The 65,366-nt window shown below is 42.9% G+C and overlaps 2 protein-coding genes across 6 annotated transcripts; both read left to right on the forward strand.

Annotated features, from left to right (window-relative positions):
• The first annotated feature begins 28,596 nt into the window (after window positions 1-28,596).
• On the forward strand, window positions 28,597-39,672 carry hdx (highly divergent homeobox). 5 transcript variants are annotated; one of them, XM_036133369.1, is made up of 12 exons: window positions 28,597-28,784; window positions 30,204-30,302; window positions 30,637-30,806; window positions 31,977-32,123; window positions 32,330-33,502; window positions 33,582-33,638; window positions 35,214-35,360; window positions 37,201-37,399; window positions 37,482-37,561; window positions 38,758-38,853; window positions 38,986-39,108; window positions 39,198-39,672. In XM_036133369.1, the coding sequence occupies exons 3-12, from the start codon at window positions 30,771-30,773 to the stop codon at window positions 39,426-39,428; spliced, it is 2,289 nt and encodes a 762-aa protein (XP_035989262.1). In that variant the 5' UTR covers window positions 28,597-28,784; window positions 30,204-30,302; window positions 30,637-30,770; the 3' UTR covers window positions 39,429-39,672. The 5 variants fall into 5 exon arrangements, with proteins under 5 accessions (XP_035989262.1, XP_035989263.1, XP_035989264.1 ...); XM_036133370.1 differs by lacking the exon at window positions 28,597-28,784 and adding an exon at window positions 28,806-29,943 and having other exon boundaries at window positions 30,103-30,302; XM_036133371.1 differs by lacking the exon at window positions 28,597-28,784 and adding an exon at window positions 28,806-29,943.
• Window positions 39,673-41,209: 1,537 nt separating this feature from the next.
• On the forward strand, window positions 41,210-60,701 carry LOC118556346 (ribosomal protein S6 kinase alpha-6). Its single transcript, XM_036133373.1, has 22 exons — window positions 41,210-41,935; window positions 45,277-45,336; window positions 45,413-45,529; window positions 45,615-45,696; window positions 45,780-45,860; window positions 50,010-50,089; window positions 50,780-50,886; window positions 52,489-52,526; window positions 52,827-52,969; window positions 53,362-53,432; window positions 53,562-53,650; window positions 53,800-53,864; window positions 54,314-54,416; window positions 54,574-54,698; window positions 55,133-55,255; window positions 55,579-55,668; window positions 55,753-55,911; window positions 55,996-56,157; window positions 56,263-56,339; window positions 57,925-58,042; window positions 58,339-58,479; window positions 59,436-60,701. The coding sequence occupies exons 1-22, from the start codon at window positions 41,909-41,911 to the stop codon at window positions 59,559-59,561; spliced, it is 2,184 nt and encodes a 727-aa protein (XP_035989266.1). The 5' UTR covers window positions 41,210-41,908; the 3' UTR covers window positions 59,562-60,701.
• Window positions 60,702-65,366: the final 4,665 nt, after the last annotated feature.

The following is a 65,366-nucleotide window of genomic DNA, read 5'->3' on the forward strand; positions in this document are numbered from 1 at the left end:
GTTTGCATGTTCTCCCTGTGCATGCGTGGGTCTCTGGGTACTCTGGCTTCCTCCCACAATTAGGTGTGTGTGTATACACCTAAATGTGGGACGAAGGAACTCGTGGTCATCCAGCACCGATAATCGGAGAGATGGATAAACAGCCTTAACAGCAAAAGTAAATATCCTGTTCAGGCCACTACTTTTGGGCCTTGACCATCAATTATAGAAGTCATTGGTTTTCATCAGGGGATGAATATTTTTGAAATATTACAAATGTTGTGTATTTCTGCAGAATGAGCTGTTCAGCGTGCAGCGCTGCGACCGTTGACTCCATCTGGCATGTACCCGAGGCGCGGCCAACAGGACAAACAGAGGGGGAGCTAGAGTGATATCTCCCAGACGTTCCATGACATGTAGCTGTAATGACATCACAGACATATTTGTCTAATAACAATGATAATCACAACCTTTCAGGGTTTTCAAAGCGACTGGAATCAACAGATCCGTTTTCATGTCGGAATGGTGAAACGTGTGAATTCGGTGTTGCGCTTTCAACATGAATAATTGTGGCGTTAACCTATATGAACTGTACTTTGAGCTTGTTCTTGTTCGGTGTGAACTTGCACAACATTAAGAGACCCTGCTTTTCAAATTCTTATCTTTGAATGAGTGTATGCGTGTGTCTGTGTGTGTGATAGACGGTCCGAGTGTGTCCATATTCTCAGGCCATACAGTTATTGGTACTCATTGCCATGCTGAAATATTTGAATGAGAAGAGGTGCTGATTAGCACTCACACACACACACACACACACACACACTGACAGACCCTCTTCCACACATTTGAACAGCTCCTACTAATCCAGCCATGTGTGCCTGAGAGATAAGGTGCATCCTGCATGCTCTTTCTACATATTCTCCCTCTCTCTTTCCCTCTCACCTCTCTTCCGCTCCCTCTTTTCACTCGTTCTGGGAGAGTAGCACCTAATTCCCCCTAATTCTCTAATCCTGAGCAGGGCCACTGAACATACAGTCAGCAGTGACCGAGGCAGAGCACGCAAGGCAAAGACTCAAGTCATAGAAGACTGTTTTCTATTTATTTTTGAATTTTTTTTCCCCCACCGCTGTTCTGTAAGCCAACATCAATGACCGATGCAGCAGAAAAATAACAACTATTAGCCTTCGGAAGTTTGTCTTTCCTTGATAATTGCTTCCCTTAAAAAGATTCTTTTTTGTATATTCTAGCTATGCGTTTTTGATAAAAGATGGCGCAAAATGCATGTAAAGAGCGCCGGCAGCATGTGCGCTCTGGATTCTGCGTAAAACAATGAATAATACATTTTGAGAGCAGAAAATACTGGCAGCTGTGCAAAAGACTGTTTTAATAAAACAGTTCAAAAGCACAAAAGCTGGACTACGGTATGTGGTCGAAGAATTAAAGCCAGCTCACCTGTAGAAACATGCAGGAAATGTAACTGAGTCATACTGAGAGGGCCGATGAATGAACAACTGGGCCAGCTAGCAGCTAACTCAATTCATGAATATTGTATTACAAAAACCTCTTGGTTCATCTGCACTTGTAGAAATATTCTTTCACGCAGAGTGAAGAGCTTTCCCGCTGTGCTACAGCGACCCTGCCAGCATTTCAGTGTGCTCATGGTTTCTAAATGCAGAAAAGTTTGGACTCACCTTCCAATTCAATGGTTTGTCTTTGCTTTTTTTTTTTTAACTACCTCTTGGAACTCCGTCAAGCCATTTCTGGTGTCTAACCTCGTGAGGCGCAGCGAGATCAGGCCAAGGGTGACCAAAGCAGTTATCAAGACACAGACATGCATATTATCTTTGTTTGACAGAGAATGACGGCCATTCTGTGGCAAGACCAAAGAATGGCCGTCCACTGACACTTCCTCTCCAGACTAGCTGAGCTTTAAGAGGATCGACACAGAAGAATGGTAGAGTATAGCCATAAAAATGTGTGCCAGGTTTGTAGAGGGATGCCCAAGAAAACCTTTGTGTGTGAGGCGGTGAGTGCTGCTAAAGGGGCTTCAACGAAATGCTCTGCCAGGGTGAAGGCTGCGCATTTTTGCATTGTCATTGTCAGTTACTGTCTGTAAATCTCTAACGTTGCAAAAAACGTGGGAAAAGTTTAACAATTCTGAGAAATATGAGTATTTAATTCTGCTTCAGTTTCTCTTGCATGTTTCCGAATTGCAAACTTTTTAGCTAAGTTAATTTTAACGGAATTCAATGTCTTTTCAACCAAGGACAAAAATATCAAGATTTCATGTATTGTTATGCATTAATCGTTCATGTTATAGTCAAAAAGTAATTGTTGTGGTCTGATCATGTTTAATGCAGAGTTAGACTGAGAAAATGTTTTTTAATTTTGACCCAAATATAACTTTCGCAGTAGTCCAGGTTATGGGTTATTATTTTTTTATGCCCTCTTTTGCAGATATGAACAATAAATGCACATTTTAATGGAAAAAAAATGGTTTTAAACCATTCAACTAATTTCTTGGACTGAAAACATGACCCAGCGTGTTGAGTCAAAACTATGGCCAGGCCTTGTTGAGCTAAGCTGATCCCCAATGGAAGTGAAAAACATAATTAATACGATCAATGAATAAAAGCCAATTACCATATAGGAACATAGTAAATCAATCGTAAATGTTTTAAAGCAGTTTTGGCTATACTAACCAAACAGGAATCATGGTAGAATTAGCAGATGTTAGACACAAACAGCTCTCAAAAGCTAATTTCAGTTCCACCTGTAAACCTCTCTTTAGTCAGCCAGCAGCGCTGTTCGAGTGTCTCGTTGAGGGATCGGCCTGCTCAGACAGTCAATGATGGGGCTAACATACCGACCTTTACAACCATGTATACTTATTTTCATCCTCAGGTCAAATAGCAAAGCAACAGAAATGCACTACACCAGAACTTCTGCTCAGGAACCTCTTCAAAGTGGCTTTCTTCCTCAAAATACTCCAGCCATTGATAAAAGATCTGCCTTGCACACCCATCAAATTACCAGGCAGCAGAAAACCAAGTTACCACCCCCCAAATTGTATTGGCTGAACTTGTCAGGTGAAAACGATTTAGCCCAGAGACTGACCAGGGCGCAAAGCAGGTCCACGGCTTCCAGGATGAGCTCCTGGTGTCCTATTCTGGTGACACCGAGCTCTTCCAGCTCCTGGTGGGTGATGTGCAACAGCTGCTCTCCTCCTATCTGCTCCCGCTCAAAGCTCTTCACGTACTGCTGGAGGCAGTCGTCCAGACCTGAGGATAGAACACACAGACGCACATTAGGAGGTTCGGATGTGTGCGGGTCTTCTTTGACTGCGCATTAGCAGAAAATGGCGAAAACCTTTTGGTCTGATGAGTGGTTCAGACTGAGGGCTGTCTGCTCGGGGACTAAAAGGGCACAATGAGATTAGGAAATGTAATTTGTGAGAAAGAAAAAGACCTTTAGATATGACTGTCGTATTGTAGACTGAATGGTCCAGCAGGAGGCAATCTGTATTGAAGTATGGGAGCAGTTATCCACACCAAACAACATTTCATTAATCGCATCCATAGATAAGCACCAGCCCTGAAGCAGATGTCTTTTCCACGCTTTGCTGGCATCCTATTACCGATCACCAAGAAAAAAAAATAACATCTGTCCGTTCTATATCTGATTACGAGCAAATGTGGTAATAAGTATGAGTAGTAAGAATTACTTTAGCACCACTGATCTTTTGCATTCAAACGGGGATAAAAACGCTGAAGGTGAGCTCTACTTGTTTTTAACACAAATAATTAAAGATAAAAACTTTTTGGATGAATGCCCCATAAAGGATGAGCTGTTTCAGATTTTCTCACCTTTATGTGAGAAATGTTGAAACACGCGACATCTTTTGGGTTATTTCCTTCCCACTGTTCAGTATCCCGGGACTTTGCTAAACACATCAAGGTTTGTCGTTACTGATGGAGAGTCCCCATGAGGATCAGTTCTCAAGTCTTGCCACTGGGTTTCCATTGAATTGAATTACGTACTTTGACTGGACCATCTAACACATGCATTAATGTTGATCTAAATCTACCTCTGAACTCTGACCAGCTTCCTTGTCCCTGTTAAACAAAAGCATCCCATCAGCATCAGCCCATGTTTCACAGTGGTGATGGTCTGGTAAGGGTGGTTTACAGGGCTAGTTTTCTGCCACGCAATGCGTGTTGCACACGTGTCAAAAGTTCTGTTTTTAGTCCTAGTTTAGCAGAGCGCCTTCTTCCACGTGTTTGCTGTGTCTCTAACATGATTTTTAGCAAAACGCAAACATGGTGTTTTACAGACTTTCTTCCTCCCATAGAGTCCAACTAATGGCTGTCCTGGCAATACATTTTCCCACCTGAGCATCGCATCTTTGCAGCTCCTCCAGAGTTACGTCTTGACAACTCCAGCTGCGACCTTAATGCCATTTTCCCTGGTCTTTGTGACATTTTTTTTTTTTACACTGGTATGGGTCCGCTATTTTTATCCTGGGATTAAATTAGACACAGGAGGCCTGTATTTACGGTGTTGGTGACCTGTGAAGGTAGATGGTTGGCCTGGATTTAATTTAAGGGTGTTAAACCCCGATAAAAATATATTGAAGCTTGTCGTCGTAGTGTGATAAAATGTTGAAAGGTTAAAGAAAGATGAACATGCAACCCCATCCCTTTCGCTCATCTCCAGTTTTGCAGAGATTATTTCAGGCCACACCTATGAAAAAAGCGTTGCAAACTGCAGTGTGGTCCCTTATCATTTTAAACGAATATAAAAGTTGGGAGGCTTTGTGTGTGTGTGATCCATATTTGGTTGTACTAATACGCAGTAGATCCTTCCTCTGCAGACAGCCAGTCGGGTAGGAGGGTGTGGGACATTATAGATCAGTAAGAGATTCTGGCTCTGAAGCCAACAAAGTCAGCAGAAAGCACATCTCCCCACAGACCTAATGAACAAGCCTCCTCCAAAATGAGCAAACACAGAGCGAAACACACGCGAAAAGACACAAATACACACACACACACACTCATGCATAGCCGCACACTCGGACACAAGTTGCTCATCCCTCCACAAACGCGCACATCGAACCCAAGCGCCCATCCCAAAACAATTACAACGGATGTTGTTACTGTCGTTAAAGCCCGGTGGAGCTGTGAGGAAAACACTGACGCCCAAGGGAAGCAAAGCTGACAGAGAGCAGAAAGTGAGCTACCACCTTAATACACCCATACACACTTGGTACAATTAAAACAAATATCAAGAGCACAAGGCGTCTCACCAGGGGACATGGGAGACCAAATATAAGCCTTCTGTTGATTCAAGATGCGTTCAGAAGGAATGTTGTTACAGAACATGCAGGACAGCAGAGCCATTTAAAATCTAACACATTTATAAAAGGCTCTGAACTGTAGCAACCGCAAGTGAAATGTATTTAATGAAATACGATCCCACTGGAGAAGGCCCTGTTGGCCTTATTATCATGTGTTTCAGGCAAAACAATACAAGGTGGCCTCATGGAGAGCTGCGGTGACGCCAGGTTTGCACATAAATCTGCACAAGTACTGCTGTGAAATCAAGTGGGTGAAGGTGATGGTAAGATTTCTAAAAAAAAATAAAAAAAATAAAAAAAATAAAAAATAAATAAAAATAAGCACATGTTCCAAACAGTCTGAAGTGAAATGCTTTCACTTGGAAGTCAAAATGTAACTATGCTGCAGAATCATCAGCTTGGAGTGGGAGAAAGGTTTTAGTACCTTCATGATCCCTGAGGCTATACAGTTTGAGGCTGAGGTTGCCACCACGGTCTCAAGGGAGGGATCACAGCGAGAATTGGGGAAACCGATCAGGTGGTTGTGGCATCTGATCAGGACCCTTTCTGTTTTGGATTAGTATAAAACAATAGATGGCTGACTGGATGGACGTATATAAATATATATAAAATGTATAAATGGTATAAATGTAAGTTCTGTTGCATTGCATTTCTGATTACTATTTAATCTTAAGTTTTGTCAGAGTTTTAGAAGAAAAAAAACATATTTCCTGGCCAAGCCACTATGAAAAGTTTCTTGCGACTGAAAACTCCCATTTTTATCTAAAAATAACAAAAAAAAATGTTTGCAAAAACAAACGTGCTTGTTTATTTTTAAAATTACCATGGCAATCAGGAAGTTGTTTTGAAATGCACATAAGGGCGACTCCAGAAACCAGGGTAGTATCCTGGGGCCTGTATCGCAGCCCTACATTTTCTCAGTTTTTACCAAAATCCAAGGATCTGGGTGGGAGGTAACACTTTTTCATTGGCAAGGAATCTCAGATAAAGTACTGTGGAGGCAAAGTACTGCGCATGTCAAACTAACTGAGTTATTTTTAACTTTTAAATCAATTACGTCAATTTAGTTTAATATTCTGCTGATTGTATTTTCGAATATTGCTTACTGTAATAGACATTAAAACTTTGGTCTTGAGTAGCAAAAAATCGAGTAGTAAAAGACAAATCAAATGTATTATTCATTGAAATATTTGAACCATTTGAAAAATGCAGAAATTAATAAACCATGGAAAACCCTGTGTGCTGATTTTGTTACTTTGGGATATGTATCTCAGGTACTATTTATGAAAAAAATGTGATTGTTTCAAGCTCCGTTGGATGTAGAAGTGGTCGTAATTCAGGTTTACAGTGTAAACGCTGTGAAATGCTCCCAGCTTTATGGCCAGACCACCGGGTTTTACTCTCACCTCGTAAATGATAAAATGCAGAAGTTTGATTCGGTTTCAACTTTCCTTAGGCTTTCCAGTGACTCTATAAAGGGTGTAAACTGTAGTTCCAGAGACAGAATCATTGATTATAGCATTTTTGCTGAAAATAAAAGCTTTTAAGTCCACAATGTGAGTAACCCACCCTCACTCAGCTGTGGGGCTAGAGCTCGCCAGATACTGCTGCGGATCCACTGGCCTTGTTTCACAATGGAATTGCTGAAAAAATAAACTGCCTGGGTAAAGGAACGTTTAGAGAAAGCACTTTCTAGGTCTTGCTGTCATCGACCACGTGGGACACAGATCAACACGGATCTTCCTCTGCAACGAACGCCAGCTCCTGATGGTTGAAATACATCATTGGCAGGACTCTAGAGTATTATTCTATCCAGAATTCCTAAAAATCAAAGTCTGGAGTTCACTTTAAATCTCCCAAACCCTTTATTTTGCCGTTCGTCCTGATGTGTCAGACCATTGTCTTGTCTGAAGGCTCCAAGGTGCCTACAGTCAAAAGTTTTGTCTTGAGTGCAACTTCATTATCTAAAGACGCATAAACATCTCAAATGATGAGGAAGACGCTCTTCCAGCCTCAGAGGCCTGAGAATTCTTCGCACAAGAGGAATGGTTTAAAATTACTCACAACCAACCAATAGCGTGGTCTTAATAATCTAAGTACTCTCTTCATACGACATATAACCCCCCTAAGTGGCATAGCGGGCTACGTCCGCCGCTTTGAAACGGGGGACCAGGGTTTAATCACGCACAGTTCATACTTTTTATTGCAAGATATTTCTAATTAAAATTGTCTGGAATGTTGTTAGTTTTTTTATTTATTGGCATGGGCCGGTAGCAAGCATCAACATACCCCAAGAATTTAAAAGACTACCTCTTCCCAACAAGTACAATTCCCCATGTGTCAGTGTGTCATCACTGATCTTTTACATTCAAACCAAAGCTGTAGTTAAAACTACAGCTTGCAAGCTACAGGCAGCATATCTATCAGCTTCAGGCTCTACCCAAGCAGAAAGCTACACTAATTAACCATATACTATCAACTTATTATACTCATGTTAATCTATGAAGAGTAGAACGACAAAATAGTACAATGGTCAGTATCCAATGTAGCCAATTGACATTTGATCAGATTAAAAATGTCCAGCTGTAAACAGCTCTTTGAAACTTTAGTAAATGTGAGTATCGTATTGTGATATTCTGCATCTTTATAGTTATGAACGGACAGAAAGCACGGCGCAGCGTTCCTGTAATTACATTTAGGAGCTGTTTAGCTGATGCTACACCTTTGTTAAAGTGGCGCCAGGTCGTGTGTGCTCTGGCAAGTCAATCAGTGGTGACAGAGCTGGTAACTTGCAGATTCCTTTAAATGACCAGCAGCTATGGTTGGGTGGATCAGGAAGACATAGGAGACACTAAGCCCAGCAGCTGATGACACGGAAGCCTGATCTGGGACTCCTGACCTTCAGTGTGAGAAGGAAAAGGTAATAAGATTGACACAGATAGCTGTGTATGCCTGGTTATAAAACATTGGGGCAAGAGAGCATGTGGGGGGCGGGGGGAGACCTCCTTTAATGTCAGTGTCTATATCCTACTGACTTAAGAGTTTATATTTGAAAATAAAAACCTAGCGGAAGCAATTATACAGCTGACATACGTTTTGTTCTGTAACTTAAAGAGACAGAAGAAGCTAAACCAACATTCGGTGAGTTGCTGCGGATGCCTGCAGCAACCTGTCAGTCTGTAAAAACTGCGTATAGTATACCACAGAATGTAATATGGTAATGTGGTAATGTGTCATAAGAATTACTTTAGCACCACTGATCTTTTACATTCAAACGGGGATAAAAACGCTGAAGGTGAGCTCTACGTTACAATTGTTTTTAACACAAATAATTACAGATAAAAAACTGTTTGGATGAGTCCCCCATAATTGATGGAGAGTCCCCATGAGGATCAGTTGTCAAGTCTTGACACTGGGTTTCCATTGAATTGAATTACGTACTTTGACTGGAAAATCTAACACATGCATTAATTTTGATCTAAATCTACCTCTGAACTCTGACCAGCTTCCTTGTCCCTGTTAAACAAAAGCATCCCATCAACATCAGCCCATGTTTCACAGTGGTGATCCAGTTTTCCGCCACGCAATGCGTGTTGCACACGTGTCAAAAGTTCTGTTTTTAGTCCTAGCTTAGCAGAGCGCCTTCTTAAACACCACAGAATGCCTTCGTATGACGCGACTGACGACAACAATTATTCGTGACGTCACTTTTGAAAGCATGTGCACACTGCTTTTAGCACCCTGAAACATCTGCAGAGTAACTTTATTTATTTATAGAGGCGATGAATTAAAAATAAATAAAAACTTTAAATGTCACTTTTCCTCTTGAACCTCTTGGAAAAGCTTCCCACCATAGCTGCGTCCCCTTTCTGCAGAGCACAGAAGGATCACAGGAGAATCTTTGTTTTCGCTGTTGTCTGTTGTCTCCTCCCAACTTAGGATGCTTTCCTGTGCCAGATGCCTACATGCCAAAACACACATCCTCGTCACTGTGCGTGAGTGTGTGTATGTGTGTGTGTGTGTGTGTTTATGTGAGACAAGCAGCTGTTAACCAATCAGATGAGCCAGAAAGTCTCATCGCCAGAGTTCCTGCAGGACACACAGCTGATCTGGATCCATCCGCAGTTCAGGCTCCAGATATAAACAGCCCAATGAGAGAACGAGCACACACACACAAACACACACACACACACAAATCCTACTTGGTGTTAAGATTCTCTAAACCAAAAAAAAAAGAAGAAGAAGAAAAAAAGAACTGTAATGACAAGATAATTATGCATTATATTATAGCCGAACCCTTTAAAACACAGGCTTAACCTTTGTGCCACCATAAAGGATAAGATGGGTGTTTTTTTTTTGTCTTTTTCCAGTTTGCTCAGCTGAATTTTGGACATTTTTACTCCATTTGTTGAAGGTATTTGTTGAAGGTATCTGCGTGTAAAACCCGTCGCAATGCATCGGTGTAATATTTTATGCATTCTTCAAGTCAAGCATTTGTTTTCTAGTTTGAAATGAAGAAAAAAGAAGAAGATAAAGACGGGGTGCAAAAGTAAGTTATTGTGGATTTATTATGGAATTCAAACAATTCTAATGTCTAACAATGACATTTTGAGACATATGCCACAATGAATATTTAGCTAAATGTCTTTTGCAGATTGGACCTTAATGACACACTTTCTACAGGCAACCAACAAAGTAGAAAGAGGCTCAGTGAGAAGAGTAGCCATCTTGAAGGTTTTGGGTTTGATTCCAGTTTCCTTCTGGCACATGTCACAGCTTGAAATTGCCTACCTCTCTGTGTATCGGCGTATATGAGTGTGACTGGATGAATGTGGCTCTGCTGTAAGGCACTATGAGTAGTTGGTATGACTAGAAAAGCACTATATAAATTCAGTAAGACTGCAAGCTCCTAGCATAATTCTGTTATAATATCTTCTAACAAAGCCCCCATTCTAACACCCTTCTTGGCAGAATTGGTAGAGCTCAATTAAACTGGTTGGTTTTCTGGTAAAGACCCAGCTTATGAGCTCAGTAGATTTTCACTATCGTTGAGGTCAGAGCCCTTCCAGGATTACCTGTTGTTGTTTCTTTCTTTTCTTGTAAAACAATTTTTTTTATGTGTGTTTGGAATCATAGCCTGATTGAAACGACCCAGAATGTCACAATTACAGAGAAGGAAAAAAATTAGGATGTTAATAAAGGAACTACTAAGACGCAAGCCTCCCACAAGCTGAAAACTTTGGGAACACCGATTGTGACTGACCGCTGTGCAGTCAGTTTGAATTTAGAGGATGTCAACCAAAATACAAGACCCTCGTCCAAAACTGACAACATTAAACTTGCCTGCAATGTGATGCTGCCCAACTGGGCAAACCAAATGTTTTCTGGAGAAAGGGTTTGGGCTAAAGAAGCTTGATGTTTGCCCGGTTTGTCCAGACTCAACTAGTTTTTATGCACATACGGGATTACTTCCTGGTGGAAACACCTCAATATGTCCAAGTTTATGACCGACACTTACATAAGAAGAAAGGAAATTGCTTACGAATGGAACAACCCTGCCTGAAGCTGGAAGATCCTAGAGAACCAGTGTCCATGTCCACAGTGAGATAAATTTTTTTTTTATCGTCAATGACTCGGTCATTGCACAGTGGGCTTCAAATCAAGATAGATTTATGTCAAAAGCTTGTCTATGGCTACAAAACTAATGTGTTTTCTCTCCAATTTGGTGAGGGAAATATACGTGTGAGTGTATCCACACATTTGAGCTTGGTTTCATGTTTGAATATTAGTCCCCAACCCCAAGAAGAAAGGTTTCAGTGCATTATAAAAAGCCCATAGAATACGTCTGTCATGGCCATGATTACTGAATGTAAACTTCTGGACCCGACCAGTTTTTGAAACTGGTTTCTAATATGTTTTTTGGGGTCAAAATAAAATATTATATTTCCTCAAATAATTAGCAGTGACTTAATTTGTTTTGTTTCATTTTAAGTGGGAAATCATTTGTCTGCAAGTTCCTTCCTGGGTTATAAGCTTTAAAAGGCACAGTTGTTCTGTTTTCAGTCCACAGTCTGATGAAAATCTAGCTAATTTCATCCAATTAGACAGAAACTGGGTTTCTTCGTTTACCCCGCAGATATCGAAGCTGTTTTTTATTAACTTGGTTTTTGACACTTTTACTCCATGAGAAACAGAGCTCTATAAGATCTCCATCCCTTGATCCTGACCATCTCTGAGGCCCAGTGCTCCAAGCCTTGAGCAAGCAACTCCTGTTGACAGCTTCATCAACATTTCATGCAACTCACTCTGATTCTCTCCCTCTCTCTTCTCTCTCTCTCTCTCTCTCTCTTCTTTCCTTCTCTCATTTTCTGGGTGAAACAAATCGGCTCCCCAATCAGAAACACAAGGGTTGCCAGGCAACCACAGCGTAAGAGCCCTCCGAGAAGCGGCAGAGAACCAGCATATGATGCCCCTCAAGACCCTGCACTGACGCAAGGCTAAAGATCAGGCATGAGGATGCACTCATACGCAGGCTGAATAAGCCTTCAGCACACTGAGTGGAAGCTTGTTGAGCACCACAGAGTAAAAAGGCATTGGTGCGGCCGACTAAAACCTAAAAGCACGGAGAGAAAACATTTGCTGTTTAATAACTGAAATCAAAAATCGGACCATGTTTCCTGTTTATTGTGCTTCGGTAAACCGGGTATAAAAAGCAGGAAAAGACTCCTCCTGACCTCATCAGAGTATCCACAATGCGTGAGAGCTTCTGCAAGTGGGAAAAAGAAGGCCACCAGCGCCTCTAAAAATATTCCTAATGTGAAATATTCATCAGATCATGGCGGAATATTTGTACGAATGTTTGCTTCCCAAGTATGCAAACTCTTGTCTTCCATGAAAGCCAGCACGGGGACGGCAGCTGGAAGGAAAACAGGGTCAAGCAGAAAAAAGAGCCAGGAGTTTAAAGGCAGAGCTCGACTCTTAACAATAGGAACGGCCTGAGAGAATCTCAAGTGGGTACTGTCAAGTATGCAAATACTGTGCTGCGATAAAAAGCTTGTGGACTCAAGCAGTTATTCTCCAGGCTTTCCTTAAAAGCACCGTGCCGTTACTGTGCTCATGGCTTCCTGTAGTGTTCGCATTATAGCTGGAAACAAAATGTAGGTGACAGCGAGAAATGTTTGAAAAGACAAAGGTGGGTCGGTTCTTTACATTTGACCAAATAATGATGGTATGCTTGTGTATTTGACGCCTTTACAGAGTTAGACACATTTATTGACACCCTTGGCAAAGATGGGTAAAAAAAAAACTTGAACTAAATTAAATGAAATCAATTGAATTCAATCAAATTCCACGGGTGATAGTACAGATAGGAATAACAATGGCATTTCATGACGTAAAGCAAGTATGTAACCAACACAACAGATAAAAGGGAGAAATTACAGTAAAAAAAACTAAATACAGTATATAAGCAAAATTAGACAGAATATGCATAAAATGATTTACAACTCATAAAAAGTGTTGCAGATAGAAAAGCAATTGTCCTTAAAAGAACATTACTTTATTCTCAACATTTGGACCCCTGCTTCCAGATTTATGTCCAGTTAAGGGTCTTTTTAAAGACTCAAAGAATTACTTGCTTTTAATTCCTTTGACAATTTACTGCACAGCACAGCAGCGCTGTACAAGAAACTATTCTTACCCGTAGGACTTCTATATTTATACAGCACAGAATGCACTTTCAAACTTTCCAGAAAGTACTGGCATATATAACTTACAAATGTAAAATCATTTGTTAAACACTTTGAACCCTTATTGGTGGCTATTTTAAAAGTGAGCAGCATTTTGAGATAGATTATGTGTATTTTTCTACTGTAAAACAAAGTAGTTTGTTGAAAGTGTCAGGATCAAGTTTTGTATGTGGATGCCATTGAGGATGACCCTGATAATTTTTTTTTCAGCTTTGTATCATTTATTCTTTAAAAAACAAAATGATGGTCCAGCCAAAGCGGCTCTGCACCAGTGATCCAGCAAGAATTTGCAGAGTTGATTTCTCTAAGAAATCCTCTGAAAGTCGTTTGTTAATTAATTTTTGTAATGCATCGCAATCTAGCAAATCTAATTTTTCTGTCAAAAACGATAGCTTCAGAATTGCCCGTGTCAAGAAATCACCTATTTGCAACCAACCAACTACACAACCGATCATATCCTCTCTACTCAACATGTCCTCTACGACTGCGGGCACACTCAACCAACAATTAGTTAAGTGTGCAACCATTAAGACAAAATATCCAGTGTGCAAAAGGATACGATAAGGAACAGCAGCTTTAAATCATTAATAAAGAAAAATAGGAGGTCAGTGATGCTTCCTTGTGGTACACCCCATCCCAAAGTTGTTGTTTTTTTTTTCACTTGAATGGGTCTCGTTTGCTGTGGTATTTGTGAGCAGTTTTCTTGGTCTGAGATAACCAATTTTTTATGACATATTATTAAAGCCCAAACGTCTTCATCTTAGTAATTTAGATTGTATGGTCTAACTCAGGGGTGTCAAGCTCCAGTCCTCGAGGGCCAGTGTCCTGAATTTTTTTTAGGTTTCCCTGCTCCCACACACCTGAATCAAATGGCACAATTAGCTCCTCAGTATGCAATCAGGTTCTTCAGAGTCCTGCTAATTACCTGATTATTTGACTCAGGTGTGTCGGACCAGGGACACATCTAAAAGTTGCAGGACACCGGCCCTTGAGGACTGGACTGGTCAAATGCTTTCTGCAGGTCCAACATCATCATACAATAAGATTTTCCACAATCCAAACCTTTCTAAATTGGGTCTCTTAGGTAAATTATGTAAATCTTTGTAGCATGATATCCTAAAATCTGTCTTAAACCCAAAGAAGAGTCTGGTATTTGAAATCCTCAGTTTGTTTCTAATCTAATCTTTCATAACTTTAGAGAGGTTTAAATAAATTCGATGTTTATTTGCAGTAACTTGGTGCTTTGGTCAGATTAGACTGAGATTGGGCTTTTCAACCACATACTATACACTGCAGGTGGGTTTAGCATGAAACAAAAACACATTTATGGAAAAGCACCTCATGCCTTCTATGGTGGATGATCTGTTCTGCCTTGGGCCTCTTTCTCTTCAAAAGGCTCTGGGAAATTTGTGTGGATGGCACCATTGAATATTTGAAAAACAATGACAGTTCAAGAAACATTTATTGTGGACCATATCAGAAAACTGAAAACTGGTCATCACTAGTCCATTTAGGATAAGGATCCAAAACCTATAACCAAATCTGTACATAAGTGGTTGACCAGACACAAGATGGACCTTCTTCCATGATCAATTCAGTTCCTGGGCCTAAATCCTATTAAAAAAAATCCATATGCTTTGGAGAATAAAGCAAAGCAGATGACTCAGGACAATAGAAAATGAGGAAAGATTGTGTAAAGAGATAAAATAATTGTTTGGCCACTCTGATTAACTTTAAAAAGTTATGTTTAAATAAGAAAAATACAATCAATTTAAAGGGATCGTTGGTGGTCCAGTGATTGCACCACCGATGATTTTTATCTATTCTTTTTATGTATTCTTTTTTCACCACACTGACTAAATTTACCGAAATTAAAGGCTGGATTGTTTTCAATTTTCAGTGTGAGATCATGATTCTGATGTGAAATATATTTTTTTGTGTTTTTTTTTTTATCCATTTTTAGCAGGGTTGCCAATAATTGGGACTGGCACTGTAAATATTACAGTCACTACTGGCGTTACAATGACTGAGGCCAACATGAACGTTAAAACTGTAATTGTTTTGTCAATAACAGAATATGATCAAAGTCTGCTCTACTGATGAACCGAGAGCCAGTGTATTTAGCTTTTGGGTTTTTTTGGACCTCACCAACATGCAAAAAGATAATTTTATAACACTTGTCCAATGGGATAAACAAGCTGAATTAAACTCTAATCAAACAAAGTCAGTTTCCACCCAATTATAATCCAATTTATTCTAATCCAGAGATTTAATAATCCAATTCAATTTACTACTGTACAATTACATTGTTAATTGTCATATTGGAAAAAAACTCTCTGATACAGAAGACTTTCCCGTGTTTTATTGGTATCAAATGAAAAAAATCTCACCAAGACACAGCCAGAGAAAAATACTGCAGAATTTTGTTTGAAATGTCACTGTAACTTTGTTGTTTTATCATCTTTCTAATGCCACAGCATATATGAAATAGGCAATGGAAGATTTATTCTTCCGGTGTTAATGAATTGGATTCTACAGCTCCCATCAAGGAACAACAGGTGCAACATGGACCCAGAACCGCACAGCACATGTGACACATACACACACACACACACACACACACACAAAATAATTCACACACAGGCCCCTCTGTCCGAGCAGCCGGATGGAGCGGGAGCTTTGATGTGATGCCCGCAGCATCTCCCATCCCCTGCACCGCTCTGCCGTCCCCTCTCTTCTCTCTGTGTGCCATGCCCACCCCTTCTCCTTTGCATGGTCCCTCATTTCTTTCGCACATCTCATTCTCCGCTGCTTTTTTCACTTTTTTTTAATTTCACTTTGCACCTCCAAGTCCCTGAATCAGTGTCCCTGCTCTCTCCTCCTGTTCACTCTGCTTCGGGCCATAAAAGAGGAGCAAACGCTGATGAATATGTGCAACGTTGTGTGACAGTCCATATCCATATGCATATCCGTGTTTATTTGGCCACCTCATCTCTTGACATGTGCTGTGACTCAAAACGTGATCAGATCGGGTTTCCATGACTACGAATGCCCCATTTACAGCCGTTGCTCCTGAGTGTGCTTGTCTCGGTATATGTGCATGAGTGCGTACCACATAATTCAGTGAACACATGCCTTCTCATTCATGTGCATCTGTATGCAGTGCTTGCATCTGTGAATTTTCTTTGCTGCATGCGGGGAAAAGTGGGCGAGCATCTCCTCGGTGGGCGTGTTTCTCCCATAATGAGGAACATTGTTCAATCTTTAATGCAGCTGAAACTACAGCAGGCACACAGCAAGAGCCGGGGGGGGGGGATCCAGCACAGACTTCCTTACCATGTCAGCAGAAGGCAAAATCAAGGGACACAGTACGGAGGTAGAGCTGCATTTAGAGAGGAAATCCTCCTTCTATGGCCGGTGAAAGAACGCTAGGAACATTTGCAGCAAAATTCACTGTGTTCTTCTGAGTGCTGGTTCTTGGTTGAATGGATCCTTGCTCAAGACCCTCCTTCTGTGTCCCCTCCCACCACCTGCAGCTCTTTTTCATTTGTTTTTTTTTTCTCAAATAGAATTAAGATTTAATTATTCTCTGACTGTGTTTAAAATAACCTCTGCGCAGTGTACAGCAATCCATTTCAAAGATTGAAATAGAGATAATCAATTGCAGTCCAGACTCCTTAATGGCATCAAAATACCTTCATCACCATTAGTCGCCGTTGGTGTAAAGTCATGTTTTTTTTTTTACACTTGGGAACGATACAGTAAGCAATAGAAAATGTTGCTCAGGGCCCAACGCTCCACCATACTGTACCGCCCTGGAAAGGAACCTCTTCTTTCACTCATGCTCAGTTGAATCACCTTGCTTGCTTGCTAAATAAAACAGAAAGCTTCATGGTCACCTCTCTTTTGTCTGATGAATTATACTGATCTGCAAATACTATACCTTATAGAAGTTCTTACTTCCCTTTTCAAATTCTGGTGGATTACAACCACAAACTCTAATCTATTTTTGAAGGATTTTGTGATATAGATCAACACAAGATGGATATTTGCGAAGGGTAAAAATGTATACATTGTTCTTACCTTTTTAATACTCCTTTACCTTACTACGTCATTATTAGACAATGCTGTAACAACTTTTTTTTTAATTCTGTTCCATTCTTTATTTCCTTAGTTTCACAGAAAAACACAGCAGAGGCAGTGCTACTTCCTCATTGTGTGTGGCATCAGGCAACGTAGGCCCCTTGAAAAAGAAGGTAAATATACATAGGAGATTGGCTCCCTGGTTTAATTTAGAGCTGTGTACTTTAAAGCATAATGTTAGGAAACATTTTTTAAAAATGGCACTCTACACATCTAGAGGAGTCCTACATAATCTGGATAAATCGTCTACTGTTGTAGAAAAAGAACAGAACAGCTAGAAATGCATATTTTTCATCTTTCATAGATGAGAGTAAGAAAAATCCTAGATTTCTTTATCAGACAGTTGACAAACGTATACCGAGTCATTCCTGTTTTGAGCCATCCATTCCCTCAGCTCTCTGGATTAATGATTTTATGGGATTCTTCATAAAGAAAATGGATTCTATTAAAGATAAAATCATTGGTATCCTGTCAAATATCATTACTTCATCCACAGTAAGTGAGGCAGCGTTGGAAGTATCTTTAGAACATGATCTGTGTTTAGATTGTGTTCATCCAGTTGAGTTTTGTGAGTTATCAAAAACATTAGTGTCAACTAAACCTTCAGTTTGTTGGTTGGACCCAATCCAAAGCAGAAGCTGTTCTATTCAATTACTGCCCTAATCTTAGATACAATTAATCTATCCTTAGTAAACGAATAAGTCAGAGCATTATATCTAATGATATTGTTATGGCCTTAGATAATGGACTTGTGTTTAGACTATGTACAGTTAGATGTCAGTGCTGCATTCCATGGTGAATCATGATGTTCTCTTACAAAACCTTGAAAGTGCCACAAGTTCAAGGGAACAGCACTAGGCTGGTTTAAATCTTGGTTTGTCTGACAGATTCCAGTTTGTAAATGATCAATCTTCCTCAAACTTCAGTATTAATTGAGGAGTACTACAGGGTTCGGTGCTTGGGCCAATTCCCTTAACAATGTATATATATATATATATATATATATATATATATATATATATATATATATATATATATATATATACACATATTTCCAACAGGAGAAATCAGCAGATATTCTTCCATAAATCCTGATGAATCAAATCAGTTAGGAAGACTACAGGCATGTCTTGACAACATAAGAACCTGGATGTCTTTAAATGTCCTGCTGTTAAATTCAGGCAAGACCGAAGTTGTAATCTTTGGAGCAATGTCTTTGAAAAAGAACCTGCGTAGTCAATCACTTAATATAGACAACTGGCCTTGGATAATAAAGTAAGAAAAACCTTAGTATCACTTTTGTCATTCCATGTATATCATTTATATACCATATTAAACAAATGTCTATGCTTTGCCTTTTCAACCCCAGAACATTGGCAAATTTTAAAATATTCTGTCCAGGAGTGACCCTGAAAAAATGGTCCATGTATTTATTACTTAAAGGCTGGATTATTGTAATTCTTTACTATCAGGAAGTCCACAAAACGTAGTTAAAGACCTTCATCTGATCCAAAATGCTGCTGCAAGAGTTCTGATGAAAACAAGAGGGATCATATTTCTCCTATTTCAGCTTCCCTTTAATTGTTCCCTATAATGTTCAGAATAAAGTTCTAAAATTCTCCTTCTCATGTATAAAGCCCTTAATAATCAAGCTCCACCATATATCAGAGCTCTGATTACCCCGTATGTTCCTAACAGAGCACTTCGCTCTCAGACTGCAGGTCTGCTGGTGGTTCCTAGAGTCTCTAAAAGTAGAATGGGAGGCAGATCCTTTAGCTATCAGGCTCCTCTCCTGTGGAACCAACTCCCAGTGTCGGTCTGTGAGGCAGACACCCTGTCTACTTTTAAGACTATTCTTAAAACTTTCCTTTTTGACAAAAGTTATGGTTAGATTGGCTCGTGTTACCCTGAGCTATCTTTGTAATTATGCTGCGATAGGCTTAAGCTTGTCACATACTCCATGAGAACAGAGAGTTTTTTTCTTATCGTCAAGGTAGCAAGTCAGAGTGGCAAGAACCTGAAAAAAGTTTTATTTGGCTCTCTCTGTTCATACTTTACGAGACACTCAGCTGCAGAAGTCAGCCCCACTAAAACACACGTCACTAAAGATCGGGCAGGGGAGGGGGCACAGAGAGAGCCGAGCACGGAGCAGGTGGAGTGGTGAAAGTTGAGGAGCAGACACATAATAGCTCACTGTGTGCTCTGGTGCTATTTGGAAAGACTGCGAACACCGGGGATGTGTGGTGCTACGGGGGTCGGACTGCCCTGCTAGGATAATTTATAGAGGAAACACCGCAAGCGAGCAGTTCACCAGAGTTGGACTGCGCGACAGCAGTTTGACAAATGTGTGAGACATTTCTTCTTTTCTTACCTAAACACGGCCATCTAAATCCAGTCCAATCACAGCACAGCAGTCGAACACCCCGTGTAAAAAAAGTTCTGCCCTGACGTGTTGAGAACAAGCAGGGAGAAGCCCTAAGACAGGGCTGAGAGAACAAAATGACATAATTCACTGCGGTAGCAAGAACAGACATGTCGTTTCTCGTAGAGTCTTAACAGCCTTAAGTCTGCTAGAGGACATACTGACCACTTTCCCTCATCCTGCTACATTCTACTACTTTGCTTTCCTCCAATTTCGTGTTACTTGCTGCTATTTCAACTTTCAACTTGAAGTTCTCTCTCTGTTTTTGCTCTTCATAGTAGCTACACCTGGCCTGGCGTTGTGTTTAGCTGTGACACCATCCTGGAGGGAGCCATCAGCTGACCTGTTGCTGCCAACAACTTCATGTTTTCCTTCCACCGATGATACACTTGACCCTATCTTTGTTTAATCCTGTCTCTCTCTAAACATAGAAATTAGCTGTGTTTTTACTGCAACTCACTATATGTGTTATTTTTCATCCTTTAGATCTGAAAACTGGCTTAGAGCTTATCCGCTCTTTTTTGCATTTATTTTCTACAAACCTCTGAGGCCATCGCTGTTGCAATCACTCACAGGTGGATCAGAGTAAAGGGGCTAAACGCATGTGCATGCCACACTATTCAGATCTTTATTTATAAACAGTTTAGCAAACCATGCTTTATTTTTAGCTCAGCGTCACAATTGTGCGCTACTTTTTTTTTCTGTCACTTGAAGTCGCAATAATATACATTGAAGGTTTTGGTGGTAATGTGAAAAGCTGAAAAATATTCACTGTGTGTTAATGCTTTCAGAAGGCACTGTATCCAAAAAGCTTAAAAATCATTAAATGAACAGGTGTTGACTAAATGATGTCGCTGTAAATACATTGTTTGGATGGGTTGACAGAATGTGCACATGCTCTCAGTTATTCGCAGCGCTCTTCACAGACTGAAGTGTGACATCTCACCATTATTTTTAGACTGCTCCCATACATTGACAGGCACAGACAGGAAGAGAGATTACTGCAGAAAAAAGTGACTAGCCTTATTCATTTTCGTGTCAACGTGGTCTGCATCAGCAGGCTTCGGATACCCGGCACCTCAGAGTACAGGGTGATCTTACGACAGGGGAAAGAGAAGCCCATTTATCTGTGCTACCCTGCATGCTCGGGCAAATGTCTGCACGCACCGTGCCCGGCTCATCAACTGCGTCATCGAATGCACACACCTCAGCAGATACATACCTCTCACACACACGCCCTCATATAGGAAACTCCTTTGGTGTGGGTGCTCAGATCATAACAAATGCTGATGAGTCATCTTTCTGCGAGCCCTCACTGGTGTTTTGCTGCTGGAGCAGTCCTTTCTACAGCAGTGGGAGATATATAGTACAGCCTGATTTGTCTGCATGCCATTCAGCAATGTCGGGTTTTCTCTGCAGGACTACAGATCATCACATCTCTCTGTCTAACATGCTTTTATCTGACAAGGATGGGCTGTCAAGGTAAAAAAAAAAAAAAAAAAAAAAAAAGCTAATCTCTGCATAAAACCACAACTTGTGTTCTGTTCTTTGTTGGTTTTTTTTTCTTGTTTGTTTTTTTGCCCCCTTTTTTTTTTAATGAGGTGGGGGGATGCTTGTGCACTTAGTGGACAACTGTCTCCCTGACTGATCACGGTCCAAAAGCATGATGCATTTGTTTATTTTGTCTTAGCCAATGAGCTCGTAGTACTGACCAAATTCACAATTGCTACCAAACTACCTATTCAATATGACCCAATTTACATGGTGCCCTACAAAATCATTCCAGCCTTAAACTTTTTTCCAATTTCTAACATTACAAATACAAATTTCAATGCATTTATATAGCACTTTTATGTGACACACCCGCATAAAGGGGTGCATAATCGTGGAATTTACATTTTTTTAGAACTGCAACAGATCAGGCCCCCTAAATCAATATTTGTAGAACAATATTTTGTTGCTAGACAGCTGGCAGTCTTTGGGGGCATGTTCCTACCAGCTTTGCACACCATTTTAAAACACCTTCTGCTTTGAAAAATAAATATACGTATACATATATCAAGCTTAGTAAGATTGGATGGAAAGCCTCTTGTGAAGATCAAGTCTTGCCACAGATTCAGTCAAATTAAGGTGTGGACTTTTGTTGGGCCATTTTAACACATTATGCTTAGATGTATTCAGTTTTAGCTCTGGCTGTATGTTTAAGAAGCTGGAAGGGAAACCTCTGTTCCCAAATCAAGTCATTTGCAGCCTCTAACAGGTTTTCTTGCAGAATCGCCCTGTATTCAGCTCCATTCTTCTTCTAATTAATCCTGACCAGCTTTCTTGTCCCTGCTGAAGTATTCCCACAGCCTGATGCAGTCGTCAAACTGGAGATGATGTTTTCAGGTAGTTATGCAATGTTAGTTTTCCAACACACATTGATTTGCATGTGTGCCAAAAAGTTAACTTTTGGTCTCGCCTGACCAGAGCACTTCCTGTTTACTCTGTCCTCTACACGGCTTTTTGTCATAATAAATCATGTGGTTTTCTGTTAACAATATCTTTGTTTTATCACTCTTTAATGAAAACCTTTTAACAGATCAGATTCTCCCATCTGGTCTATGGGTATTTGTGGCTCCTCCAGAGTTACCAGGGACATGTTGGCTGCTTATCTGATTATTTTTTTCCCTGGCCTGCTAGTTTTGTTGGAGGGCAATGTCTTGGTAGGTTTGTAGTTTTGGCATTCTCCTTATTATCTGATAATGGCTTGAGCTCTATGAAATGTTTAAAGCTTGAGATGATGTGTTATAACAAAACAGAGGTTTAAATTTCTACACAACTTTGTTTTTCCTGACCTGTCTGCTTTGTTCCTCTGTCTTTGTGATGATATCTGTTCTTTAATGTTTCTCTAACAAATCTCTGAGGCATCACAGAGCAGCTGAAATCATGCTAAATTTCTATTACATAGAGCTGGACACTATTTATATAAGGTGAGTTCTGAAGACGGTTGGTCACACTGGATTTTACTGAATAGAATGGATGCCACAGTGTTTTCATTGGGAAAAAATACATTTTAACATATGGAATTTTTTCCACTCACGATGCTCATAAAATATCTTCCTTCTTGAAGTTTTTAGTTTTACTGTGAGAAAACATAAAAAGATTGGTTGGTAACACCTTTGCTAGACATTGTAAGTTTTATTATGTTAGATCAATAAAATGAAAAGCAATGAGGATTGCTTGAGAATTTGTCATCTGTTTGTTTCTATAGTTTAGCAATTTGTGATTTATGGCTGCAAAATATAACCCTGGCATATTAAGATTTGATATTGTGCTACAAATGTTAGTTAACATAAGCCCTTTCTATAGTGTGAAAATAAATCTAGCAACCAATTTGGTTTCAAATGAACAGATGAGGAAAATGGATATTTCTTATGTAAATGTTTGGATATATCTGAAATTTATTGTCAGCCTCTCTGTGCCTTGTATCTGTTCTCCTGTATCATATAAGAAAAATAATGGCTATAGACTACAAAAGAAAGTTTGTGTGTCACCCCTATCTAAAAGACTGCAAAACCATTTGGATAAACATTGCAGTGATGAAAAATATCTTTTTAAGAGGCCAAATCTTCTTACGAAAAAGACGAGTAGCAAAAAAAAAAAAAAAGGAAAACAAGGTCTGAATGGATGTATGCCAATGATAGTTTGTGAAGGAGGTAGGAGAAAGGGTCTCTTAAATAACAACAGTGAAAAATGTTAGATAGTCTGAAATCAAAACAGTAAAAAGTGAATAGAATGTATTCACTTTTTACAAACCAAAGGATTTATTTTTGAAAAGTAAGTTTCAGTGTTATGTGGAAACAATTCGGATTAATCAGTTTAAATGGATACTAAAAAGCTACACTTCTTATTTGAAACTATCTAATTATCCAAACACTAAAAAAAAGACTGATCATTTCACCCTGACCTAGCACAGGGATTTAAAAAAAAAATTAAAAATAAAACTCAGAAAAAAGCAGGGTGTGCATTTCTATTTAACATCTTTTACTTTGAAACCCCTGAATAAAATACAACAAATTTAACTACCTTCAGACGTTGCCTTATTGGTAAACATGGCCCATTGTGTGTAACCACAGCTGCAAGCCTGGGTGTTTATATTAGCTTATCACATCTAGAGACTAAAATTGTTTTTATTTTTGTCAAACAGCTGGATTTCAGTCAGACGATGAACAAGTTTTCAAGTCTTTTCACAGATTTTAAACCTGCAGCCTTTTCTTCCCGTTTTGCTCTGTATTCAAACCCATGCGTCTTCTTACCAACTCTGAGCAGGTACTTTGTTTCTTCTGAAGAAAAACCTCAAGGCATGATGATGCCAATTCAAGATTTATTGTCAGCTGGCTTCACTCAATTTAATATAGGGGTATCGGAGAAAAGGGGCACATACAATCCAGGGGAAATACAACCAAGTTTGTGATTTGAATGTAGCAAATATGTGAAAAGGAACAAAGGATATAAATACTTTAAGGCAAGACAAGGCCCATCCACTGCTTCTAAAGTAAAATCAGCACTGGACCTTAATTACAATGTATCGTGGAAACATACTGAAATATGTTACTCCATGTTGAAATAGTGCATGCGGAAATTGTTTAGACCCTGAGTCATCGATCAGGCAGTGATCAAGTCCTAGTCTAAAATAAAGAAATTACGGACACCCCCATCCTTTTACGTTGTCCGTCAGTAGGCCTACCACAGTTTCTTTCACAGCTCTGTGCAATGACCAAAGTGTGCGAAAAGATCATCAGCAGGCACACACACACACACACACACACACACACACACACACACACACACACACACACACACACACACACACACACACACACACACACACAACTTATATTGGATTACTTATTCACACCGTAATGCTTCATATACGTGCCAGCCAGGCGAGCTGCAAAGAAAGCGAGCGTGCATTGCGCTGTCCGTGGTGCTGAAACTGGCTGCGCGGCGGCCAGCGGAGATAGAGGTGGAGCGCGGTGCGTGAAGAGAACTAAATTAACTGTGTGTGTGTGTGTGTGTGTGTGTGTGTGTGTGTGTGTGTGTGTGTGTGTGTGTGTGTGTGTGTGTGTGTGTGTGTGTGTGTGTGTGTGTGTGTGTGCGCGCACGCGCGCACGGTGACACTCCCGTGCACAGCCTTCACGGCGCGTGGTGATATGCGCCGGAGGGCATGTGCCAGCAGGTGAAGATGACACATCTTCCTCATTCATTGATGAGAGTCGCCGCCGCTGCCGCCGCCGCTGATGCTGTGTGGTTAGGACGATGGTGATCATGATCCCAGCAGCAGCCTGTAGGTTTACCGTGAGAGAGGTGCCCTCTCAAGCAAACGACGTGACACGGCGCTGATCATCCACAACTGCTCAGACCTCTTCAGTCGTCATTTTGGCTTTAATCAGTCACTTGAGCCCCACGTTACAGTCGGCAGCTTTGAATGCGAGGGAACACATGCCCAGAGCGTGGCCTCCTCGCCAACCCACCACCACCAGCAGCAGCAGCAGCAGCAGAAGCATCATCAGCATTCTGACCACAAGCAGCGTGGTGCAATGAAGACCGTGCAACCTTACCTTTCATCCAGTCCAACACTTGCTTTGGTGTCCATTTACTGATGGGCTCCATAACCAAAGCCATAGTGTCACAGTCTCTCCGAGGTGAGCAGCGCGGGACTGAATGCGGACGTCATTAAACGACTTGTCGGTCACATCTGGAACGAAGGAGCATTGGCTGGATCAGCGGGAAAAGAAAAGCCTAGTGCGGGTTTATTATCTCCATCAGAGCTCGGCCGCCTGCAGAAACAGTGAACGGGATGCGGTGGTGCAATCCGCACGCACACACAACCACACACGCACACGCTACCTCCTCTCTCTCTCTCTCTCTCTCTCTCTCTCTCTCTCTCTCTCTCTCTCTCTCTCTCTCTCTCTCTCTCTCTCTCTCTCTCTCTCTCTCTCTCTCTCTCTCTCTCTCTCTCTCTCTCTCTCTCTCTCTCTCTCTCTCTCTCTCTCTCTCTCCCTCTTCCTGTGTGTGTGTGAGTGTGAGTATCTCTCTCTCTCTCTCTCTCTCTCTCTCATGCCTTTCCGCCAGCAACCCCGCGCTCTGTGAGAAGTGGATTCGGTGGGGCTGCGAGGAGATGGAGCGACCCCTCCCCGCCCCTCTACTCCTCCCGCCTGCCTCGCCGCAGCATCACGAGGGACACCACGCATAATACGGAATGGTGCAACGCACACCATACAGGGAGGATCTCTCTCTCTCCCAACCCCCCCCCCCCCCCCTTTCCCTTCCTCACACACATATGGGAGAAAGTGGTTTAATGCAACCAAGCAGCGAGCCTATAATAAACCGTGCTGCAAACTCACAATAGTGTGTAGGTTTACCCAAGACGCGCTAAACGCTAAAAGCGACCCTAAAAGCGTCCCCACCACGTGACGTGACATTTCTGAGTGTTTGCTATTCGTGCCACATCACAAGGTGAGGTGTCAGCAGGTGCCCTCCGTCTGTGGAAGTTCACTCTCTGGGGATGATGTTATCGGCATCAGTCTTCAGGCGCCGAAGCGCACTCTCTGGGCTGTGAGGAGCAGCGCCCCCTGCTGCGGGATTTGGAGACAGGTGACGTCATGGAGTAAATTCAATAACAGCACGTTCGGAGCGCCAAACCCAATAAATAAATAAACCTTAAACAAGAATAACATAGGCCACCTACGCAAGAGCCCCTTCCGTCCATTCTTGGCGAGGGTCGCAGGGGGGGCAGCACATTGCTGATTCCTGGTTGCACAGGACAAATAACCATATGTGCACGAACTCAGACATGAGCACATTTAAGGGTGACCAATTAACCTCGCATGCACGTTTTTGGACTATGGAGGGAAGCTGGGAGTAGCAATAAAGAACCCAGTCATGTGCAGTGAGCTAGTCAGGAGAGGAGGGGGTCAGTTTAATTTTTATTTTAGCTGTCAAGTTTCTTTGTCCAGGAAAAACTGGGTTATATGAAAATGTAATACTTTTATAGACATAGCTGTTTTTATTTAACATCTTAAACTATTTCCCATCTTGCCACATCACTACCATAAACTTTAATGGATCAGCGAAAAGCAGTATGATGCTGCCACCCCATGTTGGACCACACCGACGCTGTGTTCAGGGTAACGTGCAAGTTTTCCACCCCACATAGGTTTGGATAAGTTCAATTTCACCGTCTTCAACATGTTTGGAAGACATCAACAAATCTAAAAAAAAATTTAAAGTAATCCAATAGCATTTTTGCTTAATTTAAAAGTGAATTCTTTATCTTATTTTTTAAGGCATAATGTGTATGCTTTACATAAATAACTTTACAATAATACCATAAAATGCAAACACTTATGTTATTATTTCAGGCTCTCATATATATATATATATATATATATATATATATATATATATATATATATATATATTGTATTTATATTCTCTAATCATGTATTTCTGAGTCCATTTTGTAGAGGAAGGATATTATAAAATAATTGAACTAAAAATGAAAACAATATAATCCCATCTTTATCAATTAAGTTTAAACATATTAAAGGAATAGTAAGAGGTGTGCACCTTTTATTTTTACCTTTCTCTACTTTAAACTGTAAATTTTATAATATTAACTACAAAATTTGAATAATACAGAAATAACCAAGTATCAGAAACATGATTCATGTGCAACTGAGTTCAACTTTTTGTGTAAAACTCCTTCTTCCTCTTTCCAACCACATCTGTGCAACTGCATTTGCTTACTGTGTAAAACTGTGTGATGGATGTTCAAAGTATTAACAGAAACATCAGGGTTTCCATACTTTGATCTTTTTAATTGATGGTCCTGTTTACGATAACAAAAAAAATGTGGCATATGGTTAGTGATAATTAGATATGGGCAAATTTATGTCTTTTAAGAAGACACCAGAGAAACTTCATAAATGACCACCATTGATGTTTGTATGGAGCATTTATTGTTCAGCGTCCCACCCCACCCCAATCAATACATTTTCATATCATGCATAATATTCAACCCCAACAGGGATAAGCATGTAGGAAATGGATGGATGGATGGATGGATGGATAATATTCAATATAATATTTTAGCAGGCATATGAATATTTGTTGTTAAATATAATCAATTAGAACATCTCAAAATTAGTTTTTGACATTATTGCATCTAGTCAGGATACCAGGGTGTTTATTTATTTATTTATTTTTACCAAGTTTGGGAATCTCATATGGACCCATGCTTGCAGTGGTGACATTAAACATTAAACTTTTTTTTTCCACAATAGATTTCAGCAACCCAACTTCTGTAGTTATGCTTGTCATGACTAAGTAAAACTTACAAAATATGAACCCAACTATACTCCGAAAAAGCTGTTCTTTAGCTTAAGATAAATGTCATGAAACTGAAATCCCAACATCGCCACGACTAGCAAGAAATCTTTTTATGGATTTTTATTATTATTATTAGTAGTAGTAGTAGTAGTAGTATTATGTACAAGTAACAACATCATTGTGTTACTGCAGCGACTGATTCGGAGTCAAGAGTCTCTTGACATTGCAAAATAAACAAGAGTGACAGAATGCAACAAACTATTGGAGGACAAATACGGATATAACCCAAAAAGGCAAGATGAGGGGAAACTATGTCTAATAATTAAAGTTTAATGGCACCAATCTTCACAATTGTGCAGTCAAAACACACGTTTGCAGAAAGCTTCCTGCTCCAGCGGGGAAAATAAGCGCCCTGCATCCAGAGCACCAACGTGACATCACTTTAAGAAATCCCTGTGAAGAGGAAACGGGCCATTTCCCAGCGCCTGCCTCTGCGCTCTGTGACCTCCCCCTCCAGCAGAACAAAGTCAACGGTGGGCGGGGCCGCGGGGGCTCACTTCTCAGCCCTCTTCGGCTGTCACGGCCATGATTTCGAGCGCTCATTGGCTCCTGTCTGCGCCTACGTCACAATCATGAATAGAATTGATGATCGGACGTTCTGATTTAATTGTCTAGAAAAAAAAAAAAAAAAAAAAAAGAGGGGGACCGGGCAAGAAATCTGCTGATTTGGAGCGTCCGTCTGATTTTAACGTCAGAAAGGGTATGAACCGAAGTGATCTCACTTTTAACCGAGAGCCATCGTAGACACAAAAAAAAAAGCGACGCTGTCGGTCTCCCGTCCGCAGCCAGGTTCAGCGAGACGAAGCTATCCGGGATCGGGAAATCACACATTTGGAGGAAAACTTTAGCCGCTGGCTATCCATCGGTGGGGGGAGGAGGAAGCTATGCTAATGCTAGCTAGCGCCTGCTGGCTCGTACGCGGCGGCTGTCGGGGCCTGCATGGCCGCCGCGGCGCAGCGGCTCCCAGCCGGTTTGTTTACTTCCCAGGCGCTCGGCGGCGGAGTTTAGAGACGCGCTTCCTGTGCGGCTAACGCGTTTCTGGAGCCGGCGGCGTGGCGCGCAGGCTCGGCCGACGTGCTCCGCTGTTTTTGTTTTGCCGTTTGTCGCCGCAGCGTTTCCATATTGACTGTAGCCATGCGCAGTCCGCCTGCCAAAATAAACCCGCTGTGTGCTTATTGGTCGCACAACATCCCCGTATGGGACTCTCGTGTGGATCAGAACCCTCCACAGCACCGGGCCACTGCTGCCGTCCTGCCGCCTGCCTTTCCCTGAGGAGCACTTCATACGCGAGGGATCGGCCTGTTTGACGCTAGATTTCCTCTTTTCCCTCAATGCACCCTCCTTAGCGAGGAGTCATGAAAAAGTTCTGTGAGGCGTTTATTGCATGAGTAGCCTAGATGTCACTTGACGTTCTCTCTTACCACTCGTGTAGGGAAAAGTGCCACTCTCGCTTTCCTCTCCTTTTTTTTAAAAAAATGGAATAACTTCAGGTTTTTGTTTGAGTGTGTGTCAAAATCTAACATTTAACCGGATTTATCGGTGCTCCTACATATTGTACTCCATTAATCCTTTAAATAGACCTCTGCTCTGTGGCCCAGATAGGAACTGGCTCCAGCAGCCCTGGCCCTAAAGTCATACAGGGTTATCAGCAGCCCTGGCCAAGATGTGCAATAAACTAAAAAAGCCTCAAAAGAAATCCACGCTTTGCTGGAGTTGCAGAATCTCGCACTGAGAAAATGTACATAAATTAAGTATTTGATTTGTGCACATTTGTTTGGTGGAGGGGGAATAGGATGGAATAGAGTACAGTGATACTTTATTGTCCCGCAGTGGGGGGGGTCCGGGTGTGTCCGCAGCAGGTAAGGAAAAAAGTTTAGAAAAGAAGGGGGAAAAAAATCAAATCAAAATGCTGTGCAGTCATTAAAACTGCCATGTTCGGATTGAGTGGAATGTGCAACCGGGTTAGGGTGGATTTGGAAAGTCAACCAAATGTTCTAATGTTGTGGACTTTCAAACAGCAACATCAAACGACAGCAGGAACGCAAACAGCTTGACTGTTCTGAAGTTTGACGGCTCGCTCGGAGGAAGGATCTGCGATAACGCGTCTTTGTTCCTTCAGGGTGCAGCGCTCTGCCGGTGAAGGAGCTCCCCGGTTCTGCAGCAGCTCCATGCACGGGATAGCAGCCTGCACTCCAGAAGTCCCCCGCCTCCTCAGCAGGTAGAGTGTGCTCTGACCCTTCCTGTGAAGGGGGACTCCGGTTCCAGCTTATTGTTCAGGTGAACGCCCAGGACGCCACTATCTCTGTCAGTGTCCTGGACGTTCACTGGTGTCGGCGTGGAAATCCACGGCCACCTCTTTGCTTCCCCCCCACCCCCCACCGCATTGATCAGGAACTGGTTCCGCTTGCATCAGTCCCCAAAAGCCCTGTCTCCACTGTCCGTACTCTGTGACGAGGCAGTACCGTGTTAACTAGCCCGTCGGCTTTGATGTCCCCGCATGTAACGTATGTGTGATTCCTTCTTCGCTGGAAATAAAAAAAAAAAAAAAGTAGGTCTGCTTTGCTCTCCCCTCAGCCCTTTTACCCAGAGGCGTGGAACGCACACTGTCGCGAGATGACTCCGAAGACAACAGCACGGATCTAGAGAAATGGAGGCGGCGCTGTGACCGTTCCCCTCCGCCGGCGATATGGATGCGTGGCCACAGAGACGTGGCCTGCAGACTGTGAGTGTCAACAGTATTTATTACATGTAAACATATTTAATTTGTCTTCTTGTTTTATAATTCCACAGTACCCCGTTTCTGGGGTTGGGGGGGTTTATGTAACAGATACAACCCAAAGCGGTTAGGTGGGAAGTACAGGTAAAGATCCTTGTTTTTTCGTAGGTCTTTACTAACAGAAATCCTGAAAATGTTGTTGCCGTTCGTATTCGGCCCCACTTCTCTGTCATAACCCTAAATGCGACCCACCGGCGTTGGCGGCGGCATCATGCTGTGTAGATGCTTTTCAGCCTTGATGAAAAGATGAGTGGAGCTACAACATGGTAACAATGAAAGAAGTACAACATAATGATCAAACCATAATGATGTGTGGCCCAGTCAAAGTTCACCAAGGCTTACAGAGCGGTCGTCTTAGATGTCCTCCATCCAATCTGACAGAACGAGATTTTATATCATAATAAACCGACATAAACTAATGCAGAATTGTGTAAAAGTAGAAGGTAAAGGATATGTTGTTCTTATTTCTTTGCAAAGAAGCGCAGCACAGACCTCCCCCTCAGTCATTGCTTCATAGAGCCCCCCCCCCCTTCACCCTAATTGTTTTAAAAAATTGCAATATGTCGTAGGTCACTGAGAATACCAATAGCAGATGCATGCCATGAGCTGCAGATTCACTGCTCCATCGGGTGTGCAGGAACAGAGCATCTCTAGCTGGACTTAAAATGTCAAGAATGTAATGTTTGCCAGCCGGGGGGGTGGGTGAGGGTGCTGTGCCGTGCTAAACGTCGGCAGTGATGTTTGCAGGTGGAGCAAACATGGCGTTCTTTTGGCCACCCTTCCATAAAGGCCAGGTTCTCCCTAGACGCCTTCGCCTGGTATAGCTTCTGGTGACCAAGATGCTAAGGCTGAATGCAGGGTCACAGTGGCCACGGGAACGCCGGAGAACATCCAGGAAGTCATTGGTCGTTGGTTGATTTCAGTCGGTTTCTGTCACCACTATTAAATCAGCCTGTCTTCCTAATTACCCTCACCGTGGCATTTTTTTATAAAGCACATCGTCAATGTGTTTGAAAGCTTAAAAGCTAGCGTTGATCCTGACTGCAGTGAGGGCTCTCCCACCACCAACCCCCCCCCCCCCCCCCCAACACCCCCCTCCATCCGCTTCTCTCTCAGATGAACCTTCGCTCGGTGTTCACGGCTGAACAGCAGAGGATCCTGGAGCGCTACTATGAGAACGGGATGACCAATCAGAGCAAGGCCTGCTTCCAGCTGATACTGCAGTGTGCTCAAGAGGCCAAGCTGGACTTCAGCGTTGTGCGGGTAAGCCGGTGAAATGTGTCCGTGAGAGAGCGAGAAGGAAGTAAAACCACTTGCTGCAACGTTGGCGGCACCCTTTTTCCTTTGCGATTGAGGAAATGAGCCTAGTCCGTGGAGGTGCGTGCGTTTGCTGACACGCTCTCTCCCAGTGTTGTGCTGAATCCTTTTTGGGTCCCGTTTCCTGAGCCCGCGTTGTTTGTCTCCCGCAGACGTGGGTCGGCAACAAAAGGCGAAAACTGGCCTCCAAGGTTGAGCAGAACGGAAGCGCTTCTCATTCTTTGTCCGGTCATGGACTAGCCGGGGGGTTGCTGTCCAGTCCCACGCTGGCTGGCGGCGTGCTGTCCAATCACGGCCTCGCCACGGGGGCGCTGCTTCCTCCTGACATGGCTGCTGCCCGAAACATCCAGAGCCGCGTGCATCTCCTCCCGCCGTCCTCGTCTTTCCCCGCTCTCTCGTCGCCGTCTTCCTCCCCGTCGTCCGCCTCGCCCCTCAGCAGCGGCAGCAACAACAACAACGACGTCATACTGACCGGCATCTACTCCGTGAACTCCGTGCCCCGCTCACGGCCGCGACCCTCCGCCCCCCCGACTCAGCCGGACTCTGACCTCTCCATCCGCACGTCTTCGTCTCTGATCAGCCAGGCTTTGCAGAGCAGGAGCACGTCCACGTCCTCCCCCGTCCACTCCAAGTTGCTGACCTCCTCTCAGACTCTCCCATCGCTAACTGCCTCAGGACCTTTAGTCTACACTGCTATCAGGAAGGGCACTTTATCCATCGGGGAGGGGGGGATATGTGCTGGAGCAGGGCCGGTGCCCCACAGCTGGACTAGACAGTACGGCACGGGGCAAACTCGGCCTTGGTCTTCTTCTTCTTCACAGCCCCAAGCTCAGCTGCAGCCCAGACCTCACTCCAACCCTCAGCCGACTGCACCGCCAAAGCCTCGGGCCTCCCTCCCCGCCCAGAGCGCGGGCCCCTCCTCCGAACAAACGCCTCGTATTCAGCAAGTCTTCACCCTGTCGGAAAAGGGTGACAGGGAGCGGCCGAGATCGGGGCACGCCCCTGCTCCACGGACCCAGGAGACCTACAGGCCAACACCTCACCCTCTGGACGCCGGTCACTACCTCTCCATTGCCATGGAAACGGGGAACGAAGAGGACGAGTGGCTGAGGGAGGAGGAGTTGGCCAACATGGCTGCCCAGACACACATCCACAGGGAGCAGCCGCTGACCAGCCCGGCGGGCGCCGACGTGTCCGGGGTGAAAAGAAACCCCACCCCGCCTGTGACGGGCCCCAGGCCAGTAGTGCATCCCAGCAACGCATCGCTCCAGGGCAGCTACGCCCTCACAGTACAGACCTCACTTGCCGGCGAAGCCAGCTCACAGGTAGGAGAGGTTCTGGTTCTAGTGTCGTTATCCCTCAAAGGGGTTTGAAATCCTGACCCTGCGTGTCTTTCCAACACAGGCCTCACTTGGCGTGTCGGCTGCCCCCTGGGTAATCAACAGCTCCAGGAAGAGAACAGTAAGTTTCTTTTTGGTCAACCGCTGCGGCGTTACGGTCTGGGCCAAAAACCAAAACATAATCAAGTCCTAACTACACTTTGATGTAAGGTATAGCTGCGAATCCTGATGATCCTTTTAGCCTGTGTGATGCTCACTCCATCTCCCGATCACCCATTGCCAGCTTCTCTGTCTCTAAGGAACGTATCCTCACAGCGGGATGCTTCCACCACCATGTTTCATAACGGGGATGGTGTGTTCAGGGTCACATGCACTGTTCGTTTTCTCCACCTACTGTGCTTTTCTCATTTTGATCGGGGTGCCTTTTACCACACGTTTGCTGTTCCCCTGACACGTCTTGCCGATTCTGCACTACATAAAAAAACAAAAAAAAACAAAATCCAATAAAATAAATTCATGTAACAACATGTGAAAAAAAAACTCTAGGGGACAGAATAATTTCACAAAACGCTGTAACAATTGCGAAGGAGTTATAACGTGTTAATTTGAATTAAAAATAAATATAAACTATTTATTAGCCATCTATAATGGGAGTCTTATTGTAAAGTCGTACCCATATCAACTTCATTTAAAGGCCGTTTCAAGGAGTTTCCTTTTTATCTCTTGATCTTGAAACCTGCTACTATTTCAGGACTTTAACACTTTTGTTTTATTTCAAAATACCATTATTTTCAAGAGACAGTTTCCTATTTTATTTTCTAAAGTTTTTATTGCATTCTGGGCCTTTGAATACAAAATATTAGCCTTGGACTACTTGAATAATAACTGTGTTTTATTGTTGCCTGTAGGTGCCACAAATCATAAAGCTACCGTGAACAATTTATCAGCCCTTTTTCAAAACCTATACCTCTTGAACTTGAAAGGAATAAAACAGATTCTTTAAAGCACAGTTCGTGGTAGAGTAGTAGAGTTGTTGTGTTGAGAAGTGGAAAAAGATGGCCGTTCCATTCCTTTGGTGTTTTTAATTGCACTGAGGTTCAGAACCTTACCTTACTGGAGGTCTTTAAATGTGTCCTCCAACAAGGCAGTGAAATAGCCCCGTTTAAACTTCTGACAGGCTGTGGATTCACGTATGCAAGGAAAAGAACCAAAATACGGATGGCAGCCTGTTGAATGTGACGTGTAGCCAATCAGAAAGCGGGGTTAGGGAAATCCCAAGAGGAAAAAAAAAAACAGAGCTCACCTCCGTATCATAGTCCAGCAAATGCAGAGCCACCTGTTCGCGTCTCCACTCCTTCAACCAACTCCCTTTCTTTTATGTTTTTTCTCTGTTAAGATCAGTCCACAAACTATCGGCATTGTTTCTGTTCGTCGTCCATGTCTATTTACTCTGAACTCACGTTTGATCTTCAGAAAAGATTTCCCATCAGCCATCTGAATGATCCTGAGTGAAATCTGTTCGTGCGGGGTGTGTCTGACCGGACACCACGCGCTGTACCAGCAAACCGGTTTACTCTGCGATTGTTATCTCTACGTGTGCTGTCTCTCGGGCTTTGAAGATGGACCGACTGTCTGCAAACTCGCCGTGTGAACCAGCCTTCATTAGTCTGCTTCCTGTCTGCTTCGTGCCCTTTAGCTGCAGGATCGGACTCAGTTCAGCGACGGAGATCTCGTCCAACTGAAGCGCTACTGGGACCGAGGCATGACCAGTCTGGGCTCGGTGTGCAGAGAGAAGATCGCCGCTGCAGCCAACCAGCTCAATGTAGACACTGAAATAGTCAAGGTAAAGCGCCTCACCCACCTTTGATTGGGCATTACAAACTGGGGCTTCCTGGTTGTCTACGCTGTCACTTAAGCCCCATTTACACTACCCTTCTGTAACCGATCCGTGCCGAGTTCGGACCGAGCTTGGATCAGTTAACCATGCCGAGCTTGGTTCTTAACCATTTACACATCAAGCTAGCACGGTTCCTCGCCTCCTAGTGACGATCTGCGGTACTACTGCTCTCTAGGATTGAAGGAGGGAATCAAGCAAATCAAAATGGCGGCGCCCGTAACATTCAGGAAGTTATGCTTGGTTATAATTGTGATATTTCGTTGTTTGCGGAGAGTTAGGCGAAGAAGGCAACCTTTGGTGAATTTACTTGACAGAGTCAGCTTTTGGGAAGTGGATAAGACAAACGAACGTCTAATCAGGGCTTACAGACGCAGGAATAAAAACGACAGACATTGAGGTTCATCACACTGCTAAGCAGAATCTTCCCTGTAAATCGTGTGTCACGGTAGGGAAGCTAGTATTTTTATGAATGACTGAAATTTCATGATTAGGGAGGCTTATCGACTGTTGCTTTCATCAGTTGTTCACATTTTATTATATTTTTTTTCGGTTTTATTTAAGTTTCCCTCATTTATGTTGTGCTTACAGAACCGTTTAGTGAGCTGACTGTAAAGAGATGACGCAGTCTGCTGATGCGCTCTTTAACCCCAGAACGAGGCTCGGCTTGGTTAACTGATCCAAGCTCGGACTGGTCTCGGCTCGGCTCGGTTTAACAAGGGTAGTGTAAATGGGGCTTTCTCATCTGAGATCCGAGCCACAGATGAACCGGGCCGAGCCCTACTATCGAACTAGTACTAGATTCAGCGCGGTTCGGTTGTGTCTGGCACGGTTCAGTTCAGTTTGCGTTCCATTTACACTCGATAGTTATCCCAGTTACCGTGCTCGGACCGTTCTCGGCACGGTTAAAAAAGGGTGGTGTAAGTGGGGCTATAAAGTGTAGCGTCAATTTGGATCTGAGGCATCACCAGGCTACACGCTGCTACAGAGGTCAGACATCTGCCTTGAGTCAGTAAAGGCTTTGCTGAGCATTTCAGACACATTTTGTTCACTATAAACTGATTTCCATCCATCCATCTTCTAACCTATCTATCCCTTTTGGGGTCGCGAGGGGTGCTGGTGCCTACCTCCAGCTGTCAATGGGCGAGAGGCGGGGTACACCCTGGTCAGGTCGCCAGTCTATTGCAGACAGTTCATTTTCACTTGTTCATATTTAGTTTTGGTCTAATCAAATTGAATATAACAAAGAGAACCAGAGAACTTAAAGACAGCCCCTGAACATTTCTGGATTTTTCAGAGCCATAACAAAATTAGGACAAACAGCTTTTCTGGGTCACAGACGTTTGCTAACTTGTGTACAGGGAGTTGTTCAGAAGTCGTGTAGAGATGCATCAGGGCTCCTGTATAAACGCTGACAGGCTAAACATAGTCCTCCTGTCCTTACTCTCACGCGTATTCTCTCAACGCTGCGCCGGACGTCTGGTTGCAGTGGTTGGAACGTTTCTAATCAGTATCAAGAGGAGAGGTTAGCAGTGTTCCTGTGCTGTCAAAGGGCTGAAGTTTAATTTAGGTGTTGTTCAAATCTGGATAGGTTAGAAAAAACAAATAGATTTTGGGAACACCATTAGTTTTTCCATACGTACGTACATGCACAACTGAACAGTAAAGGAAAATGAATAGCAATGGGAAACTGTTGACCGTATTATGTTTCTCTTCTGCCCTGTTTAGTAGTCTGAACAATAAATGATTTCTGTCTACGTGTCGCCTCCTGTGGATCCTAATTGTGCAGACATGGATCAGCAACAGACGGAGGAAGTACCGTCTGATGGCTATTGAAATCCCTCCCCCTAAAGGCGGGCCCGCCGTGTTCGCCAACTCATCGCCGGGAAGCCGGTCTCCGGCGGCCGCGAGCCCCGACGGGGAGCGCCTCAGAACGCCAGAATTTGCGGATGACTCGAACGACGGGGGCTCTGAGTGCATCTCTGAAGGTGAGCCTGCTGGTGCTTTTGCACGTGTGCGTTTGTCCACAAACTTTGCATCTCACTCTACACCCTGTGTTCTCGCGTATAGACGGAACCGTGGATTCACATCACAGAGACGGAGAGGAGGAAACGGATGCATCCGCTGCTGCTCCACTAGCCAATAATGTGGTATCTATCTTAAAGTGTGCCCTTTAGCAAAGAGCGTGGGATTGGATGATAATAGTTAGGTATTTTATAGAGCTGATCAGGGCACGTAACTTTAGAAGAGATAATATGATGAAAGCTTCATTTCCATGCAACTCCTCAAACTTTTCCACGTTTTCTTATGTTACAGCCTGCGCCAGCGTCTCTTTACTGGGACTGGATCAGCATAACGCGGTGCACTGTGAGACAGAAAGCAAAGATTACGCGGGCGTTTAACTCGTTTTCAATCCGCAAAAGTGTGCCGAGTCGTATAGGGCCAGAACCTTCTTTTTCCCAGAACAGCTCAAGCTCAGACTGGATGAGGAGCATCTGTAAACGTCAAGTTTTCAGGTCTCAAGATTACTATCTGGACTTTGACTAGGCCATTCTAACACATATGGCTCAATCTGAACCCTTGCATGATAGCTCTGGCTGTATGTTTGAGGTTGCTGTCCTGCTGGAAGGCGATTCTCCGCTTTAATAGGTCTTCTATTCCCCTTGTATGCAGCTCCATCCATCCTCTAGTTGCCTCCGAACGACTTCTCTGTCCATGTCGGAGGGCACACAACGGGGATGGTGTGTTCAGGGAATTGCGCAGTGTTCGTTCCCCACCCAGCAGTTTACATTGTTGGCCAGAAATTTCAGTTTTGGTCACCTTCTTCCACGTGTTTGCCGTGTCCCCCACATGGCTTGTGGCAGACGCAGATTCCTGTGGCCACTCTTCCACAAAGAGTGCACGAGGCAAAGCTGCACTGTCGGCAGAGTCTCCCACCGAAGCTGTGGATCTATGCATCTCCTCCAGACTTGCCATGGCCATCAAATGTGCCTCTTTTATTAGTGCTTTTCATTTTTTATGAATTAGGTGACTTGAGAACGCAGATGGTTGCATTTATTTTATCTAGGGGTGTCAAAGGAAATTAGGCAGAACACAAATGTCCCATTTTTTTCATATTTGTTGCACAGAAATGCAGAAATAATTAATTTCCCTCCACCTCCCAATTAAATATTACTTTGTTTGGCTCTTTCGCATAAAATAATAAAATGCACTGATGTTGGTGGCTGTAAGTTAACAAAATGTGGAAAAGGTTCTGCCCGTACTAAACCCATTTTCCCCATATCTTTGATCCCACACTCGTTTTCCTCTATGAAGTCATCATCTGTGTGGTCTGTGTTTTTGATAGAAGATTGAAGTGATCGATGAGGATGAAGAAGCGGACGAGGACGGGGACTTAATGGCCTCGGACCTCGAACAAATGCAGAACCTGCTGGAGTTCAAGGTGAAAACACGCTCTTAATGGCAAAACGGGTTTTCGTATGTCTGCGGAAACGCGCCAGCTCGGTACAAAAAGGGCTTGAAAGCACAGCGACATTATCTTAATGTTTTGCCTCGTCGAATGGTTCTGTTCCAGCACGAGGAAGTGCAGTTCCTAGAGAACGAGCTAGAGAACCAAAAACAGAAGTACCAGGAGCTCGCAGACTTCACAAACAGCCTGCTGAGCGCCGTGAGGGACAATGACCTGGCGAGACAGAAGGTGCGTTCAAAGTCCCGTTCACAAAGCAGAAAGAGCCATTTCTGAAGGGATGACGTTGCTCACCTGAAATGCGTTGGGTCTGTTTTTAGGAGCTTTTGGCCAGCCTACCTCAGCCTTCCGACCAGGACTGGGACGCGCCCGCGGAGAAGAGAGCCCAGTCGGATCCGACTCCCAACCACAAGACCCACATGGACGCCTCGGCTCAGGACAGTAAAAGATTCCTGCTGGTCGACGTCGACAAAGACCACTCGTCACCCGAAGTTACCGAGCCCTCTGCATCAGAGGAGCTGCTGCAGGAAGCGGGGGCAGAACAGAAGTGACTGACTGTCCGCAGCCTTACGGCCGTTTTAACGCTCCGCTCAGAGACACGTTTTACTCCCTGAAGTGACTGTATAGTCTGACAGTTAGGTTAAACCAGACTCCATGCTCAGTGCCTGTGGACTGATGCTTCACTATGACTGTTGGGCTGAACGATGCCTTCTTTTTTTTTTTTTTTTTTAACTGCATATCATTCGCCTTGTTCTGGCCCAGTCCAGAGAGAACAATAAATGACCTCTAACTTAACCGTGTTGCTTGTTTTCTTATGTGAAGGTTAACAGAGACGCCCGCAAACAGCCGCTGCGCTTCAATAATCTTAACCTTTTTGTAGAAGAATCTATATTTTAGTAGACTACTGGAACCAAAATCAGATATTTCTGTGGTACTGGTTCAATCTGACACTGTGGCATAGTTAAAGCGCCATCAGATTTACCTATTAATAAACCACAAGCCTAAATTTTGCTTTTTATTTCAAAGCGTTGAAGTGAAGCAACCTTTTTTCAACAGATTCCAGTTTAGGTCTGCAACAGTGCCTAAATCTGTGTCTAAATACAGACACAGCAAGTTTAATGGTACCCCCAGGTACATTAAATCACAGGTTTCTAAAAGATGGCAATGGAGGAAGGTTGATTTTTGTATCAGGTTAACTTAATTTCAGTGTTGATTGGGTCATATATTGTGGATTAATGTCCATTTTCAAGTTTCTGGCTGACACCACTAGATCTTTTGCCTCCTAAGCCCTTTAACAGAGTTAGAGGCCCACAGCATCACAGATCCTCCACCGTAGCAAACAATAGGCAGGAGGTGCTTTTCCACATTTTTATCTGCTTCATACCAAACTTTCCTTGGGAGTCCATGCCATACAGATCGAATCTTAGTCTCGTCACCAAATTGCAGAACTCCAGTTAAAGTCCAAGTCACGTTTACCACACCTAAAGACGTTGAGGTAGGGGAGGAAGGGTTTTTTTTTTGTTTTGTTTCTTAACCCATTGTAGTCTATAATTAGATTGTTTGCCCCCTTGCAATCTTTTGCATTTTAGCAACTTAAGTCTGGTCCTCCTCAAGGCTCGTTTGACACAGATCTGACTCGTAACCTTTTGTGATTATTTTCCTGATGCATCTCAATAATCAGAAAAATACCAAAAAAAAAAGAGAAAATGGATAGGTCGTCCAGAGGACCTATCCATTTTTTTTACTGCTCAGACTACAGAGATGAACAAGTAGCTTAGTACCTATTTGCCTGTTGATATTTCCTGACTTAATATTTGCCTTACTTGAATCACATGTTCTCTAGTCTTTTCCGTTTTGAAGAGTAACTAAGTCATGTTTGGACCCCTTGGAAACAGGAAGTCACGAACTCTTAGCTAGAAGTTAATAAAAACTGCTCTTTTTGGTTTTAATAAATTAAAATAATACTATTTACATTATATTCAAATAATTTTTTAGGGATGCCATTCAGATTGGCAACCGTAATTTTATGTAAAAACATTTTTATAATTTTTTTTTTTTACAAAGAATAAATGTACTCCAAGGTTGAATTTTTCTACAAGGCAAGTTTTGTTTATATAGCACATTTCAGTAACAAGACAATTCAAAGTGCTGAATTATCAGAAGTATAACATTATGCCACCAGAATAGAAAAAAAACCCCCAAAAAAACCCACTTATTTTAAGACTTTTATTTCCTATCAAGGGGTTCCAAACTTGTCTGGGTCGGCATCCAGAGGCGTTTGTGTCCAAATCAACGCAGACGTGTAGCGTTCGGCCTGTCCTGCGTCTCACCACGCTAACTGCTTGTGTGGGTGGGAGAGCTGAAGAGAAAGTGGATGAGCCTTTAAGCCTCTTACTTCCCACTTGAATTAGGGATGGGCGAGCTTATGTTGCCGTTGCCTCGAAACAAGCAACTCGCGCGGCTCGGGTCGCCTGTCCAAATCTGCGTCAGGAATCGGTGAAACTCCTCGCGTGTCACGGCGGCGCGTTGCCAGCCGAGCGTCCATCCTTCCACCGGATGTGTGCGTGTCATTCGCAGCGTGTGTGACACACACCGCGCAAATCCCCGCAGCAGCGCATCCACGCCTCCCCCTCCTCTCCGGCTGGAGATCTGCGCTGCTCCCTGCTTTGGACGGGGGGGAAATCCTTAACTGAGCTGCGTCATACAATACGTCAATACACTCTCATTCACCGACGGTCAGGTACCACAGAAGCCGCCATATTCGCATCTCCATGGCAGGGTAGCGGTGCTCTCCGCGAGCTTATGATCCTTGTCGGCAACACTAACACCTCTCCCCCCTCCCCCTGCATCGAACTCGCGTCCCGTCCCGGATAGCGGCCCGCAGCCACGCGCACCTCGCGGCCACCCGAGCGTCCAGAAAGCAGAGCGAGCCGCCCGGATTTCCACAGAGAGGGGAAGACATGCAGCGTGGAGAGGGGCTCTAGGTTGACTACGATGCCTTAGACTTTAGAGGGAGGAAGCCTGGCACAAGATGGAGGTAAACAGCGTTAGCAGCGAGGTGAGTGGACACGTACGTGCCTGGCATGGCAATCTTGTCGGCATTGTCTTGGGCGCCGTGACGTCCCGTTAAGTTAGCCCGTGTTTATGCTGGGACTGGCGTCACGATTAGCAGCGCCCTGTCATGCATGCTAACACGTTAGCTCAGGCTAACAGCTGGTTATATTTATTCTAGTTGCACAGGCGCTGCATGTTGGTTTCACGGCAGTCCCGCACGGGCTTCCGCGGCTCATTTCTAAATTTACGATGCAATTCCGCGTTTTATCCATTGAAACAAGAGCTTCTTTTCGCCATTTGCGGCGCTTTAAGCAGCTCTGGAGGAGTTTACTTCATAGCTAGCTTAGCGCCTTGAGCATTAGCATATGTTAGCTTGTTGGCTAATTTCTTGTCGCCTTGAAACTTAGTATCAAGTTCAGAACAAGTGCTGTGCCGCAAGTAACTTCCGGGCTAATTAAGTGTGTCGTTTTTATAAAATAAGTTATTAATTAATCGTTGCTGTGTAAGTTTAGCGGTTCTGTCCTCCATTTGGTCTGGCTGCTAAACAACTTTAGCGTTGCCTTGTCAACAGGACTTTAATAGTACGTTTTCAAATAACTCCCATTTGATGTAAATGTGTGAAACGGTTTTAGGGAATTTCTGCATTTTAAAGTCGGGGCGCGACATTTTGCGGGGGCTTTAAAACAAGTCTGTGCACAGTTGTGAAAGCAGTTAATTTTTATTTTTGTTTTTAAACTTAAAAACAACGCATAAACTAGCAGTCTTAACTAGATTGCTGATTTTGTTTAGCCTTTGTTTTTTTTTTGTTTTGTTTTTTGTTTGTTTTTTTACCAAGATTGCAATTTTAAATTAAGCCTAAATTTTAAAGCAGTATAAATATTTATGTTGAGAACTTTAGAATTTAGGCTTAATTTAACCTGAACTTGAAAATGAGCAAATAAGTCACTTTTCACCTCACTTGGTTCTCTGTAATCATGAAATGTGGCTATAAACTGTAGTTGAAGGTGATTCAATTGAAAACATTTTCTCTGTATCACTGGTGACTCGTGATTTAATGAGGAAAAACAAAATACTTTTAAAACAATGTAATCTTTCTGACTGTCAAAGGTTTAAAGCAATCTGTCTATTCTTTCTTCAACCATAACCCTCTGCTTGTCACGGTTCTCGAGTCAGTGGCTTTTAATGCTGTAAATTACAATTTTTTTTTATTTTTAGTATTTTAAAGCTCACATGGCTTGCCTTTTTTCAAGAGATGCATTGGGCAGCCTGAGATCAAAATCAGTCAACTTTTCTTTAATCCCCAGATCAAATACTAATAATTCATCTCAGCTAACCGTTCCCACTGTTTTTGACTTATGAACCAAAACTTTGTACTATATGCACTTCTTTCACATTATACAATTTACATAAAGGTTTAAAACACACTTTGATGCTTAAATGGCAATGATCCTGTACTTTTTGTATTTCTTTTTAGAGATTCAAAGCTACTAAAAGGAAGCTATGGTGCTCTTTTTCTCTTATCTGTCAGATTTTAGAATGAACTGGTAGGTCATACATAAAAAAAAAATAACCAGTAATGAGTCAGATCAGTGCATTTAGAAAACAAAGGCTTGACATTTTTTTTTTTTTTTTTTTTTTTTTTTTTTACATGCAAAATAAAAGCCTCATTAACTGATTTAGTGTAGGATAAACCAGTCCAGTTTTACAAATCCAAATATTGTGGATTTTGGAATGCAGCTAATCTAAGTTTGACAATGACACAGGAAAATGGGTCCTGTAGGACTTTTTTGTGTTAAAACAGAAAATGACGTTTTTCAAGGTCACTCCCATTTATGCATCAAAGACTTTAAACAGATTTGTTAGATTTTATTTTATTTAACCCAAAAAGTTTGCAAAAGTATGTGCCGTTGGTTGCTGCATTTAACACGATTCAGTTTTTCTCTATTTGGCCTGTCGGAGACGGTCTTGGCAAATTTGTTAGACTCCGACGCGCACCCTGTTGGTCGGTGCATCTCTACCTGTGCCATCGTCATCGGCGTGCTGCTGCCCTTTGCTAAAAGTTTAAATTTCCACGAATGGCATGTCATTCACTGATTATTGCACGCTGCAACGATTCACAGATACGAAGGATCAGCTTTGCGTTTTAAACGTCGAATGTTGATGTATTTTAGTCCACTTCCTGTCGGTTTCAGCGGATAGGTTGTTTGATTTATTTAACGGCTTGAGGATGACATTATTTGTGACGATCCCAGAGACGCGTTGAGAAGGACTGAAAAAGGCTCGCCTCGGTGTGCTGCGAGTGTAGGCTGCGATCGCTTGCAAGCTGCGATGAGCCACAGCAAAGGTGGGAGTGAATATGCATGTGTGAATTATGACACAAGCGTTGCCCTGGCTTTGGCCAGGCATAGATGTTTATATCCTGACTGGTTCACAAAGGTTGTTGTGTTTTTTCTTTTTTTCCTCCCCCTTTGAAGTCTGCTCAGTGCCTTGTCGGGCTCAGAAGTGTTAACCTTTAATAATCTGGATGTTTGTATTGTTGGTGTTGTTCGGTGGCCGTGAGATACCGAAACGTGGTTTTGCTGGCCTCTGTTCTGTGGATGCACACGAGAGCACGTCGGTGGCTCCACCCACTGAGTGGGCTTGCGTAGCGCTATGACTCATTCCCCCTCTTCAGAGCCTTAGTGGAATTCAGCGCACACAAACAGACCGGACTGAATACACAAATCAGGCTGAGCTTCAGCACGGAGGTGAAACGTTGATGATATTATTCTGGAGATGTTTTTTTATTGTTTTATGTTCCTCCAGCCGCTAACTGCTGAGTTGTCACATTTATTCTGTGTTTTTCAAGAAAAATACCTTGTTTCAGTAAAAGAAATGAGCAGAAAACCGACTCACATGGAAATCTGAGTAGACCAAAGCAGATTGTAATAGTTTTTTTTTTTTTCTGTTATAAAAATGCATCTTTTCATCATTATAACCAGGAGCTGCATTAACTGGAGGCTGAAAGCTGACTAGCTGGTCAGAGGTGTTGTTTTTGCACTGGCCGGGGATTAAGCTAGAATGCTAATACTAAGGGGCTTTATGGGGGCAGGATGAGAACCAGACAGCTGGACGAGATTAAAGCATGGACTCCATACTGTTTGAAAACAGCCTCAGTTTTGAAGAGTTAAAGTGCAGCCGTATCGCATGTGACTCATCGATTTCATCTGTTGAATCCTCCATCATGCAAGTGGGCGTGCAGCAGCTGCAGTCATATTTTTGCTCGACGAAAAAAACAAGGATGAACAAGCTCTGCGAAGTCCTTTACCGTTGACGGTTGATGAATTTTGCTGATCTTGGCCGCAGGTCAATGGACATCAGCTCATGGACGAGCCCATGGAGGAGGGAGAGTCTTTCTCACACTGTGTAAGTAATGGTCTTTGCATTCATGGCGTACGTCCGACCGCTCGTCGTTTGCCTCATCCCGATATTGTCTGTGCAGGAAGACGGGACGTATAAAGAGATTCCCATCACCCATCATGTGAAAGAGGGCTGTGAGAAAGCCGATCCGTCTCAGTTCGAACTGCTTAAAGTCCTCGGTCAGGGCTCTTTTGGCAAGGTAAGGGAAGTCATCAGAGTGTGATTCTGCTGTTTCCATCAGACCCTACATTTGAGTCCCTCTAAGTATTTTCTCTTTCACTCAGGTATTTCTTGTCAGGAAGATCGTGGGTCCAGATGCTGGACAGTTATATGCAATGAAAGTACTAAAAAAAGCATCTTTGAAAGGTAATGTAGTTCTGTTTGAAGTATGCCTCAGCACAAACGTTCAATTCACGGGTTTCTAATTCTTTTTTCTGTCATCTCTCCAGTCAGGGACAGAGTTCGCACTAAGATGGAAAGAGACATTTTAGTGGAAGTTAATCATCCCTTCATAGTGAAATTGCACTATGGTAAGAGACAAGTACGCACTCACTGAAGCGAGGTTTGTCAATTCTGTCGTGGGAAAAACTGGGTTCACCCTAAAAACGTATTAATCATGAATATTCACTAAATTGTAGCTCTACCTTTAGCAGTAATAAGAGCAGAGCGTTGCACACTGTGATGCAGCTCAAAGGGCTGCTAATGCTAGCTTAGCATGTAGCGCAGATCAACATTTTGTATTTGTCTGACTGGGGAACATTTTTTTTTTTAACAATGGTTCTGTGTTTAGAAGTGAACACCAACGTTCATACTGTATTCCCAGCGACATTCCAGTCTCTTCCCTCCAGGAATCATACATTTTTTTTGCGTTTCTTTCCACTGGATCTTGAAACATTCGGCGTTGTTTTACTGGGAGATGCTAATAGCCATTAGCTGCTTCCTTGTTTTAACCCCTGCTGCACATACACAGTACGTATGTCTGTTAAAATGGTAAATAAACACGAAAGGCTTTATTTACTAACAAACTGAGCAAAAATAAAGTGTAAAATGCCAAAATAACAACTAATACGCCAGCAGGTTTGGTAATCTTTCATAAAATTTATGTATGCAACCAGAGTGAGCTACTGATGAATACATTTAAAAAATCAATGTGGCTATGCACCTTTACTTGATGACAATAAGTAAAACAAGTTTAAACTTATCAGACATTTACAGCACAGCAGACAAGATTCTTTGTAAGAAAAAAAAAGTGTCAGAGGAAGTACTGGGAATTTATGCCTTGACTCTTTTCAAAAGGAAATAATGTAATTTTAAATTGTAAAAGATTAGACAGTGGAATAGACGATGGCAGGATGGTGAAGAGGATCACGGAGAGCTTTTGGGGAAAGTGCATCTAAACCTGGAGCTGTGGTCTCTCCTTCTGCAGAGCTGCCTGCATAAAACCATGAACATTGGAAAATTATAAAGAGTTCACAATCAACTAAACAAGGTTTACATGAAAAGACAATCTTGGAGAATTGTGCACTTATTTTGTACAAAGAAAATCGAAAGTAATTTGACAATTAAAGCTATGGTCAGCGAGTTCTCCGGAAGTTTCCCTAAGTCCTTTTTTGAATAACTGCATGTGCAAGACTGTCTTACCTGCTCCTCAGGGGGACCTTTTGGGGAAAAAAAATCCTCTTCTATGACAAATCCCTGCTCTTCGCACTGGAGAGCAGGGTAAACAGAAATGTTTCCAAATCCATTTTTTTCTACATATAATTTGTGAACACAATGCCTACAGTAGGTTATATATATATTAATCAGAACAGTGCTGAGTCCTTCTATTAATATCTGCTGCTTAGAGTATATTTATTTGAGCCAGGGCCAAATGGCACAGGAGGCTCAATATATAGCAAATGGCATTAAAACAACAAAGCTTGTGTATAACCAGGAAGTCTCACTTTAGCCAGGAAGACTCTCTGATTAAATAAGTCTATGTTTTAATTCAGGGAAGTTACTCGTGGTGGGCAGAGTTTCCATACATTTTACTGGAGAGTAGTGATACATCCTAATAATCTCATTCATGTAAAAGGAAAGATTACTTTGCAATGAAACTACTCGATAAAGTAATTTTTTCACAAAAAAGTTACTAAAGTAAATGTATCTTTATGAATTCAATTCGTTTGGACACTTCTCTATGTTAAGATATAGGTCTTAAAATGTATCCTTAATGGTCTTAAAAAGTCTTGGGTTTGAGTTGGTGATACCTGCAGAAACCCCGATTGTTGATGAATTGACTGACGAAGCTTTGAGGTCTACTTTCTTACCTAAAATCATCCCAAGACTACTGTTTGGGAAACTTTAATATTGGTATAAGAGCAATAAATGAATGCTCTCACCGTTTTCCATTTAACTCTGCTGGTGCTGCAATGCATTTTGGGATACCTTGCTGGTCCAAGTCCGCAGAAGGACGCATCCTCAGTAAAATGGGCGGAGCAAAAACACATCTAGGGGCTCTAAGCGTGCTCGTTTTGATGCTTGGGACTGGAGCAGCAGTTGGGCCGCCATCGATGACGTTTCCCAGGAAAATGAGTACAGACGCATATTGAGCAACGGCTTATGGTAAAGCTAGCCATAAGCAGAACGGCAGCTCCCCTCCCCCTGGATACCAAGAGAGCACCTCCTGTTGATGGTCCTTCAGGGATCACCTATCCCTAGAAATATGATGCAAATACGTTGAAAACATGGCGCACCATATGTCTGCTTGTGTGTGAAGCAATGTGTGCATTTAGTCAGACAGCAGGAACGATGATGGCGTCAGTAGGCTCAGCCAGATTTTGTTCTCATTGCTTGGGTGAATGCCATTGATCTCATTGGATCAGCTCGCATGATGTTGACAACTAAAGATATTTTAAGGGGGGGGTGTTGGATATTTGTTGTAGGATCTTTGATCTGATGGCTGCAGGATGCCCTGTCCTGGTACAGCAAAACAAGCTGAAATCACCCCCCTTCCACCACCACAGTTGACAGTTGGGTTGATGTTTGTGTCCACATGCTCCATTTGCTTTGCTCCAAATGTGACCCGGCAGCTCTACTCTTTCCTTCTCTGTTTAAAGGGGATTGATCCTGAGCTGTGGCGTCTCAGGCATTTGGGGCCAGTGGGGCCAACACCCACCAGATGTCGCTGTGGAGCTGTATGTTCGCAATAATCAGTGGGACTTGATCGTTCTTTGTAGAGTAATATTGTAAAAAAGACAGGTATATAGATACAAATATATAGACACAGAATTTTATTGCTAATGGAATTTAAATCTGTCAGAATACTGACATTCTCAGTAGGCTAAATCCTGTTGAGGCTCTTTGAAATTGGGGGCGACCCACCAGTGTTTGTTTAAATAGTGGACATCTGAAATCGCAGTACGCATGCCCAATATGCTCTAGACATTTGTGGGGTACAAATCCTACGGCCCCAAGCTCTGATCGTCCAATCAAATACTGGAACTGCACACGTTACGTTTATGTTCTGCCGGATAGTGTGCGACCATCTAGGCAAGGCAAATGTATCTGTACAGCGCATTTCAATACAAGGACAATGCAAAGTGCTTTACATGATTAAAACATTGGGGGGGAGGAGAACAGAATAAAAGCAAGTAAAAAAAAAAAACTGTTGGCATAAAATGTAGGACAATTTAATCAAAGTAAAACATAGGAAAATGTAAACTAAAAGCAAATATTAATCTAGTGTTGGTTGTCCTTGCTGGCTCATTGAAGGATTGTTGTGAATCTTTTCTCTTCAATAAATGAACATTATGGGTGAGCCTTTATTTGTAACATTGTGTATAAGAATTAAATTACATTTATTTTATATAAATTATCATTTCTAGTGTGTTGGTTTATGCTAACTTATCTGTTTAATGATCAAAGTCAGGTTGTATGCATCACACTAAAGTTAGTTGCTAATAGGTGTTGAGCTTTTGTGCCCCAGTTAACTTATCATGCCAGAGACGCCACTGATCCTGGGGCCTTGCGGCTCATTACGGTTCATCTTTGCAAACCGATGTCATCCTGTCTTATTGTTTGCTTGTTTTGGACCAAAGAGGCTTTCTCCTGGGAAACCTTTGGGGCCATTATGATTGAGTCCTTTTTTAAACTGTGCTGTCAGGAACTTTAGGATTTAACACGCCAGCTGAGACCTGCAGAGTTTTACTTGTAGCCATCGGCACCTCGTGCAGTTTCTCTGAGCGCTGCATTATCGGACCTTTGGACGAATTTACTGCGAAAGTCCATGAGAGATTGCCGACTGTCTTAAAGGTTTTCCACTTCCGCTGCAGAACGGTGGACTTCAGCTTGTTTGGAAACGCTTAGAGCCCCTCCCAGATTGTTTGGCAACAAGAATTGCTTTTCCCAGATGATTGCTGGTTTCTTTTCTGCTCGGCTTTCAGTTAGGATGAAAGCAGTTAAATAAATGCATTTGATCTGCAGCACCTGGCTGCTACTTTTCTACTTGACGTCAATTAAAGCAGCAGGGGTTTGTTTTTCCCACCACTGTATTGACAGTCGCTGAATCTTTCTTTTCCCTTGACTTTTAGTTCCTCAGTATGATTCTGAGGGATTATACTATATAAATGTTTTAGAGGTTGTAACACATTTATTCAGCACTTCAGGGGATAACTAATTTGTGTTCTCACCCCCTGCAGCCTTTCAGACAGAAGGGAAATTGTATTTAATACTGGACTTTCTCAGGGGAGGGGATGTATTCACTCGCTTATCCAAAGAGGTAAGCTAATTTATAAATGTATATATATATTTTCACCCTGCTCTAATTTTTTAATGATTCAAACGTACATACATATGTTTTTTTTTTTTTTTTAAGTTGTTCCTGTCCAAGGAAAAAAATCTATATATATTCTTATTTCTAAGTCGTGTTTGGGGATAATCACTCCAGCAGTTGCATCAGGGCTCATTTTTAAACCCAAATCAGTCAGAATGTTACAAATTATTGTAGCTATTGTACTGCGTATATTGTTTTTATTTGAGACCCTGTGCTGCCAAGTCATTTGTCCCTGCATGTTTTTCTGACTGCTTGTACTTTTTGAAATTTTGACTTAGAAACAAGCTCTATTCTGGGCACGTTGATTTACTTTTACATTATCAAATGCCTGTTACTTGCCAGCTCGGCTCTTTTTTTTAAAAAAAAAGGAAAAAAAAAAAGCTTTTTCAGCACTCAAAACAATGCGCCTCTGCTCTCTAGACAGACCTCGTCCTGAAAGCATGTCTTACAAACCAAGCGGCCGCGCTGTCAAGTCAACAGATTGCTAACCTGTTTGACAAGTAGATTTCTGTGACAGTATTATCTGTTCTGTGACAATTGAGATTAATATTACATTTGCTTGTGTGTGTCTGTTTTCACCTTGCTGCTGAATTTCTCCTTGGAGTTCAGAGAGTAAATTTGTCCAGTTCTTATTAGGTTATGTTTACAGAGGAAGATGTGAAATTCTACCTTGCAGAGCTGGCTCTGGCCCTCGACCATCTGCACAACCTGGGCATAGTTTACAGAGATCTCAAGCCAGAGAAGTATTGACGATTTCTGACCTTTTTAGCCTTAACCTTTACACGTACGCCACAACTGAACTACACAAGCTACTAATTAGTTTTGCTTCTATGCTTCAGGTCACTGATAACTTTACTTAAAAGTGTTTCATATGTTTTAGTCTAGAATACACTTTATTTTAGAGTAGATATTTACTCTGATTGGTGTTTTTTTTAAGCTGATTGACTTATCTGTGTTGTTTTATCACCATTTGTTCATCCAAACACCGGATGGCTGTCCTAAATACACAGTGCCAGTGAGAAGTTTGAATGCACTCATCATAAATTAGGGCTTTTAAAGATGTTTGAACAGTTTTGGTTTTTTTCTCAGGCTAGAATGATGACATGTCTCATAACTTTTTTATTTTTGAAACAACAATTAAGGAATGCAAAGCTTTGAATTTCATATGGATTCTCCTAATCCCACATTAAGTCATAAAATAGATACGAGATAATGTCCGTTTATGTAATTCTGAGCACGGTGATATCTTAGTAGTTGTGTTAATAACGCCTGAGTTCAGTTTTAATTGGCTTTGTTTCCTGTCATGGATCTGACTTTGCAGAATATTCTGTAGCATGTGTGAGGTTTGAAAGTGTTTGTGACGTTTCTTGTTTCTGTGGAGCATCAAGTTGCTGCACTTTTCAAACAGCCTAGGTGTTGATTTGAGTGGAAATTGAAGACGTCGGAGGGGTTTCCGTTATTCCACCCACTCTTTGCAATGCAGCTTTACGGCTGTTAGCAAAACAGCTGTAAAATGTACTGATGGTACATTTTACACTCCAGGCAAATGTCTTGTTACTGCAGTCAAACAGGATCATCTTGTCCTATCAAACAGCTTTTCTCAATCATTTATTTGTCTGGTCCCTGTGGGCAGATGCACTTTGTAGTTAAGCCTGAAGGTGCAGATTTTGGAGACGGCCACCTCTCAGTCCAATTTAATGTTAAAATGTTGACGCTGAAACTGGTGTTCCTACGTCGTTTATAATATTTGCTTTGGTGTTCCCTGACTCCTGATCAATGCAATCATTTTCCTTTCATCTGAGACAGGATTCCCACACACACTTGGAAACCAGCTTTGGAAAGGTTAAAGCCAAATTTGTTGAAAATGGATTGACTGAATCTGCCAGAAACTCAGGAAATTTAAATGAGCCTGAGTTGTGCTAGCTTGACTTGTTCATTACTGAAGTCTGTGGGTTCCCTTCCAACTTTTCTAAAGATTTATGTATATTTTACTCTGGATTAGAGGAATTTTTGCAATAAATAAATCTGCTCTGGTTTTTAACTATCACCTAAGTTGTTTGTTGTATAATTATTCCAGTTTAGAAAACCCGGTTTAAATGTCTGCCAAAAAAATGCCCAAATTAATGATATTCATGCGTGATGAGTGTAGATTAGCGCCTCACTGGCACTTTAAGCAGAACTTTTTTGTTTATTTTAATGCGAGTTGAAATGTGGTACTTGAATCAGTCAGGTTTTAGGTCTGATAAGTATTTTACACAAAAGGAAAAGGCATAGAAAGTAATTTGTGAAGATCTCTGAAAAACGTTGATGTTTGAAGCTTAAGCGTCTTCCAACTTGTCTTTCAGCATCTTACTAGATGAAGCTGGACATATAAAGTTAACAGGTACGCCTTTGATTTAAAGAAACGTTGTGATTTAAAAGGGCTGTTTTAGATTTTAGGTAAAAGATTCGTCAAATGTGTTATTTTATTTATAACTGAAGTATTTTAATGAAATCCATATTTGTAATAGTGTTTTTTTTTTTAAGAGTTATTTATGGTCTGTATGTTTAGTTTGGCACTTCCTGCTTTTACAGGCACTACATCAACAGTGTCTCTGTCAAAACATTAACCTGTGCAGGTGTCGTCCTCTTTGTAAAACATCCTGGTAATTTTTTTCCCCCTCATTTTATTTATCTTATGCAGACTTTGGCTTGAGTAAAGAGTCAGTAGATGCTGATAAAAAGGCGTATTCCTTTTGTGGTACGGTGGAGTATATGGCCCCTGAGGTGGTCAACAGAAGAGGACACACGCAGAGTGCAGACTGGTGGTCACTGGGAGTTCTTATGGTACATGACTTTGTGTTTTTAGTCACTTTATGGCCTGCAAAAATGTTAGATCCCTCTGGAACCTTTTCACTTTTTGTCACGTTAAGCCACAGAGCTCAATGCAATGTGTAGGAAAAAACTAACCCCACTGTGAATCATGGTAGTGGAAGCATCACGCTGTGGGGATGCTTTTCTCCAAAACTGTCAGTCTACATATGCAACAAATAAAAAATATATCCTTTTGCTTCTGATTCATATTTTTGCGTTGCTTGTTGTTGCCCAGTCGCATAAAATCTCCCGAAAACACAAAGTTTCCAGTCTTAATGTGACAAAAAGTAAAATGGTTTAAGGGTCTTTACAAGCGCACGTGTTTTATCTGATTCAGGTTTTGTCTTTCTTTGGGTGTTTCGCAGTTTGAGATGCTAACGGGGACGTTGCCTTTCCAAGGCAAAGACCGGAACGAGACCATGAACATGATCCTCAAGTGAGTCCTCGCGTGTGTCATGCCTCAGCACATGCTGTTACACAAGTCGGACTCCGTAGGTAGCGAACCCTCTGAGCCTCTCTCCTTGCCCACGTTCACTTGTTGCTCCGTGTTTCTCTTCCCACTCAGAGCTAAGTTGGGAATGCCACAGTTCCTAAGTTTGGAAGCCCAGAGTTTGCTGCGAATGCTGTTTAAACGTAACCCCGCTAATAGACTGGGTAAGGAAGCCGTTGGGTAACTCCTTAGCATCCAGGCAAACAGCATGCAGACAGCCACAGCGGAGGGGGGGGGGGGGGGGCTGATCTTCTGACAACCATGAAATCAAACGCTGCAGGTTAACTGAACCAAAATGATTTGTGTCTTTTAGGGGCTGGGCCTGACGGAGTGGAGGAGATCAAACGACACGCTTTCTTCTCCACCATCGACTGGAATGTGAGCACAACACACACACACACACACACACACACACACGAGTTTCTCTCTCATTTCTCACGATCCCACATATACGAGCACACATGCAGCTCCGCAGCTTCTGCTGAGGCTTCACACCTTCCAATCGTTTGGCTTCATGACTGGTGGCCATCAGTCCTGGCCACAGCAACTAGGTTTGTGTGTGTGTGTGTGTGTGTGTGGGAGTCTGGGCAGCTGTCCAGTTCTCACTGTGTGCGCACTAATAGCCCTGTGTGAGTGTTTAAGAGCCAGCTGGATGCTATTGGCTGGACCTAGCTGTAGAGGGGATTGCAGGGGGTTAATCTGCGAGAGCGCTTGACTTCTCTTGAACGCATGTTCACACTCTCCATCCAGCATGTGTTAGGGTTTGATTTCTGACTTCTGCTTCCTGTGTGTGTGTGTGTGTGTTCTCCTGCTTCTTTTTTTGCCAGAAACTGTTCAGGAGAGAACTTCAGCCCCCGTTCAAGCCCGCAGCCGGTAAACCAGATGACACTTTCTGCTTTGACCCCGAGTTCACTGCAAAAACGCCTAAAGGTAGACGCACACACACGCACACACACACACGATCTCACACATATGCCCTGATTATAACGAGCAGCAGCTCCTGCAGTCATGGAAACAGCACCGGAGTCCTGTCTGTAACTGTATGCGCTGTCTGTCTGTCTGTGTGACAACTCGTTTGTATGCTCAGACTCCCCAGGCATCCCACCCAGTGCGAATGCCCACCAGCTCTTCAAAGGCTTCAGTTTTGTTGCTCCAGCTCCGATGGACGAGAACAAGAGCTCCCCGCTGCTCAGCATTCTCCCCATAGTTCAGGTGAACATGCTTTTTACCTTAGCTCTGTATAAACTCTCCATCATACCTTCACACACGTTAATTCAATTTTATTTATATAGCGCCAATTGATGAAACATGTCATCTCAAGGCACTTTCCAAAGTCAAATTCAATCATATTTTACAGATTGGTCAAAAAATGTCCTATATAAGGGAAACCAGTTGATTGCTTCAATGTCTTGACAAGCAGCAAAAAAAGGCTGTAGTTGAACATTGTAAAGTGGGCGAAACACAATGCATTAACTTTTGATTTATTGGAATTTAATAATGAAAATCAGTTTGGCTTATTTTTTGTTTCACTCAAAGGTAACGAATGAACACTGCTGGCTTGTTTCCAGACAAGTCTTGTCTCATGTTGTTGTGACGGCTGAAGGATGTGAAACTCACTGCCGTCTACTGACTGCTGCCCGTTGCAGGTGCATGGAGGCTCAACCAAGTTCTCTGATCTGTACGAGCTGCAAGAAGACATCGGAGTTGGTTCTTACTCCATCTGTAAACGCTGTGTTCACAGGGTCTCTGGAGCAGATTACGCTGTGAAGGTAACTGCGTTCATGTTTTTAGTCAAAGTCTTTAAGTTATCAGTTGGCTATGATAGAAAAACATTACTTAAAAATTTCAGGCATTTGCATAAAGTAACTTGATTCATTTCTATTTGAGAGCACAGCTGCTGCACCTTGGCAGTGGATTCATGGCATTAGCACCGTTTTTGAACCTCTGTTTGAACCTTTTTGCAGTAATTATTAAATGGTTGTGCAAACAGGACCACCAGTAGAGGGCAGTGTAGATTTAGTTTCCAGGAACACTTTAGTGCTGCTCAGTTGCAGAAAAGGTTTCAGCCTTTGTCTGTGCGTGTTTCCCACAGATTATCGATAAAAGCAAGAGGGACCCGTCTGAAGAGATCGAAATCCTGATGCGATACGGACAACACCCGAACATCATCACCCTGAAAGACGTTGGTCACATTTATCTGTGAACTTTCTGAGAGTTTTAACAGCTAAGAACAGCCTATCGACTGACGGGTGTGCGGATGTTGCAGGTGTACGACGAGGGCAGGTATGTGTACCTGGTAACGGAGCTGATGAAGGGCGGGGAGCTGCTGGACCGCATCCTCAGGCAGAAGTTTTTCTCTGAAAGAGAGGCCAGCGCCGTGCTCTACACCATCACAAAGACTGTCGACTACCTCCACTGCCAAGGGGTGAGGCGACGCTGCTGCTCACACATACACATAAGCTGAGGGGGTGTTTCGACTCATCTGAGGTTTCCCTCCTGCTTCCCGCAGGTGGTACATCGAGACCTGAAGCCGAGCAACATCCTCTACATGGACGACTCTGGAAATCCCGATTCCATCAGGATCTGTGATTTCGGGTTTGCGAAGCAGCTCCGAGGAGGAAACGGGCTGCTGTTAACCCCTTGTTACACGGCCAACTTTGTGGCACCAGAGGTGAGGCTGGAACTCGCGCAAGTTAGAAAAACGGCGACAGCAGCACAGCGTTAAAAAGTGTTGAGATCTCAGGTTGTTAACGCGTTGTTCTCTGTCTCCGGAAAGGTACTAATGCGGCAAGGCTACGATGCCGCCTGTGATATATGGAGTCTTGGAGTTTTACTATACACCATGCTGGCAGGGTAAGTGTGTGAGGAGGAGTGGCGCGCAATGAACAGCAAAGTTATTGCCAAACAAACCAAAAAAAAAAAATGTTTAGCACTAATTAAGGCGCTGAACGGAGAACCAATAAAAACATTAGAAAATCACCAGAATAAAATACTAAAAAAGGTGTCAACAAGAATGAACAACCTAGACGTGGGGGAAAAAAAATCTTGTAACGGATCATTTAAGCAGAATCGTCAAATGCTTGCGTTGTTTTTCTTGGTTGCGCTGCTGTTTTTCTACACGCAGAAGGAAAGAAGCTGAAGTTGAGTCATCAGCCTCCACTTCTCACCTCCTCTTGCTCTGCAAAGGCTGCTTCAGTTGTTAGATCGTTGTGCGGTCGGCACAACGGTCGGGTTTGTCTGTTCAACCTTTTCCTGATTCATCAACTTTACGCAGGTTACGGTCGCTGCTTATATGGCAAAACAATCAAAATAATAACAGTTTTATGCCGTTGATTGTTCATTTTGAGTATTGTTTACGGCTAATATAGTTGATGCTCCCAGAATTCGCTTTCTATGAAAGATCCAGTCTCGCATAAGAGACATGATTAAAAAGAGGATTTTTTTTTAATATCACATCAAATTGTTGGCCTTCTGAAAAGAGTGCCTATGTGCTGTACAGTATGTGCAATCGGTACTTGTCCTGGGCTTCATTTGCACGAAGCACTGCAGCGTGGCATGATGGGAATCAGCCTTTCGGGTTTAGCTCCGGCCGGTCTGCTGGTCATATCGTGATCGATAAGGCAGGCACCAAGTTTAAAATCAGCGTCTCCATAAAGCTTGTCAGCAGAGGAAAGCATCAAGTGCTCTGAAATTTCCTGGTAGACCAACTTTGGACTTGATGAAAACATTTTGAACCAACAGCAGTAAATGTTATGACTCCCCAAATCATCACTGACCATGGAAACTTTTCACTGGACCTCCACCAGCTTGGATTCTGTGGCTTTTTGCTCTTCCTTCATACCCTAAGACCTTATTTTCCAAAAGAATTACAAAACTTACCATCATTTATAAAAAGAGGACTTTGGACTAGTGAGCAGCAGTGCAGCCCAGGTGAATGTGTGAGGTGTTGTCTGGGATTCAGGACACCTTAACAGCAGTTTTAGCTCGTGTCTTGGACACGCCGGTGTCTGGCGGATCTTTAGCCGCTGACTCCACCTTGTTAATGTCCTCTGAACAATTGAATGGGCTGCGCTTCATAACCCGCTTCAGGCGGTCTTTTTCTTTGTTTTACAGCTTTTTCTATCATGCTTGTTTCTTCCACTCAACTTTCCGTGAATGTGCAGAACATAGCACCCTGTGAAGAGCTAGCTTCTTTAGCAATGGCGTTTTGTCAGCCTCCCTTTAGAGGATATTAATGAGTCTGCTGGACGTCATAACAGACGTTTTCCCCGTGGCTTTTAGGTCATAAAATGTTTGTATTTGACCTTTTGTAATAATCAAATATATAAAAAGCCTTAGTTCAGCAAAGCTTGAAATACACAAGTCTGTGTGAAATAAATTTATTTGACTTTCTGGTTTTGAATAACTGGTGGAAAATGACTTCAATCCTGGTTTTCAGGTACACACCGTTCGCTAACGGGCCAAAAGACACACCAGAGGAGATTCTTCTGCGGATAGGATCGGGAAAGTTTGCTTTGACGGGTGGAAACTGGGATACGGTGTCAGACTCCTCAAAGGTACACCGACAGGCACTTCTCAGTTCACTGGCACCTCACCTTCTCAAATGCATTTCCCTTCCGTCTACCCCTAATCCACTCTTTACACCGTATTTGAATATTTTGTTCTGTATTTATTTTAAATATAGGGAGATGGCTTTTAAAGCAAGAACAGCCTGCTCCTCTAATGTATCTAAATGAGGAACGCTGTTCTCTGTTGGGGGAGGTGGAAAAAACACCCATTTTGTAAATTTGGCAGCGCTGCTGGAACAGGTTGTGTTGTTCCTCGTGCTGACAGAGCTCGTTGTTTGTTGCAGGACCTGCTGTCCCACATGCTCCACGTAGACCCTCACCAGCGATACACGGCCGAGCAGGTTCTGAAGCATTCCTGGATCACGTGTAGAGATACGCTACCACACTTCCAGCTCACGCGCCACGATGCCCCACATCTCGTCAAAGTGAGTTGGGTTGGAGCGCCCCAGCTGATTGGCTGACCGAGCCTTTTCAGACACGGGTTCAAGCTGTTTGACTGCGTCAGTGGTTTCAGATTAAATTACCACATCCCAGTATTGAGCTTCTATAAGAACTAGTTCATGTGAATTAAATACGACCGCTCGGCCCGCTGAGCCACAGTCGTGGCTCCTAACCATTTTTACATGACCAACAGCAAAGTAGTCCTCAAATGTGATACGTGGTTAGAATAAAAAAAAAATCTGAAAAGCATTTTTACCAAACATGGCATTTTCCATGTAGGTTAAAAGTGTTGATTGAAATGTTATCTAAGCACAGGACCTACCCTGTGTCCCCTGCGTGATTTGTTGCAAACTGCTAATGGGACTTCTTTTGGCTTTCTTTCAACGCCTTTACAAAAAGGTCAGATTTGTTGTTTGACAAATGGTTGTCCTGGCAGCGGATTGTCCAACCTGTGCGCTGGATGTCTACAGCTCATCCAGCGATAACTATGGTCCTGTTGGCTGTTTCTCTGATTAATGCGCTCCTTGTCCCGACTGTTATGGTGTCAGAGTAAAGTGGGCCGACGAGTAATGAACGTCACACCCTGTATTGTTTTCCTTCTACTTTAGTTTTGTGTTTTTGTCTTGGTTGATCACGTAAAGTCTTATTTATTTATATATATTTATAGAATACAGCCAAATACTTATTATTGACATGAAATCTTAAAGTTGTGTTCTTTATCCTTAAGTACTTTTTTTTCTCCATGCTTATTTCCATAGTCTCTTTTTATTCTGGTCCTTCTTTCTTATTTGCTTCTGATTTATTTATTTTTCTTCACAATTAAAGCCTTTTTTTTATCATTAAGCATCTAAAATGGGCAAAAAAGACAGAACAACACGGGTGGCATGGAAAAGTCTGGACTTTGTGCTTTTCTTTTCATAGTTTCTGTCTTTCCTCGCAGGGAGCCATGGCAGCAACATATTCAGCGCTGAGTCAGAAGACGAGTCAGCCGGTGCTGGAGCCGGTGGCGGCTTCCAGTTTAGCCCAGAGACGCAGCATGAAGAAACTCACCTCAACAGACATGTAGACACACGGCGCCCATCCTCCGGTTTTAGCCTCCTCCTCCTCCTCGCCAACGCGAATATGCCAACACATGGGAGCATGCAAGCACTCAGAGCCTTGGCCAGTCCAAACCTAACGTCTGTTTTTAAAAAGCTATTTATTTGACCCATCGAGCATCAGCACTCACACAAAAACAACAACAACCCTGCATTGAAGTTGGCCAAAGAGGCATAGAGGACACTCACATATCTGTTACTGCTGGGGAGACAGACCTGTATTTATTTCCACAGCTCTCATATGCACTTACCCTCCTCGCCTTTCATTCATTCTTCCTCATGTCGGGAAGAAACACACCAGCTGACGTTCTCCTTCACTGTGATTGGCTGATTCAAAGCTGCTTCGTCAAACTGTGCCCCCACCCCCTCCCCCAACTGCTCTTCATCATCACTCTGTCATTCCTCTCCCCCTCCCACCCCCCCACCCCCAATTCCCATGTTAGCTTTTCCGCTCTTGAACTTGTTTTCTTCAAAATGAAGTAATGTGTTGCGATGAGGGTGGTGGCAAGATGATATTGACTGAGGTACATATTAAGACTTGTTTCCTCTATGAGACTAAAAACAACAAAAAACATGAAAAGGTTTCTGCTTGTGGCAGATTTAAAAAAGTCCCTCAGGATCAAAATCAATTACCAGCACTTTTGGGAACATAAATGCATGTTTGAACTGAACTTGTGTTTCATTTCCCTTTCAAACTCTCCATTTGACTCATGTTTGTGATACAACCGAGGTATCAATAAAGGTTACATAAGCTGCTGATGGATAGATGAAAATACCAAGAATTTGAAGGTTATATGATGTTATAATTATAACAGAGACTTTTGAAAAAAATACGAGTGTCTATATAGATATCTATATATAACTATGAATAAATGTGTGATGATAGAGATGAAGAGCATATGGTGGAGGTGGAGGGATTTCTCTGGGGGGGACGGGACGCACCCCGTCGAACCAGAGGCCGAGTTAAAGAAAAATATTTCCATTGATCTCTCTTCAAAAAGACATTGTGGAAATTGTATGATATTGTATTTATTTCATTTGATTTTTAAAATTCTATTTTTTTCTTTCAAGTTCTGTATATATTGACATTAAAGATCATATGGACATGCTTCTGCTGTGATTTATTGAGACAAAGTGTCGTCGATTTGGCAGCGGTTCTGGTTCAGAGAGAGATTTGATATAATAGTAAGGCACATACGGACCATTGCTTCAAAGACTAAACATTTAGAATTAGCCACAAGTTCATCTAAATAAAACTAGTGCCTCCTGTAGAGATCTTGCTTTATATCAGTTATTGAATTTAAAAAAGGGAAACTGGTGGATTTATTCAGCGACTACACGGATATTTCAAGCTGAAACTGCCCACAAAGTTGCTCATCACAAAAGTTTAGTTTTACGTATGACCAATAATATGTTTGTTCATACAGCAGTGTTAGGTTATGGTCTACAGATATTGGTGAATTGACAAGCTGGCTATACTATCAATCGTTCAGATCCCCAACAAGGAGGTGAAGTTGTTAAAGGTGCTGCTTGTTCAGTTATGCACACAGGAACGTTCCTTAGAAATTGAGGTGGGACAATAGAGGGAGGGAGTACAATACTGTTGATCAATTGTCCAAAGTCCTCTTTTTATTTTGGATAGATCAAAACTTGCTATTTCATTTGGAGAGCAGAATCTGGAGGAAGAGTGAGGAGTCAGGACCCTGGCTGCTGGTGGTCCAGACTGAAGCTGGCAGTCTGACGCTTAGTAGAACCCTGTCATCTGCTGGTGTTGGTCCAAGACCAAAGCCATTGCAGCCGTCTACCAGGACATTTTAGAACCCCTCCTTGTCCCCTGTGCTGACAAGCAAATCAGGGTAAGGCTGTGATATAATGGCCCATCCTTTGAACTCCAAAATCAAAGTTGTTACAATCTTTCCATGTTGTAACTCTGGAGGAGCTGCAAAGGTGCATAGCTCGGGTGGGAGAATTTGTTGTCTATTCAACAAATCTGACTTATGTAGGAGTGACAAGGTAAAAAGCCACACAAAGTCCCCCTTCTTGATCCATGAAGTAGCAAATGTGGAAGTACGTGTCCTGGTCATAGATCCAAACAGAAACATTTTGGCTTACACCGTATGAGGTGAAAAGCTAACCCGACACCATCCCTCCATCCGCAAAGTAAAACACCCCCACCTGGCAGCACCATGATGGGACGCTCTGTTTCAGCAGGGACAGGACACACAGACAGAATCAGTAAAAGGTCTATCCTGGAAGAAACCCTGCTAGATGCTGCAAAAGACTTGAGACTCGGGGGCAGAATCACCTGACATGATGACGACCTTAAACAAGTCAGAGAGGGGTGTTAGAGTGGCCCAGTCAAAGTTCAGACCTAAATTCAAATAAAGATCTGTTGGAAAAACGTTTAATAATATATGCAAATATTGTCCAGGTATTTTCAGAAGGATAAAGCAGCAAAAGGTCTTCCCAACCAATTTTTGTATCAAAAAAATGTAAAAGCCATGAACCTTTTACCCACCACATATTTATCCAAAGATTCAAGTTGGCCAGGCATACGGAAATCATAATAAAACACATGGTTTCGATGTTTATTTACAAGAAGTCACCAATAACTTCATTACTTTTATTCGCCATTAGGTAAAAGTTCAAGCGGATCAAATGTTTTGAGATTGCAAAGGTGAAAATTCAGTTTAACTGAGATTCAGTGTTCTGACCTTTGGGGTGTGCGCTCCCCAAAACCATCCAGAATGGCAGAAACATGCACTATATATATATATATATATATATATATATATATATATATATATATATATATATATATATATATATATATATATATAAACGTGACATTTTGTGAGGCAAATATTCTACATGAACGTTTACGGCGGAATCAATATGTCAAGGTCCTGGGCATATCAAATGTTTTACAGGGAGTGAACCTGAAAGAAGCAGGAAATGTGTGCAAGGCGCTGACATTTCTTCTTGTAAAGGAAGGGCGAAGAACTTCTGATCCGTCTTTATGATTTCCAATGAAACAATGATTTCCAGTCTCCATGTAGCTGGTATTTTGCTTCTTCCTGAGGCAAAGTTTTTGGCTGCTGGCTGCATGCCTCGCCCGCTTGTTGCCCGCTTTCACTCAGCTTGAGTTGGAGCGGTGGACAGTTCTTCTAACAGGAGACAAATGCCAGCAGAGGTCAAAGGGTCACACCTTTCATTTTAGCAGTTAGATCCGTCTTATAAATACACAAGTAAGCTCGGGTTCAGTCCGTTTTGCGAAGACTTGTTTTTGTTGTCGTTTTCTGGGATTTTCAGGCTTCGTTAAAAAATGAAAGCACATGCTGATGAGCCTCCTCCCCTGCCTTTGTTTCCTCCTGATCCTGTGCAGATGTAAAAGGAGCTGCAGCCGCCACTAGGTGGTGTCACCATCCAGTTCATGGTCCAACACATCCTCCTGCCCTGGGCCTGCTTCTTATGGAAATGATCAGTCTCGCCTGCTTCCATTTTGTCTGACCAGTGCCGACCCCCCCCGAAGCCCCCCCAACAGCCAGCACCCCCTCCACCTCCCTGAAGCCCCACGAGTATCTGAGCCCCCTCTAAACAATGGCTCCCTAAAGGACCGATGTGTGCGTTTGTGTCAGAGCTGTCACATGCAGACAGCAGAGGACACGGATGTGGTCGGCCAGGAGAGCAGATGGATTGACGGACTGCTCCCGTCAGTGCGCAAACACACCGAACACACACTGCGGCCTGGAGAGCAGCTGTTGTCCCCCCCCCCACCCCCCACCGCTGTCTTCCCTTCCTCCCCTGGATTAGATGCATTTCGCAGTCAGCCCAGGAGCCGAGAGGTAAACAGTGGGGCTAATTGCTTTGACATACTGCTCTTTGTTTTGGCCTCCTGGTGCTAATCAAGCGCTCGCCTAATAAGTCTGGCCTGGCGAGGCAAAAGCGCCATCCGCCGCCGTCTGCTAGGGGCTGCGAGGAAGGACGTAAGGGGCCCCGCTCTGCAAAAGTGATGCAGGGGGGGGGGGGGGGGGGGGGGGGGGGGTTGCTCATCACTCAGGGTTCCCACACTGCTGCTGAGGCTGGGTAGCGCCCCGCTCAGTGTGAATCTATTTATCCTCATTAACAAGCTCTCCCCGAAGTCGGCCAATTAACACGCGGCTCCTAATGAAGCCATTAGCTGTCAGATGAGGTAGAGGCAGCGCTTGTCACCGGTCCACTCTCTCTCTCTCTCTCTCTCTCTCTCTCTCTCTCTCTCTCTCTCTCTCTCTCTCTCTCTCTCTGTACGTGCGTGTGTGTGTGTGTGCGTGAGAGCGTGCGTGTTGGTAATAAAAGCAAGGGAATTAATGGAGTGAGCGGTGTGTGATAATGAGTTAATGTGGAACAAGCAGGACGAGCAGTGATCATCCCTCTGTTTCAAATGAAGATATCAGACACAGTGATTTACTCACTCTGAGCCACAAACAGCAACCGTCTCCATCTCTTGGGCTGCGCGCGCGCGTGTGTGTGTGTGTGTGTGTGGGGGGGGGGGGGGGGGGGGGGGGGGGGGGTTAACAGACGTGCTGGCAGTCTGGCGACAGATCTCCTCTAAACACGCTGGTTGATATATGACCCTCTTAATTTGCGGGCGTGCAGCGTGGTGGTCCACCTAACATCAGAGCGGAGCGTGCAGGCCTCAGAAGAACAAACTGTAGTTGTCACTTTGGCTTCCCCTAATGGAGCAATCATGATGCTCGCGCACGGCGGCAGCAGCGGTGGCGTTTGAACGGTCGCGCTGATTGCAGAGACGTGTGCGTGCGCGCCACGGCCTCAGCAGCCAGAGACGACGACGGGACTACAGAGGCCGCCGGCCCCTCTTCTGAAATCGCAGCAAAGCGTGAAGAGATGCGGCGTCCCGAGGAAGCATTTCAACCCCTAAAACACTTATATTTGATCACCTTAAAAAAAACAAAAAAACTTCACCCATTGTTGAGAGAGACCAACACAAACTACAGTGGTGCTTAGTTGTTAGGTTGGAAGTGACTTACGAGCAGGAATCCTTAAGGCAAGGCAAGGCAAATTTATTTATATAGCACAATTCAGTACAAGACAATACAAAGTGCTTTACATGATTAAGATATAGCAAAATAATAAAATGTAGATAGAAAATAGAATAAAAGCAAGTAGGGATAGAATGTAGTAACAAAAAAGAACATTAAAAACAGTAAAACTAGAACAGTCAAAGGCAATTTTAAACAGATGTGTTTTTAATCTTGATTTAAAGGAACTCAGGCTTTCCGCACTTTTACAATTTTCTGGAAGTTTGTTCCAGATAAGCGGAGCATAGAAACTAAATGCTGCTTCTCCTTGTTTAGTTCTGGTTCTAGGTATGCAGAGTAGGCTGGATACACTGATAACAAGTCTGTGATGTATTTAGGTGCTATGCCATTCAGTGATTTATAGACTAACAGAAGGATTTTAAAGTCTATTCTCTGAGATACAGGGAGCCAGTGTAAGGAGTTTAGAACTGAGGTTATGCGCTCTACTTTCTTCCTTAAAAGGACTTTTGTCCAGAGTTAAAGTTTTGGGGAAACTCACAGCAGTTATGTTATGAAGCTTTGAAGATCTCATGGAGCGCTGCTCAATCCATCAGTTGAAAGTGGAAAGAGCTGCAAACCTAGCAACACATGATTGTCCACCGGAGCTGACGGAGCCGTGCAGGGGGAGAGCGCTCGTCAGAGGAGAGGCCAGGAACCGCTGGTAACTCTGAGGAGCTGCAGAGCAGATTGTCACGC

This window comes from Fundulus heteroclitus, unplaced genomic scaffold (assembly GCF_011125445.2).
Source record: "Fundulus heteroclitus isolate FHET01 unplaced genomic scaffold, MU-UCD_Fhet_4.1 scaffold_613, whole genome shotgun sequence".
Lineage (NCBI taxonomy): Eukaryota > Metazoa > Chordata > Actinopteri > Cyprinodontiformes > Fundulidae > Fundulus > Fundulus heteroclitus.

What these genes read in the sequence shown, in the direction of transcription:
- hdx (XM_036133369.1), top strand. Translation starts at nt 30,771, where the DNA reads ATGGATGCGTGGCCACAGAGACGTGGCCTGCAGACT. An exon ending in TGGACTTCAGCGTTGTGCGG is followed by an intron (nt 32,124 to 32,329) that starts GTAAGCCGGTGA and finishes TGTCTCCCGCAG; the next exon opens with ACGTGGGTCGGCAACAAAAG. An exon ending in ATGACCTGGCGAGACAGAAG is followed by an intron (nt 39,109 to 39,197) that starts GTGCGTTCAAAG and finishes GTCTGTTTTTAG; the next exon opens with GAGCTTTTGGCCAGCCTACC.
- LOC118556346 (XM_036133373.1), top strand. Translation starts at nt 41,909, where the DNA reads ATGGAGGTAAACAGCGTTAGCAGCGAG. An exon ending in TAAACAGCGTTAGCAGCGAG is followed by an intron (nt 41,936 to 45,276) that starts GTGAGTGGACAC and finishes TCTTGGCCGCAG; the next exon opens with GTCAATGGACATCAGCTCAT. An exon ending in GAGAGTCTTTCTCACACTGT is followed by an intron (nt 45,337 to 45,412) that starts GTAAGTAATGGT and finishes TTGTCTGTGCAG; the next exon opens with GAAGACGGGACGTATAAAGA.